A 72089-nucleotide genomic window follows, 5' to 3' on the forward strand; every position below is an offset into this window, starting at 1 on the left:
TGATCCCGACAGAGCCCATATTATCACTGTTGACAAGACAAATCGGTAGTAAAGCAAAAATGAACCATGTTTTAAAAACATCTGAACTGTCTAATGTATTTTTAAAAGGAAAAAACATGCCTCAAACTTTATTAGTGATACTAACTTGGCAACTCATTGCCAAATGTCAACTTAAAATGCGTCCAACCGTTCATGCCTTCATCCCACCAGCCATCCTTCAGTCATTTAACTGTGAAGAACCACAATAACCGCTGACCCTTCCTGGAGTTTTCTCTGGACCAGATACTGTTCTAAATGCTTAAATATACCACCTCACGGGATTCCCACGAGTCTCTGAGAGAAGTGCTATTACTATCTATTTTATTTTAGAGACAACACAAAGGCAGGGTAACTTCCCTGAGATCACATGGAGGTGGTTTGGCCCCGGGATGCTCTAAACCCCTCTGCCACCCTGTCCTCTGAAGGTTTACTAATACCTGCTTTACATCAGGCACTGAGCTAAACCAAAGGGAAACCACTGAAGAAGACAGACGAGGTTCCTGTCTTCAGGGAGCCGCCGTCCAGCAGGGAAGGCAGAGGGTCTACAAGCAAGTACACACAACGTGACCAGTGTGACGACAGAGGAAACGCGAGACAGAGCACAGGGGCCATGTTGTCTGAGGAGATGTAGGGCGGACAGGTGAGCGTAGTGTCAGTAACACGACAGCCTTCCGCAGGGGACGAATGCAGGTAAGCAGTACCTTAGACAGTTCCTTAGACCACACCAGGGGCCAGGCGGTGCACATTAGAATCGGCAGTGAAGAGAGAGAGAGACACTAGTGCCAAACCACGGGGCAGGCGGTGGCCTTAGCACTTCTTATGGAAGAGTGCTGCGATGTGGCGAGCGGAAGGTGTGGGTGGGGATGGAAAGGAGAGAAGCCTCAGTGAGAATCAGAGAATGAGAGGGCATGAGAGTCAGCACTGTGCCATCCAACAGAAGGACTCAGCAGAGAGGGGTACTCGATGATTACAATTGTCGGTGCTAAGTATTTCTTGTACACTTTCTCAAACAGGATTCTTCACAAGACTTTGAAAAAACATACCAGGTGGGATGATAATAATTTTAAGCAGGGTGTGTGTGCATGAGTGTGTGTGTGTGTTTTCTCACATAATTTGCTTCAAACTGAAGCTACCATCTTCTTTCCAAATTCATTGTTCTCTCTTAATAGAACTCCCATGGTCATAGAATGGAATTGTTGGAAGGGGGCATGTGTCCTAGTTCCTATACTCTATAAATGATGAAAAAGGAAAGCCAAAAAGTCTACACAAAACCAAGAACCCTAAAATATGGTTTGTGAAGGAAGTAAAAATGCAGTATTATTGTGGACTGGATTATGCTCTCCCCAAATTCGGATGTTGAGCCCCTAAACCCCAGTCCCTCAGAATGCGAGTGTATTTGGAGACAGGGCTTGTAAAGAGGAGATTGAGTTAAAATGAGTCTGTTAGGGTGGGCCCTAATGCAGTATGACTGGTGTCCTCATAAGAGGAGGAGATTATGACCCAAGAAGAAACACCAGGAATGCATGGGCAGAGAGGAAAGACCATTTGAGGACACAATGAGAAGACGGCCATCTACAAGTCAAGGCGAGAGGCCTTAGAAGATACCAACCCCGCATGCACCTTCCAGCCTCCAGAACTGTGAGAAAATAAATTTCTGTTGTTACAGCTGCCCAGTCTGTGGTGTTTTGTTTTGACAGCCAGAGCCGACTAACACAAGTAAAGTGTTGTGTTACTCTTATCTTCATACCCAGATAGTCTCTCTCTTTCTCTCTCTCTCTCTTTCCAGTTTAAAAAGCACTTTCGTGCATTTTCCTGTATTTGAGTTTCACAGCACCTTGTTAAGAAGGCGGGGCAATGATTAACCTGGATAAAGCAACTGAGGTTTGAGTTCATAAATTACTCACAGATACTATTGGAAATAACTGAACCAGAATAATTTCAAGGCTAGCGCCCTCTAAATGTAACCCAGTATCTCTCAGCACCACAAATATTTGTGGATTGAGTGGCATAAATATGAAAAACAAAAGGGGAATAAATGTTAAATTGGATAGTAAAGTAAATCAAAAATTAATAAATAAAACACAACGGTAACATAGAAAACCAGTAAAATAAGGCCAAAATGTAAAGCTTATTATCCCAAGCATTGGCAACCTCATTTTGCCAGGGGTCTTCTAGGTCCCACTTTCTATCTTCAAAGCACGTGTAAAGGGTATTTTCTAGTCATTAGCAAGACCTGGTATTTTATTCTTGCTCTCCCCAGCTTTCACGTGGCTTGTTTGGGCCACCAGGCTTGAGCACTCTCAGAAACATGGTGGCTCCTTTGCAGCAGGGAGATGTGTCTCTGCTTGAGTCCATATCTGAGGTGGGGTCAGTGTCCCTTTGATAATTTCTAAGATCAAATTCTTCACCAGGAGTGTTGGCCTTTCGTCTTTAGGAAAGAAAGTGGTGGCATGTGTGTGCCAAGTTCCGTGATTCCCATCGCAGACGCAAGACAGACACACCCTCGGTCACTCACGTGGCTCCATCTCTAATGCTTCTAACTGTGAGCATGAAGCTTGCCTCCTGTACATAAATCCATGATGAAAAAGACCATATGCTGTTACATATCAACATAAATTTCCCAAACAAATGTTCATATCTTTGCAGACACAAAGCTTCTGTTCCTCCATCCACAGTAGGGAAATAATATTTTTATACAGGCATACGGTAATAAGACCTAGTTACCTTCAAATTCTTACACTTGTAGTTCACTGCCAACTCTTTCCTGCTCCACCACTCATGAAGCATAAACCACTTGGGTGAGGAGACACGCACCTAAAATGCTACGAGCTGGTGATCTTGAAAAGAAACTCTTCTTTCAAAAGAAACAACAGCTTCTCATAAATATCCCAGTGCTTTAATGATATGCTGGAAAGGTTGTGTCAAAAGATCCCTGTACTGGTGAATTATGTAAAATAGCAAATAGCTTCAAACATGGTTTGTAGCTCAGCTCTGTCTCAAGTTAGACCTAAATGCAGGTAACTTGAGCCAAATCTGAAATATAACGTGCGAATCGTATATTTTATGCCTCTCAGATTGTTCCATGAATTCAAGGGGAAGGTACAGAGGTGGCAGAAGCAACACGATAGAGCTAAAAAATTTTTGCCTTTACAAGTCATGGGTTCTAGTCATTTACCAGCCGTATGAGCCTTGAGTAAGTCAGTTAACTTTCTTGATCCTCGGTTTTCTCATCTTCAGAGTGGGAGTGGAAACAGGGCTTCAACAGCAGTTCACAAGTCCTAAGTAATTTCCAGTTCATGTAACATCTCATCTCAGAAATCACCTCTTCTTTCAGAACCAGCAGCTTCTTATTATGGCCCTAATAAGATGACATTTGATGAGGGTTTGAGGATCAAGGACTCTCATGCATTGTAGGTACAAAGTATGTTGCTTTTATGTGTATGAAAGTACTTCTATATACATGGAATGTTCTAGAAGGAGTGTGTGTGAGGGTTTTGGGGAAGAATGGAGTTAAAATTTTTAAATTGTATATCCTTTTGCACACACATTACTTTCTAATGATTGAAATGTCAGTCTTATAGAAAAAGCTGTAATTGAGAAAATGCTTTGAACCTGAGGACAAAATGAGGGTGGAAAGAAGGAAGGCACAAGATTACTTCCCAATATTCATGAGGGAAGGGATTCGTATTCTATGGGCTGAAGCAGGAAAAAAGAGAAAAAAGAATATTGTTTCCTATAACTGCTTAATTTTTGTTTCTTCAACTCCTTGATCTTAACACTCAAGCCCAAGTCAATGCCCAGTGGACTGTCTCCCTTGGAGACAATGACGTTCTTAGATTGGTTCGCCCACCAACAGCCACCTCTGCTCCTGGGATGGTGGTGGGTGACTCAGCCTTTATCCCCAAGGGCAGGGCTGATCATAGCGGTTCTTCTCTAGGTGGCCTCATATACAGGACAGTCCATGTGAACAGTGCTCTCACCCCGACCTGTGCGGCCTACACAGCAGCCTTCCAACCAGAAGGATCATGGATACGGATCAGCATGGACAATAAGTTTTGTTGAATAGAGGCCACGCTGCCCTTCAGGCTGGACGTTCGTCCCCTTCTCTGAGTTCCCTTTCACATTGTACAGAGGCACATCGTGGGTACAGTGCACCAGAGGTTGTGCAAGGAGCCCAGATGAGAGCGTAAAAAAGCACAAATTAACGCAGCACCTGCAATACAGAAAGTCCCCGAATTTGGACACTGTATCAATCATTAAATTCACAAAATGAAAGCGAATTCCAAAAATTAAATCACCATTTTATTTCAAGTTCCACAGAATTCAAGTCCAAACGTTTCCTCTCCTAAGTTTGTTTTTCTGTTTGGGCTCCACCCGCCGGGGTAGAATCGTTGCTGTTTCAGGAGCTGCAGTTTCCAGAGCTTGGGGCTTGAATCATTATAACCCCGAGTGTCTCACGAGCCTCGCCTTTCAGGGTCTAAAGCATTAAAGAGGAGCAAAAGATGATTTAAGCTGCAGAACAGGATCCAAGAATGTAAAAAATACCACATGCAAATCCCCAGTCCCAAGACAGCTATCCCCAGCAAGCTGGTGTGGACAGAGCTGGGTACGGAGTCTCTTTAGAACCGCGGTACTGTTGACTGCGAAGACCGTGGCAGACCGTTGGTTTTATCACCTAGGGGACAGGAAACCACGTGTGCCCGCGAGGAGGAGAGAAGAGGGGACTGAGAGGGAGACAGAGACAGAGAGACAGACAGAGGGACAGAGAGGTGTTTCATTTTTATAATACTAAAACAAAACAGAAATTGGCTTTAAAACGCGGATCTGAACTTACTGAGGTCCTAGCTGATACCAAGAGGTTCATAAGATGTGGGATTGGAAATTTTGGTAGAACTGAATTTCAGACAACTTGGAAGGCTCCGCAGCTGGTTGATTTTCTTGAACTCCATAGTGTCTAGAAAAGTGTTACCAGACATTATTTACCTTGTAATATTCCCTGTAAAAAGCCTTTATAAGAATGTATGTGTACATAAACAGCTTCCTTACACTGTTAGGATTAAGTTCAAAATCCTTAACATGCCTATTAACCAAGCTTAAGGATAGTCAAATCCTTGAATTTGAGAATCCTGAACATGTTCACTAACTTTCCAGGCTCATATGTCCTTTACTGTCTCTGCTCTTCAAACGTCCTGCGCTCACCACCAGGACTTCCAGTCTGTCTCAAAATTACCATTGTGTGCCACTGATTTCATGATTTACCCCACTTAACCTTGCTTGTTATCCTCTGGGATGAGTCTGAATATCCTCTTGTCACCAAGGAGGAAACAAGCTCAGAGAATAAGGTGACAGCCAAGCTCACACAGCTGGTAAGGAAAGGCGTGGGAATTTGAACCCAAAGCTAGAACGAATTGAAAGCCCACTCTCTTAACCATTGTGCTGTCCTGCGGTGGGTTATAATAGCTGAGGTTCGACACCAAAACTTCTGCTCTTTCTGAAATACAACTATACCTTTTAGATCATAAATACACATCTTAGTTATATCTAATTATAGTCGTATGGTGCTTTACGTGTAGAATGGAGAGCAGAGAGAGAGTAGAATTGCATTTCAATTTCTGGCAATATAGTGGAATCGATAACCTGAAAACGCCGTCTCTACGGAATTCCTTGACACTCCCTCGAGGAAGGGCACAGAGGGTGTTTTAAGTTGCTTAGTCTGGCAATAATGTGTGGAAGGAATTGCAGCAGGTCAAAGAGAATAAAAATAGCTTTATTACGAAATATTTGTGTTTGTTTTCCAATAATATAGACACAGAAAGTTTCCCAAACTTCCAGGTGATCCAACAGTTAGAGAAAGGCGTGTGTGAAAGCACATGTGTGAGTGTGTGTACATCTCACCTGCGAGCCGAGCCTCCTTTTCTAGTAAGTAGTGAGGTCTTGTCCTCTCATCCTGTTAACTTCAAAAATGCGCCTTGTGCACCTTTCCTCTTGGCATGCCCTCTCCCAGCTTCTCTCCTGCATTTTCAAATTCTAACACATGTAGGATTTGAGATACAGATCAGTAGATGTTACTATGAAAAACACTTAAAAATGCACTGCCTTTCACTGCTTATCAGCATCATATACACTGTTCCACTTCAGACCCTCAGCGAGGGGATCCTGGGGGTCGGTCTGCACATTGGCTAGTTAGCGCATTATTCCTGCCAAATCATCCAGCTGAGACGGGAACATGAATTTATGTGAGCAGACGTATGTCTGCGTGGCTTTAACAAAACAGCCATGTGCTGCTCCAGTAAGTAACATAACCAAGAAGCACAATTCGTGCCAGAACCCGCCCTAGAACTTCTGAGCAGGAGCGTGGGGGGTGCTCTTCAGCCTCACTTTTCAGTGGCATTTCGTTTGCTCTCATGATCTTTTCACCCTTCTGTTGTCCCAACTGTGTGTGGATTCTGGGACGTTTTAGCCTAGCCCTGGGTTACCTTCCCTCTGTAATGGATTTGACTGGTGCCTTGCCAGAGCCACAGTTCCTTGGACACAGACCCCTTCTTCCACCAAAGACTTTGTGGGGAGGGGTTTCCTATGGCACAGTGCAGGGAGCCGGGTATTATTGAAACCACTGGCCAGATGCCATCTTTAACAGAGCTAATGAGTTCACTATGGTCCCAAGGCTGACCCTCAGCTTTGTCAGTCTGATTTTCCCAGAGTTGGTGACATTATTTTGTAAAATGAAATGTATTCTATGATAAATGTAATATGTACAGAACATTCAGAAATATGTAAAGGTAGGAAGATGGAAAACCCTTAATCAGTCACCCAAAATGATGACTAGCATTTTTTGTGCATTCATTACTGTAATGACTTTATGTGTACTTTTTCAATATAATATGGCTACAAATATATTGTATATGCTAGTTCTCTCTTAATATGATAATATAACCATATTCTCTCACTTATGAGCGCTTTTAAACAAAAAATTTTAATGGCTACAATAATGGAGAATATTATAACCTATGTATTTTCAAAGAGTTGGATTGTTTCCAGCTTCCCTCTGTGATGACAAATGCGAGTGTTAACGACACACCACTTAGAGATACCTGCTGCATTAGTTGCTTAAGCATATTTCCAGAGAAGTCTGTTGACCTGGAAGCATAACGTATGTGTGCATATTTAATACAAATGGGCTCAATCACCATATTCTGCACCTTGTTGTGAAAATGAGCATTATAACTTTCACAGGCAGCATGTTTTGTGGGTAGGAGCATGGATTCCAGAGCCAGGTTGCCTGAACTGGACTCTGGCTGCCACATCGAAGAGCTTCTGCAGCCTCAGCACACTATCGATTTGCCTGAGTTTCCTCATCCACAAAGTGAGGGTGATAATAATACCCACCTCATAAAATTGTTATGAAAGTTAAATGGTTTACAGTAAGCACAATGCAGGTGTCTTAATTTTTCAATCTCATTTTTTAAACAGCAGTATTATACTCCATGTATGGTTGTCATAATTTATTTTATTCATGGACATTTACATTGTTATCAGTCATAGTCTATTTCTTACAAAACTGCAATAAACATCCTTGTAAATACATCTTTAAACATGTGTGAACTTATCTGCTGTATCTGTAATTAAAATTTCTAAAAATGAAATTGCTGCGTCAAAAGATGTGTGTGATTTTAAAATTTAATAGGGATGCCAAGTCGTCCTCCCCTCTGATCACAGCAATTTTACTTCTCGTGCTGAGCGACCATCTCCCTACTCTGCAGCCAGCACCGCTTTCTTGAGCTTTTCATTCTTTGCTGATTCAGTAGTAAAATAAGTTGTCCTGCTCTAATATGCAGCCCCTAATAACATGTGATTCAACATCGACTCAGATTTCAAGGCCATTTAGAATTTTTTTTTAACTCTGGGAACTGCAAGTCATATCCTTTGATCATTCTTAAAAATTGAAGTGTTCTGTTTTTATTTGTCAGAGTATGCTATACATAAGGTAATTAGTGTTTTATCTTAGGTGTTGGAAAAGAATCCTCAGTTGATAGTTGTCTTTTAATTTTCTTATGATACTTATCTCTATGCACAATTTCTTTTTTATCTGTATGGAGTCAGATTCATCTCTCGCTTTTTAATGATTGAAATGTCATAATTAGAATAGCCTTCCCCACTCTAAGTTTACTAAATGTTACTGAGTCACCTAAGTTAACTAAATAAATATGTTACTCATTTTATCTTCTCGTACTTTTATGATTTTGTGTGTATATATTGTATATGTATTTATCTAGAATTCATTTTGGTAAATAATTAATGTAGAAATTTAAATATATATTTTTCTTCAAAACTCTTTTTTGTTACTGTCTTGAATTGCCATCCTTATCAAATTAAAAAAAAATCACATTTGTTTGGGAGCTTCCTGGATTCACTCTTCCTCTTTATTGTGTTCTTGTTCCTGATTAAACTATTTTTAAGCTTAGAAAACCTTCCAGCTCTGACAAGATTTTTAAAAATCACCTCCATTTTCTTTTGGACTTATTATTTTATTTTTTATTACATTTAGCTCTTCAATTCATTGGAAACATTTTGGAAAGATGAGAGATCTCCTAGGCCGCCTTCTTATTAACGTGCTGGTTCCGTTTTTATTCCTCTAGAGACGGAAAGTACCAAGTCCGTCAAATGTTTTTCTTCCTCGGACTTTTCTCAACAGCCTGTTTATCAGGAATTCTTAACAGTTTACTGTGTAAGATCAGTTCTTAGTCTTTATTCTCAAACTTGACTATTTTTTTTCTGCCTGTTATAAGGCATGTCATAGGGGTCATCTAAATGGAAAGGTCTTTGGGTAACCAGGATGGAGGGGGAAGTCTCCAGGGCACCTGTGTTTATAGGGCTATGCTGCTTAGAATTCTGGTTGAGGACATTTTGAGAAAGTTGTTCTTTCTAAATACACCAAAAATTTCAATGTAAAATAATCTATTAAAATATATATTTTGTATATATAAATGTTCATTGAGATATAAAATGTGTTGTTCTATTATTTTATTCTATCAATTTTATTTTATCAAATGTATGAATATAGCATATTTATTTTATTTATATTATTTTATTACATTCATATAAATATTATATTAATATGATATAATATTATTAATCAAGCCTCAGGGTCAGTCATCTACAAAGGACACATTTATTCCATAAAGCATGATTGTTAAGCCTCAGAAATACTGCTCAAGAAACATTGCTTTTCCATCAAAGGAATATTCACATCCCAGGTTCTAGGACTGCAGTCTCCTCTCTGTCTCTTGGAGTAAGAGCCCCCCTCCCGTGAGAGGTGCTGGGGGAGGAGGGACACTCGCTCTTGCTCTTTGTCTCTGCTTTTCCTGGGCTTCGTGCCATCCGATTGTCTTCAGTGATATCATTTCCTTGAGTGAGTCAATTCACAGTGCAAGTAACTGTACTGGAACTCATTTGGTGACAGTCTACTTGGAGGGGCCTTGCAGATGAATGGACACAACAATGCCTGGCATGTAGAAGTCACCCATTCACTCACTGGCAATATCGCTCATTCATTCATTCAAGACATATTTGATAAACATCTGCTATGCCAGAAACAATGCTCAGCATTGGAGATAAGATAGTGAGTTAAACACACCCCCTGCCTTCAAGCAGCTCCCCGTCTGGGGAAGGATGGTGATTACAAGACAAGAAGTTAGAAGACAGAGCAGGAGTGACCACAGAGTGAAGAGGCATCAGGCAAGCATACCTGAGGGAGTCAGATCAGTGCTGAGACTGGAAGGAGGAGAGGGACTCAGGGAGGTGACTGTGGGGGGTGTTGCTATAATAGTCTTCCAAGCACCAATTAAGGCTAAAGAACAATAAATATCTGTGACTTTATTTTCAATCTTAACCATTCAGTTATCAAAGATCCTTAAAACTAGTAATTCCTGCTTCAGACTGTGTCACGTCTAGAAACCATCATTCTTTACTCATTATGTGTTTGTTTTACCAAAATCGCTCTCAGAAGAAGAAAGAGGATCTGAGGGAAGGGCTGGATGCTGAGATGGTGTTCAGTCCTTACCATAGCTCTATTATGAAGACAGTGTTATTATCCTTACTTTGTAGACGACCAAATAAAACCTAGAATGCCAAAGACCAAACGTCTAGTAAATGGCACCTTCAAAATTCGAATACAGGTCTGTCTGGTCAACCTCAAAACCCCATGCTTTTTCTCAGACCACACTAATGTCTTTTGTGATTTTAGATGGTGACCTGGTGTCCTACCCCAGATTCTAGGGACACTCTTACTGAAGTCTTCTTTAGTTCATTTGATAGATAAATGAAGATAAAGAACTAAGTAACAGTGTTCTTTTATATTGCAGCTTAGCGCCTCAATTTTTACAGAATGAAATGTAGAGGAAATGGAAAGAGAAAAGTTTTCCTGCAATACGTGATAATTCTGTAAACAATTTTTAAAGACTCCCTATGATGTGTCTTCTCTGGAATTTATTATTTTTTTCCTGAAAAATTACTCACTAAAAATGATTCAAACATGAGATAGACCTTCTGTAAGTCTGAGCTTTTGTCTTCCTCAGGTAGAGCTGGCTTTCGCTGCTGTGGCAGACGCCTGAGTACAGTGACTTCTTTAAATAGTAGGAGGTTTTATTTTCTCCAGTAATAAGACATGTGGAGGTGTCCACGGTGGTGCACGTGCTCAAACAAGTCGCTGAGAACCTGGGATTTTCTAGCCTTCGTGATTGCAACGTGGCTACTGCACTGTTGGGCATTGAGGTTCACTTCCAGCAGAAGTAGAGGGCCGCTATCCAGACAGGCATTGTGAAATCTATCGGAAGCTGAGAAGAAAAAACATTCACCTGTGAAAGTCTTACATAAGACATCAAATATTAGATATTACTAATAATATTTAATAAGTACTAAATAAGGGTGTAGACCATTATAACACTGTTAGAGTTTGTTTTTAATAAAAGATATTATAATCAAAGGAAAGAGCATGGGTCTCTGTTCCTTCCTAACTGTGAGATCTTAGAACACTCATGTAGTCTCTCCTCTCGGGCAAGTGCAGTTTCATTGCCTATAAAATGATACCAGATCAATTAAAATGGGCACTAGATTAAACAACATTTCACAGAAAAGGAAACATGACAGGCCAATAAACCAATGAAGGGTGCTCATTGTCATTAGCAATCAGAGTAATGCAAATTACCACAGTGAGACATCACTTTGTACGCATAAGATTGGCTAAAATTAAAATTGATAATATCAAGTGTTGACAATAATATAGAGCAAGAGTTGACAAACTCCAGCTCACCACCAAATCTGGCCTCCATCTGCTTCTGCACAGCCGGTGAGCCAAGAATAGTTTTTACATTTTTTAATGAAAAGTATAAAAAAGACTGTCAGCCTTTCGTGGAGAATAGTTGCTCAATTTTACTGTTGGTGCTAAAGCCTGAAATATTTACTCCTGGCACTTTACAGAAAAAGCTTGGTGATCCCTGATATGGAGCATGAGAGTTCTCTTCCACGTCTGGTGGGAGTGAAAACGGCACAACCACTTCAGAAAACAATTTTGTGTATCTCAAGACGAACAGGCGCCAACCCCAAGACCCGGCAGTACCCTAGAAAAACGCTTGCCCACTCTAACGGCACTGTTTCTAACTGGGAAAAAAATGGAGCAAATCTCAATGTCCACCAACACCAGATAGAAGAGCAGAGTGGAAGACAACACACAGCCAATGCTTTCCCAACACCAAAGAGAGTGAATCTCGTAGAGAAGGCAAAGCAAAGATACAGGTTCTGGAGTAGCTCTGTCCAATAGAAATATGGTATGAGACACATTTAATTTTAAAATTTCTAGCAGCCATATTGAAAACAAAAGAAAATGAATGAATTTAATCTTAATAATATATTTCATCCAACCTAATACCTCCAAAGTTATTATTTCAACATGTGCTCAACACAAAAATATTGACATATGATACTATTTTTTATACAAATCCTCAAAATCTGGTGTGCACATGCACAGGGCATCTCAACGTGGACTAGCCACTTTTCAAGTGTCAGTGGCCATTGTGGCTAGAGGCCATCAACATGAAAAGATGCAAAAAGTAGATTCTATTTATAGTCCATCTTTCAAAGTTAACAAAATTAAACGTTATATTATTGGAGGATACATGATATGAAAAAACCACAAAGAAAGTAAGAAGTGTTACACCCTAGACCTAGATGGTTGTGATGTTAGGAGTGGAGGGAAGGGGAACTGAGGTGAGGAGACTGGACAGAAGTGAGGTGGTGGGGGCTTAGGAGAGAGAAGGGGACTGAGGTGATGTGAGGGGACTGAGGTGAAAGAAGGGGATGGAGCTGGGGGGTGACTGAGGTGAAGGAGAAGAGGACGGAGGTGGGGGGGGACTGAGATGAGGGGAGGGGACTGAGGTAAGGGGAGAGGACTGAGGGGAGGGAAGGGGACTGAGGTGAGGGGCGGGGACTGAAGTGAGGGCTCTTCTGCGGGCTCACAGGTGCTGATAATATTGTATTTTGTAAGTTTGCTGGTGGGTGCGCAGAAGCTTTTTTTCAGATTAAATATACATAATAATTATTTTGAAGCTATTCAATCTTTCATAAAAATTTTAAAATAAACCCCTGCAGCATGTGCTTGCTTCGAGAGAAGTTGTAATACAACCACTTGTGCAAAAACTTTTTGAACAGTAGAACAGAATGTAAACAGAGAAGTTAGTATCTATTATTGTTCCTTACAATTTTATAATTGGAAGGTCCATATGTGCAGAAGTGCCGCAAGGTAGGGACTTTAAATAGAGAGAACTGAGCAATACAAGAGAATGTAAGCTGTTGTTGATACCCTCAAAACAGAAGAGGAGAAACGGAAAAAATTATGAGGCAGAAAGAAATCTGCATAAGTGGCAAGAGAGACATGTGGAAGTCTTGAAGGGTGACCAGCTGTTGCATCTCTGAGATTTGTCGAAAAAGACTTGTGGGGGAGAGTCAATTGACAGGAAGCTGTCAGGGGGCTGGGAGGGAGTCGGGTGCTATCCTCAGGGCTGGGATGGAGAGTGGTGAACTACAGTGGGAAGGAGCCTCGGGCTGTTGCCATGCTGGATGTGGGTCCTGGTCTGCTGCACAGACTGTCTACACACAAAGTTGCAATTGGCAGCAGGAGCACGCTTCCAGAGTCGAGGCGGCTTCTTTTTCTGGCTCTGCCACTCTCCCATCTTACCATCTTCGGTAACTGGCTTGAGGCAGAAGAGATGAGCCTTCTGCAGTGTGTTTCTTTCTTGTCTAAGGTGAGGTGACGAGAGAACCAGAGTGTGGGTGGCCCCGCGTCAGGAACAGAGCGCTGCATGGATACCAGGCGGGCCCCATCCATGACCTGCCTCTTGCTGTCCGCGAGTGCGAGGGTGCAGGAGCCATCGTCAGGGACTAGGACTAGCCCAGGTCTTCCCAAATAGGCTGTCATAGAAGCATTTAAAAGGAGGTAGAGAACGGCGTCCCTGTGGAAGTTTACATGTTCACGCCGCTACTAACCCTGCAGAGACTGGGTTAAATTTCAGTCAGGCTGGGATTTAAAAGAACTCTGGCAGCCATGCTAAAAGAGAAGAAATAAAAATACTTCTTTGATATTCACTGTTAAACTCAAATGATAAAGAGTTTTTAAAATTTGAGCAAAGGTGCCTGCAGATAGGGGTTGGGGTTCCTCAGGGATATCCAGTCAGAGCATCTCCAAAGCAACTGACAGCAGCTCAGCACCCAGCCCTCCCTCTGTGACATCATCCCTGCCATGTCTTCTGCTTCTTGGTATCCCTACAGGGTCTGGGAAAGCGACTGAATCAGGGCAGGCACTCAGCAAAAGAGAGCTGATAAAACTCCACGTGAGTGTGAGCAGACGTGCACTGTCATCTTTCGTAGGTGACAAGCCCCACTGTGTGCCCGGTAAGTCGCTTTAGATGCGTGATTTTACCCCACCTTCAGAACACGCTTGAATGAGAGAAACCATTTTCTCCATTTCATAGGTGAGGAGACCGAGGCTCAGAGAGGATGGCCTTGCACCCAGGAAGATGCTGAGCTGTGTCTTGAACGCTTTTTAATCTGTCAGATTTCACAGTTCATGTTTGTCCTCCTGCATCATGCGATCTACCAAATTTACTGAACTTGAACTTAGTGGAGGTGTTTTACATCCTTACAACCACTCTGAAGGAAATGTGCTTGCAATATTATCCTTATTTCATTAGAAAGATAATGAGAATGAGAGCTTATTTTAAAAAGCCAGTTCCCCATAGAGGCAAAGACAACTACTTAATAATAATGCACTTAGTGAAGCTTTACAACATGAAGCTTTACAAGGCAATGTTCTGGGCACTTTAGCAGGCATTTACACATTCATCCTTAGAACCCTTTTTTGAAATAAGTAGGATTATTATTCCCACTTCTCAAATGAGAAAAGAGAAGCACTGAGAGTTTAAGTAACTTATCCAACCACACCCAGCTAGTGAAGATAGAACTGGAAATCAAACTCAGATATTCGGGCTCCATTAGCCAAATTTCAAACCACGACGCCATCCCTAATATGTGCCAAATACTTCCAAGTGAAGGAGTGACCCTTGCTGCTTGAATCGAAGAAAGACATCCCAATTAATTACTCTTCCCTTTACCTTCTTCTGTATATACTCTCCTTCCTAAACCCATCCACGTGCTGTGAAAGGACATGGGAGAACTGGGAGAGGAGAAAGGTAGACGGGACCCATGAGGCTGATCTCTCTGTGCCCCTTTTTCCCAAGATGGTGGGTCTAAGACACTCATGGCAATTCCAGTTCTGACGAATGAAATGTAAGAGGAAGGCTGTTGGGATTGCTTCTAGGTAAGGATTCTGCACTTTCCACAAAACGTCACTCTTTTCCCCTTATGTGGTTACGTCTGGATGGGATGTGGGGGACTGTGGTGGACATCTCATTACTAGCCTGAGAATGAAACAGCCCTGAGGACGGTGGATCCAAGAGATGGAAAGAATCTAGATCCTGATGACATTGTTGAACCACTGAAATAACCAACAGGAGGGCCTGCTCTACCTCAGGACTTCTCTTATGGGCAATAATAATTGTCCTTATTGTCTAAGCTACGTTGAGAAGTCCTACCTGTTTATGCAGCCTAAAACATCCTGACAGAAACAAGGCCACATTCACGTAGATAGTGCAGTCTGGAATGATAAATTAGGCCAGAAGGGAGACTATCCTTAGCGTTGAGTCCAGCAATCTGCCTCAGGTAGCAGTGCTCTCCCTATCAAGTAATCACGCGAGCAGGGGCGAAGCTGCCACCTGCAGAGGGAATAATCAGACAGGAGGTTGGACTAAATATCCTCACGGCTTCTTCCAGCTCTAGGTTATCATTCTTCCACAAGCAACATGAATAAAATTCTCAAGTTTTTGTAATTTAGAGTTTCAGAAACAAGAATACATTTTTAAGAATTAATAAAAGCCCTATGTTCTTAGTCAGCCAGTTTTTATATTCATTCATTGACAATAATTGTCAATATTGATCTGAGGATCCTGTGGATCTGAGAACAGTAGGGTTTCCCAGGTCAATTAAACTTCCTTCCTCTTCTTACCTCTGCTCTACCCCCAGCAAAATCCTTCTTTACATCCATGCTGTTCGAATCCTTCCCTGTTTCTTCTTGGCAAAGCAAAGCTAAACTGTAGACATCCTTCCTTCCCAAACCCAATCGCCCTCTGGCTTCTGCGCACATACACACACGCCTGACACTTACTATCTGCGCGAGAATAACACTAGACTGGATTCCATACCAGAATAACAGCCTCAGGCCTGAGGGGTCACAGGAGTCTGGTCTGCTCCCATCACATACTTCACATTGGATCATCCTGGTAACCTCCCAAGCCTATGTGCGTACCTTTAGGCACGCGACACCTACTTCTTCATCTGGAGGCCTGATCCATTTTAAGATTTCTATTACTATGAGAAAGTGCTTCCCAAGACTGAGCAGAAATCTGTAGTTCTTTTTTTCTCATCACTGGTCCTAGCTCTTTTACCCACGAGGCCACGCAGAACAAGACCACCCCCTTTCACACGACAGCCTTGAGGGCAGTGTCGAAAAGAAAGCTCTTGTCTGTCCGCTTAGATATTCACTTTTTCCAGATAAATATCACTGGTTCCTTCACCTCCCAGGACATTGGTTAAAAATCATCTTTTTTGCTGTGATCACAGCCTAATTTGTATCAGCACCTCTCTGAAAGTGTGGTGTCCAAGGCTGGACACAAATTCTGTCCCCAGCTCAATTTCTAGATATTGGGATGAATATTGTGTCTGAATTTGTGTGACTGGGAGGCCAATCCGGCTGGGCTCAGCCGATGACAGGCACTAGAGGGAAATCAGAATGCGGAAGGACACTGTGGTTGCCCCGACCAGATCCCATCCTGGGCAGAGCTCCAGGTGGCTCTGTGAGGGCCGACGACTCACTGCTGCTCCTTTCTCCAGAGCATCATCCTTGGCTGAATGGGGAGTCAACTAGTGACGGGGTCACATCCCACCCAGGGGTTACCCCACATCAAAACTTTCAATAGCTGACTGACATGACAGCCCCGTGTCTCAAGGTGGGATCAACTCGCGTGTCCCAGAGCTCTCTGTGGGATCAGAGCAAAGCTAGACTTAGGCATGTTTCCTCAGCTCTTCCCTAGCCTCACCCTACTTCCCACACTCTCTTTCTCCTGAGAGCATGTCCTCAATAAATCAGGAGTATTCAGGTCACTGTGTTGATCTCTGCTTCTAAGAAAACCAACTTAAGACAGAGTGTGTCTTCTCTGCTTCCGCCATCCTCAGCGCCACCTCTCAGACAGAAGTGCTGTCTCTCCAGGGCCCCAGCTCTCACCTGCAGTGTTTCCTTGTCTCCCCTTGTCCCTTTAGCCCTCGATGTGATGATTTCTTCTTGCTGTTGCTATTCTCTGGGTCCCTCACTTCTCCTTGTTTGTTTCTTCAACCCTGCCCACATCTCTGCAAGAAGTCTTTGTATTAGATTCTCTTCACTGGAACCATCTGTGGTGAACTGTCTTCCAGCTTGGACGCTGGCTAACACAGCTGGCCTGTGTACATTCACTTTAAGGTGTCCTTCTGTGAGGTATTGCAAAGTACAGTTCTCCTCTAATTATGAGGTAAGTCTGTTTCTCCATTCCATGGATCTAGGTTGGCCTTGTGACTTGCTTTGGCCAATGGGAGATCAGCAAACACAATGCGGGCTGGGACTTGAAAAGTGCGTCACCGTGGCTGAACCCACACCGCTCTTGGGAACTCTGTGACCACCGCCATGTGAAGAGTCCGGGATAGCCTGCTGGATGACAAAAGACATGGAGCCTAACCACACCCATCACTCGCTCCATCCTTTAGCCTGCCGACCGCTAGACATGTGAATAAGGCTGTTCTAGACCATCGGGCTGCTGCCAACCCGGCTGGTGCCAAAGGCACAGGCAAGCCCAGGAGAAATCGCCAAGCGTGGCCCAAACTGGAAGAACCAACCAGCTGAGCCATGGACTCAGGACCCAAATAAATGGTTGTTGATGTTTTAAATCACTTATTTTAGGGGGTGTGTGTAAGGTCCCAAAAGCTAACGGATACTTCTTTGCTAAACCAAATAAAGCTTAAAGCTAAGTACACTATGCATGTCTGTATTACTATTTTATTTATTTGGCTAATTTTTGTCTAAAGTTTTAGTGTTACACACCTTCTTATATATATTATGTCTCATGTGAATCTCTTAACTACACTTAAGTATAATCAACAGACAGCATCCAGGGTCTTCTTCAGCTGCAAGATCACCTCATCCAAGGTCACATTCTTCCCAGCGTTTTCCACATCCAGTGACCAAGCAAATCAGGAGGAGGGCAGACCATTTTGGACTCACAAAGGACAACTCCAACAGGCAATACTTTCTCTAGAGCTCCCACTGGGAGCTAAGGTCTTTGGTCATTTTGGGAAAAAAATTATTATGAGAAAATGATCAACATAATGTTATGTTGCACAGAAAAAAAGACTAGAAGGATACACACCAAAAGATTCGTTTCCCACATCATAACTTTATCTTATATCGTATGCCCTCTAACGCACAACATTCCAGTCACTCTGGCCCCCTTTCTTTCTCACCAAGCTTCTTTCTGCACCCTAACCTGTGCTCCACCAGGAAGGCTCCACCCACAACTCTCATGGGTGTCTCATTCTCCTCTTCCGATGTCACTCAGAAGTCACTTTAGAAACCCATCCTGTCCATCTTGTCTAAAGTGCTGTTACTTTCTACAACACCACCTTACTTATTCTCCTCGCATCTTTTATCACAACTTACAATTTACTTGTTTCTTATTTACACATTTCCTTTCTCTCCCACTACAACATAAACTCCACAGAGGCAACAGCCTCATCTGTCTAGTTTACTGCTGATGCCCAGTGCCCAGCAAAGTGCGGGTATGTAGTAGGCACTCAACGAGTACTTTTGCAGGAAAAACTTTTTTGTATGGTAGGATTTTAGTCAATTATATTCTTTGAGGGGATAATCTATGTTCTCCAAATTTTCTAAAATGAGTAAATGTTATTTTTATAATCTAAAACAATAACATTTTAAAATATATGGAATGAGCAAAACTTCATGAGGTCCTGGTCTCCAAAAAAGAAAAAATGTTTCCTGAAAGATGCTGAAGGAGAAGTTTGTACACTTGGAAGGAAAAGAAGCCAGGATGCCCCAGGGCTCGTGCTGTGCAGAACTGGAATGACGTGGCCTCCGCAACCCCTCTTCCAAGTTCGGGACTGCACTTCAGCTCCTGTAGCCTTGATTTGAATGGGAGGGCGTGGGGGGACAGGGAGGCAAACAGTTTGGAGAAGTAAAGATTCCATTGCGTAGCGTATCTCTTTTTATATATATTTTGGCAACAAGAGTTTCCTAGAACTGGGAAAGCCACTGGCAACCGAAGGGGTTTGAATCCTTTTATTGAACTGATCAGGCAAAGTCATGGTTACCCATTCCCAAAGGACAGCTTCAAGAATCAATTTAAACTTTAAATACGATGATGTGGGTTTTTAGTTGTGGCCCACATGAAGGAGATAGGGCTAATATTATTGAGCGCCTACTCTATGCATTTTTACTATGCATTGAGGATATACTTCCACACTTTACATGTATGTTTCCTTACTTGGAGTGATTAATTTACCTGTAATAACACAGTTAGCAACTGGGACTAGAAAACCAAACTCTCTTAGACTTCGAAGTTGGTTTGTTTCCACGCACTGTCCTCCTCTGGAGGAAGCTGAAGCCATAGTCTACAAGTCACGAAGGTTTTATAAGTTACTTCAGTTTTCATCTCACTTTGAAAACTTCATCTGAGTTTTCCACTGAAGATCTCAACATACGGACATAATTGAGGTGCTACATATTTGGTCATTATTCTATCCCCAGTTTCATCTCCCTTAAAAAAAAAAAAAAGCTTCTGTAATTAATTGTATTCATGCATCATGGCACAGCCTGCAAGCATTTTGACCATCACTGAGTATTTATAAATGCTTGTCAATTAAATTTGTCCTCGAATGAGATTCAATGTACGCGTGATCCACATTTCCCAATGAGCTCTGTTTTCAGCCTTTCTGATCCAAAAATAGAAGATAGAAGGACTCTTTGCAAAGGCATCATCAATGACTTGAAGTTCCAAATTAGCAGAAAAAGCCAAAGGAACACAATATAGATGTCATCATGGAGAATCTTGGTGGGGTAACCTCATGTGATACTGAAAGTATTTATTAGTGGTGATGGAAAGCTTCTGATTTGACAGAAAATGCCCTTCACCTTATAGGTCTATCTCTCCACCTGAAATCTGTGGAGTGAAGTTTCATCTAAACACAGCAGGACTTGGTGGGAGCACAGGTTAATGTGGGAATGTGGGTTTGGGAAACAGGTTTTGTCTGAGATCTCAGAAGCAACACTGGAGCAGACAGTCAAATCAGCACTAGGAGTTCATTTGAGAAGGTACTGGAAAGTCAGAAATCTGCTGAGCTACAGAAGTAGGGCAGTCAGCAAACAGGAGTAAGCGAGAACCGAAGGCAAAAATCTGAGGATCTGGCACAAGAAATACTGCTGAGTTTTCCTTAAGAGGTCGATTTAGCCAGATTTCATTGGCCTAGTAACCTGGAAGAACAGGGTAAAACCTCATTGTTAGAGACACCCCATTGCTTTTAAAAGATGACTGGTTAGAAATCTTCAAAACGTCAGGTCTGGGCTCCCTTTGCTTTTAGGTTAAAGACAAAGTTTCTGTAGAGCTGGTCCCTTCCCGCCTCTCCAGCTCATCCTGAGCCATATGTTCCCCTCAACCATAGTGCTCCCGACTTCCTCTACTCCCTTCTGCTCTCAGATGTGCCGGAAACAGTTTTTCCTCTCCACTTCATCTACTTCTCACCCATTCTTTTGATTTCAGCTCAAGTGTCATTATATTCAATCCAGCAGACCACATTGATCCAGGAAGCCTTTGTTCCTGTTCAAAACACATAAAAATGCTGGATAAACTATAACAGTTATTTTGAAAATGCATGCTTCAGTTTGTACTCCTGTTTCCAGCTCTAAGGAACAAGGAGGAGACTCAGAGCCACGGCAAACAGTGGGAGATAAAAGTCAGCAGCTCACAGGCGGACCCAGCCTCCATATTCGTCTAGAGGGCTGGAATCGTTTCTACTTCCTTCTCTTTTCCTCTTTCCCTTTCCTTCCCTTTTTGAACAGTTCACTCCTGTAACTATTAGATGGGACCAGTAGGTAAGGAGAACATGCTTGGTGAGGAAGGGAGAGCCACGGTGACCCAGAGAGGGGAAATTGAGCCCAAGCAGAGAGAGGGTTATGTCTGATCACAGCTGTCGAAACCTGAGAGGGTAAAGAGGGTATTATGTAGGGGCTTGCCCCTCATGGGAATTCAGAGCATGAGCCACGTGGGGATGGCATCTACATTTTGGAATGGCCCGTGTAGGGGGTCCGAAGCTGAGCAGAGTAAGGAAGGCATCTCTGTAGGAGGTGGGCGGGCATGGGATGTTCAAGCCCAAGCAGGCTGGGAACACATATGTGTGAGAGGAAACCCAGCATAGGGAGCTGGAAACCAAGTGTTGTGAAGAGGGTGTCCATGCATGCAGGGGAATGGTCTGGTGTGTGATGTCAGAACCCAAGCAGAATAAGGAAGATGTTTCCTTAGACAGCCAGCCTTGCATGGAGTATCAGAGCCTGAGGGGGGTGAGCCCCTACACAGAGGGATGGTGTAGAGCAGAGTATCAGACCCTGAATGCATCTATGTTGGAAGGATGCCTGGTGTGGGGTATCAGAGACCACGCATAGTAAGAAGAATGGGGAGGGGACAGCAAATGAAAGTGCTGGAATCTGTGCATAATGAGGAGGGGTTCCACACTTTGGGGAGTCTGACACAGGTGTCAGAACAAGGTGAGGGTAAGGAGAGGATTCAAGTGAATGGGAAGTGGCAGAGACCCAGAACAGGGTGTTGAAGCCCACGCAGGGTAAGGTGGACCTCTACACGGAGGAGGTGGTGGAACGGCAGTGGGAGACTGATAGAGTACAAGTGAACTGATTAAATAAGGAACTATGTTAAGGATAATGGAAGCCAGATAACTCACTGTTGGAGAAGAGAGTTCCAAATACAGACAGGACTGAAATAGAAACGGCCATTTGTTGTTGGATTGGAATTGAATTTATCGATGTGAATTCATAGCTTTTAATATATACAAACAGATAATAATAGATATATAAAATGCATTCAAATTATCATTTTAAGACATGTAGGCCAATAAAAGCAATTAAGAAGACAAAAACAAATCAATAAAGAAAGGATTAGGGTATTAGTGTCCTAGATGGGTCAGATCTAGTCCTGAGCTCACTGCCAAATTGCAGGGGGCCAATAAGGTCTGTCAAGTCCATTAAATTGGAAGTAGAAACATCTCAACAAGTATCCCAGGGTTGTGGCTCCAAATGAGGCACACCACCCTAAGCCATGGGAAGAAAGAGAATTACCTGTGAGAGAACTGATTGAGATTCTGCACAGTGTCTTGCCCTGTGCTCTAAATTCAGGCAACATATGCACTAGGGGAACCTCTGATAGAGAAATGCTCATAAAAGACTAGTCATTTGAACCCCTTACAACACAATTGCCACTATCTCTCCATCCACATTCCATGTGGTTTTCAGAGCCTTCCTATTTGACGAGTCTGCACTCCCTCACTTCCTGTCCGTAGCCCTATTTATTCAGATACTATTAGAACCAAGTTCTCAATTATTGCTAGGTTCTAGTCATCATGAGCCTAAACATCTGGGAATTTAGATCCAATTAGAATTTCTGAGGGAAGAATGAGTTTGGAATTAGGTATGTGGATTTGAAGATGTCAGTGGAAATGTCAGTGGATGGAAATGCCATACAGATGGAAAAGTGGGAGGACAGTGGCCAAGGCTAGAGCTATAGGTTGTGGCAACATTCCAGAGAAGAAAATGATGATGACGATGATGTTGTTGATGACGTTGGTGATGATGATGTTGTTGATGATGTGATGATGATGATGGTGTTGATGATGGTGATGTGATGATGATGATGGTATTGATGTTGATGATGTTGGTGATGATGATGATGTTGATGATGTGATGATGATGATGATGGTGTTGATGATGTTGATGATGATGATGATGATGTTGGTGATGATGGTGATGTTGGTAATGTGATGATGATGGTGTTGATGATGTTGATGATGATGATGATGTGATGGTGATGATGGTATTGATGATGTTGATGATGATGATGATGATGATGTTGGTGATGATGGTGATGTTGGTGATGATGATGATGTTGATGATAATATGTTGATGATGATGATGTTGATGCTGATGGTGTTGATGAAGTTGATGGCAATGATGATGATGATGTGATGGTGATGATGATGATAATATGTTGATGATGATGATGATGATAATTATTATGTTAATGGTGATGATGATGATGATGACGTTGATGAGAATGATGATGTTAATGATGATGATGATGATGATGATGATGATGCTGGTGATGTTGATGGTGATGATGTTGATAATGATGACGTTGATGATGATATGTTGTTGGTGATCTTGATAATGATGGTGATGATCGTGTTGATGATGTTGATGTTGATGACAATGATGATGATAAATCTTTATTTTGTTCTTTCCATGTGTGGTCACTGTGCTAAGTGATTCGTGTGTACTATCTCATTTAATTGTCACATTAAAGCTATAAGGGACTCATGCCCCATTTTACACATGGGGAAATGGAAGGACTGAGAAGTTAGTAACTTCATCAACTGTTCACAGTAGAACCAGTATTTGAACAGTGTAACTCCAGATTCTTATCTATACTTTAAAACCATTCTGTGTGTAATATTTTTAAGGAATAAGCAGAAAATAAATTACCTAAGGGCCAAAGACTAGATTTGAGGAGGGAGGACAGAAAGAGGAACTAGCAAGAGAGACAAAGAAGGAGCAAACAGGTGAAGGGAGGGAAGCTAGGGAGAAAATGCTGAAGAAGGAAAGGGTTGGTCAAAAGTGAAAATCAATGCGCTGAGTAGGTCTTAGAGAAAGCCAATAGGTTGGATAATTGGAATATCAGACACGATCATTTCAGCATACAATCTCAGGTATTTCAAATCATCTGTCTACCATCTATTCTATCTTTCCTTCTCATCCCCTAAAAATATTCTTCAAGTCAATATTTCAAATAGACTTTGACCTAGAACTAAAATCTGCACTTTTTGCTCCTCAGCCTCTTTGGAATGGAAGCATCATTAATATGAGGGTGGGGAGGTGAGAATGAGTTGTTGATATCCAAGTCCCAATTCCAGAAAAACCTTCAGAATGAAGCTCCTGAAAAAGCATTTTCTCTAGCCCAGCATGGCAAAGCATGCCACTGGAACAAGGCATGTTTTCCACTGAAGGAAATTGATTGATATTCTCTCTTTTTCTCTTATGCACACACACACACATGCTGACAAGAGAATGAAATATTCTTCCAGGTTCTAAAAAGTACTCAAGAAACACTGTGATTCTTTCCCTATCGTTTGCTTCTAATTCCAATTGAAATAATAATAATTCTGGCCCAAACTTTATGGAATTAATTCTCTTATCTGTTTGAACAGTATGATTTCACAAAAAGCAGTGATTCATCAGGATAGAAACTAGATTTTTTTTAGTCTTGTGCCTTCCCTTCACCTCTACCAGGAAAGAATTTGAGCTTACCTGACTTGGTTATTTCAAGAAGTTCAAGTTGCACGGAATTCACTAATACCAGGGATCTCTGAATATCTTCAGGATGTTTAACTCTAGTAGGATTCTTTGGAGTGATTTTTGAATTTTGGCAGAATTAGACTTGGCCATGCCTGCCTCTACCATTAATTTAGCTTTCATCACACATACTACCAGGAAGAAGGGGAAACAGGCAAATGAGGTTCACAGATAGGTCAGCCCTGGATAATTTGGTGACTTAATTACCATCTGGAAGAGGCCACGTATAGTAAGAAACATAACCTGGTCTTGGAGTGAAAATCACAGGAGTCAAGTCTTCTCTGACCTGCTCTTGCACCTGTCTCGTCCGTTCACCTGCAATTACCACATGGCCTCGTGTTTGCTGAGTGTCTGTCATCTCCACTGGACTGTGAGCTCACGCTGACAAAGACTGTGCCTGTTTTGCTCAGCAGCGATTCCCCAGCTCCAAGTGCAGTACTCAGTTCTTAGCACCCCAGGTTTCCATTAAACACAGTTTGACCAGGCCTCAAAAAGATTTACCCAGAAATGGCCTGAAATGATTTGATCCAATTGTGTAACTTTTGGCAAGGGGTTTTCTCTTCTCTGCATGTACATCTTCTTAAAAAAGAGGTTGTTGACATGGACGAATCTATTTCAAAGGATTGTGGTGGGGTTCAAACAGTCCAGTGTGAGCAAAGGAAAGCAGATCTTCAGATCTGCTGTGTAAGTGAGAGGCTTGTTTCCCCGTAAATCTTTTATCTGGAATGCCTAACAGAAGATGTAGGCGTTGGCCAAATATTGGGTCCAGCATTCTTTAAAGTTCATTCCAACTGTGAGGTCCCATGATTCTATAATTCTTTTTTTTTATTTTTTTTGTTTATTGCAGTTTATAACATTGGTTTATAACATTGTATAAATTTCAGGTGTATATCATTATACTTCTCTTTCTGCATAGATTACATCATGTTCACCACCCAAATACTAATTACAACCCATCACCACACACATGTGCCGAATTATCCCTTTCGCCCTCCTCCCTCCCCGCTTCCCCTCTGGTAACCACCAATCCAATCTCTGTCTCTATGCACCCCTGTGTTCATTGCAGCATTATTCACAATAGCCAAGACTTGGAAGCAACCTAAGTGCCCATCAAGGGACGAATGGATAAAGAAGATGTGGTATATATACACGATGGAATACTACTCAGCCATAAGAAACGATGAAATCCAGCCATTTGTGACAACATGGATGGACATTGAGGGTATTAATGCGAAGTGAAATAAGTCAGAGGAAGAAGATCAAATACCGTATGATTTCCTTCATTAAGTAGTAGATGATAACAACAATAAACAAACACATAGAGACAGTGATTCTATAATTCTAATAATCACTGCAGTGTATTTGGAGTTACACATGCCCAAGTACCCCCATTGAAGCATAAAGAAGAAATATCTTAAAACATTTATTCAGGGTGACTAAAATCTCTCTGAGAATCTTTAGAGTGTCTACTTACCCCCAGCTAAACTAGGTGGACTGTTAATATTGAACACTTCACTAACTCTAAACTTAGCATATGTAAAATGACAGACTTTAATATAGTATACCATAATCCACAAAATATTTTAACTTATGTATTTCATTTAGTTCTCAAACACCCATTACAACTGTTTCCATTTTATAGTTGAGGGAAATGAGAGTCTTATATGCAATGCTATTTTCCTGGAATTGTGTTAGAAAGTGGCAGGAAGAGGCAGTGCCAGCCATTTACTGTTGAAACATTATCACTGCTAATTTATGCGCAGATTAGGCTCAGAAATTCCACTTCTCCCCACCACTCCCCAGGTTAAAACTTTCCATCATGTTCTGTATTACCTTCCTGTTGCTGCTGTAACAGGTTACCACAAACTTAGTGGCTTAAAATAGCACAAATTTATCATCTTATAGTTCTGGAGGTCAGAAGCCTCAAATCGGTCAGCAGGGCTGTGTTCCTTCTGGAGGCTCCAGGAGAAAATCTGTTCCCTTCCTTTTTCCAACTTTAGAGGCTGCCTACATTCCTTGGCTCATGGCCCCTTCCTCCATCTTCAAAGACAGCATCATATTATCTTATCTCCTCTCTGATCTCCTGCCTTCCTCTTATAAAGATCCTTGTGATTATATCTGGCCCACCCAATAGCTCAAGATAATCCCCCATCTCAAGATGCTGACCTTATGTCTGTGAAGTTTATCCTGTCATGTAAGGTACCATATTCACGGGTTCTGGAGACTAGGACGTGGACATCTTGGTGGAGTGGGGGAGCTTTAACAACATTCCATGGGTTCATCTTACAAAGTCACTTTCTTTGCCCCCAAATGAGCTGCTCAATAAATAAACTCACACACTGTTTAGCAGCACAGTGTCATGGACAGGACATGTCTTGAGGATATAAAAGCTTGGTTTTAAACTCCTTTATTTTCTATTTGGGTGATGTTGGTATTGTCATTTATCTCTTTTAAGTTTTCATTTACTCTCCAAAAAAAAAAAAAAAAATCAAGCAGGCTACCATAATCCACCTGCACCTAACAAACAATGAAGTTATTAAGAACGTATTTTGTTAGCTGTGTTAGGGGATATCTGCATTTCTGCTCCATTTCCAACTGACTCCACAAGGGGTTTGCTTTCCTGTCTTTATGGATAAGGAAGTTGAGCTCCCGAGAGGCTGGGAGATGTGCTGAAGATGAGACGGCCGTGGAGCAGCTGGATGTGGAGCCAGGTCTGTCCCATATCAAAGCTCCCACTTTTCTCTTGATTTCAGGTTGCCTTCTCCGAAAGACTGTGGGAGAATCCAAGAGAACACGTGTGTGACAATTTTTTTACCGTGAAAGTTCTACTTAGATGAAAGATGCTATTATTATTATTACTGCAGGTAAGAGGTTCTTCTGGCTTCTCTGACTGTACCTGCCAACATCATAACTCTGTATGTTATTCGCATAATTCCAAAAATAATATTATTCAAAGAGTAAGTCCGTCTTCTTATATCATTAACTTAATGTTTTTCATTTAAAGTGGACTTGAGAAAGCTTTCCAAATATGTTATTAAATACCTCAAACCTTTTAACCACAGAAATGTCCCCTGGGAAACCTCTAGGCCTGGGCAGCTACAATTAGGGTTGGGATGGAGAAAAACGACTCCAGACGTCAATGGGGTTCCTTCAATCCTTGTGTCTGTACGCTCCCTGATTTTTCTCCTTTGAATACTTTCTTTGTTTCTGCAGATGGTGATCTCCTTCTACTGGGGCCATGTGTACCAACTCGCTTCAATCCACATGTGTGTACAGGTTGGCACCTTGCTGGCTTTCAACGCCCCCTAAGCAAGCAAAGCTATTTTAATTCACATTCCTTTTGACACTTAAGAAAAAAACATTCTATCTTCTATACTACATCACCTCAAAACATAATAATAATGTTAATATTTGCTTAATATTTTCCTCCCTAAAATAGGATACCACTGCAACATCACTAACGATCGCCAAACACTATTACTTTATAAGAGCAAAACGGAGATGAGCCATTCGTAGTGGGGACTGATCACACATCCTAGATGATAAGCAGCTGAAATGCTTATGTACTTATAGTCTCACAGATTGTCTTTTCTTTTTTTTTTTTATTTTTTTGTGAGGAAGATCAGCCCTGAGCTAACATCCATGCTAATCCTCCTCTTTTTGCTGAGGAAGACCGGCTCTGAGCTAACATCTATTGCCAATCCTCCTCCTTTTTTTCCCCAAAGCCCCAGCAGATAGTTGTACGTCATAGCTGCACATCCCTCTAGTTGCTGTATGTGGGACGTGGCCTCGGCATGGCTGGAGAAGCGGTGCATCGGTGCGCGCCCGGGATCCGAACCCGGGCTGCCAGTAGCGGAGCGCGCGCACTTAACCACTAAGCCACGAGGCCGGCCCTCACAAATTTTATTTTCATGTATCCATCTTTTAGCCCATTTTCCTTCCTCAGCCTTCAATATCTTTCTTCTTTCCTGCCTGGTGAACCCCAGTTCATTCTTCATGACTTATATCAATAATATATTTGTAAGTTTTTGTCTAACAACTTATACCACTGATAAAATTTGAATATCCATATTTACTTATTTTATTCTGAAAGAAAGCATTAGGTTTGTGGATCAAAGGCCAGACTTATTATCACTTATGTATTATTACAATAACTGAATTAGTTCCTAATGCCCCGTTTTGCAGCCAGGGCTAAATGATGAGAGCAAATGTCACACTGCATGGAAAGAGAGAGGATTCCCACAAGTACGAATCTGGGGGCTTGTGTAGGAACCACGGCACAGCCTGCTCTCCCTTGTCCCTTTTTGAGAGAGGGTGAAAAACCTTTCTTCTTTACGATGAACAAATCCTCTCTGGAAAGGGCTCCAGGGTTGTGTCACCTCTTTGAATGTGGACAAATTGCTCCTGGTCTCATCCTCCTGTGACATATAACCCCCAGCTGCAGGGGATAAACCTCCCATCCTCTTTCTGGAGCACTTTACTGTCTTAGGGCTGCTGGTCAGTCATCTTGTAGCCGGGACAAGGTAATTTTTGCGCAGAAACATGAGGATATTTACGTTGTGTCCTCATGACTGTCATTCCCATATCCCCCAAGCATGGTTGGTCCCTCCCTCAGCATCACCACTGTAGGATCCACCTCAATCTCATAACCCTGTTGATCTGTCTCCAGTCCAAACACAGATCCTGGCATAAAGCGGATGATAAGTGAGGGTTTACTAAGAAATGGATGAACCAATATTTAGCGAGCAATTGTACTGTATAAGGTGAGGTGACAGAGAACTTGAAAAGCCAGGCACTTTTCAAAGTGTTATCTCTTACAACAGTACTTTGAGGTACTGTTGTAAGTACCTCGTTAAAAACTCATCTCGTTTTTACCGATGGAGAAATTGAGAGTCAGAGAGGTAAAGAAGCATTCCCGAGGTCACACAGCCAGTCAGTGGTGGTGCTGGATCCAAACCCACATCTGTCTGAAGCAGCAGCTCTTGCTTCTAACTATGACCCTTGATAAGCTCCCAGGAAACATTCAATGCTTTAGATGTGATTGGGTTCCCTAAAAATAGTCTGATATGGAGATTCTTGAGCAAATGATTCATTGAAGGGCATATTCGCAGCAGAAAGAGTGTAAGGACCAGGGTAGGCAGGGGAAAATGCTAAGGATGTGCTCTCAGCTGAAGACTAGCCTCAGCTGGATCCTAGCCGAGCTCTGGAGCATGAATCACACCACAAAGTTAGCCCATCTTCAGGCAAGGGGCCCGCCTTCTGCAGCCCCATGTCAATCACTGCCTTCCTGCAGTCTTCACTCAGGCCAAGAGAGGGCATACCACCCTAGGGGCCAAGGACATTTCTCAAGGGAAGGGGACAGCTCTATGGGTTAGCAACCACCACTCACTGCACCAGTGGATGGGTGTGTTGACCTCATAAAGGAGACTCAGATAGGGTACCACAAGTATCCTCCCTGGAAGAGCCAGGATGCAATGGCTGCACCCCTTTGTGGAAGGGGCAACAGCCTTTTGGCTGTGAATGGCTGTGCGTTCCAGCCACCCAGTGAGCAAAGCTGTCTTTCTTCTGGGTCAGCACAGCCTCTAGCTTTAAGCTAAATTGGCTGCTTTTGCAAAAGAGGCTCTGGCTCCGAATCTTGCTGAAAATGTTGGGGCACTTTGGGCTCAGATTGCCAAAATATGCACTTGGCACTTCTAGGCAAGGTGTTCAAGGAGAGGCTCCACCTGCACAGCCCCAGGACCCGCTGGAGCAGACCGCTCCTGGGACACGTTCCTCGGGCAGGAAACGGCAGTCCAGCACCTGTTCACGTACACAGGGCCAACTGTCACCGTTCAGTTCAACAAGCGATTTTTAATCATCTGTTTAGTTTCCTTATTTAAACATCCATGTGTCAGGCAGCCCCTTAGGTTATTTATAAACTAAAAAATTACCAGCTCAGAACGTAAAACTTAAATCGTGTATAAATCACTAATATGTATGGAATTAACATTCAGAGTCACGTTATTGCCCTTTTTTAACATTGCTTTAATGTTACACCACTTCTGCAAGGTAGACACCATTACCTCTTTTGGCGGACAAGGAGACTGAGACACAGAAACGTGAACGAGTCTGATATCACACAGATGATGACCCCAGATTTAAAATCAGGTCTACTGTTTCAATTATATACTCATATGTCAACTTCTCAAGTGTGAAAAACTTTATTTTCATTCGCTTTCATCAAATAGATCCTATTTGACTATTTTTGAAGTCTTCCTTGTGATTTTTGATAACTTTTAAGGCAAGAAAGATCCAGAATATTTCAGGACTGTGCCCTGTTCTCTGTGCAGCAGTCAGAGTGATGTTTTTAAAACCCTAATCTGATCCTGTCGCCCCCTGCTTACAACCCTTTGGTGCTTCCTCACTGCACTGGGGTAAAATCCAGACCATTCACACAGCCTGCCACACTCAATGGGCTGGACCTTGACCACCTCCCCAGCCCTTCTCAGGCTACTGTACCTTGTTCTCTCCAGTCGGCCACTCTATCTCGCTCCCCATACCCCTTCTCTCCTGTCTCCCTGTACCAATGTCTCTCTCGATCTTTACTTTACCCTCTTCTTTCACACCTCATCTCGAATGCCGCCTCCTCAGGGAGCCTCTTCTGATCGACTAAATTTGTTTAGATGCTTTGTGGAAACAATAGCTTTCCTTCTTAGCACTTAACACTTTGCCGTTTCACAAATAATGATTTGATTAATGCTTGATTTCCACGGCTGGACTGTGACCTTTGTATTTCCTGTGCCTACTTCCATATCACCAGTACCTGGAAGACAGGACCCAGCACCTTGTGGATGAATGGATGAACGTGGATAAATCTCTTTTCAGTTGATTTATACATAATCACTAAAATAATATTTTGGAACAGGCTGGCATGTTGCTGCACACCTGAGGGGACACAGAGCTGGCTCCATCTCCAGCAGGATGGGTGAGCTGACCCTGAGGCCATAGGTCCCGCACACTGAGACACCTAACAGGAGAGCCTTTCCATGAGGCGGAAACTTCAGATGCATTGGAGGCAGCACCAAGCCTGCAAGAGCCCGGGCACTGGAACCCTCTGTCACCTGAGTAACCTTGGGGGAGCCGCATGACCCTTCCTGCCCTGGCTCCCTCACCTGTGACAGCAAGGGATGGACCTGAGGGCAGTGTGCACACTAGACGAGGGATGACAGTGACTAGAAACACAGGACGTTTGGTTGGGATGTAGCCCAGGACACTGCACACGGGGCCCTGTAGAATCCTAAGGCTCACAGGCCCCAAGTGGCCACAGTTAGACAATGAGGTGATGGGGCAGGGACCATGTAGGGCTCTTCTGGGGTCCCTGCTTCCATTTCGATCAGAGCAGATCCACTCAGTCTGTCCCATGCGTCAAGGTTCTGAAGAGTGTTTCATCTGAAAATGTTTCAGCTGTTAACAAAGTTTGAAATCCACTTCTTTCATCCTGCTCTCCCATTTTACAGATGAGGAAACTGAGCCCAGAGACATCTCACACGGCTGGTCCATCCAGTCACAGGCTCACTGTTTACCTCCTCCTCCTCATCGTGTGCTTGGGCTTCGCAGGAAACTTCCTCAGAGCTCCTAGGTCCCTCTGCTACTCTCACTGAGATCAGTAAATCGGGAGACTCCCTCTGGTCCTCAGTGTGTAAGAAAGACACAGCTCTCCTGAGCCCGAATCCCCGTCTGAAACTTGAGGATCATAACACCTGGATGCCTGGGGGGAGTGGCTGTGAGGAGCAGATGACAACAGCGCAAAATTGCTTTGACGACTATAAAACGTCGTCCTCTGTCCTCGAGGCCTAGAGAAACGGCCCCTAGTCGGCAGTGGCGTCTGCGGAAGGAAGGAAAGACGAGGAAGGAGAGAAGGAAGGTGGGATTACTTCTCTTGTCTCCTCATTGGGAGACTTCCAATCGCATAAAAATGGAAACGCTCGTGAGACGCGACGGCACGTTGCTCCGCGGCCCCGGGCGCCGCAGGACTGGACCAGCCCCGCGTGGCCCGCCTCCCAGTCCGGCTGAAAGGAAGGCCGGCCCCGGCCCCGGGTTCGGACGTCCCAAGTGCGGTGCCGCGAGGCTAGAACGTGCCTTTCCTCCAGACCTTTTCCTTTCATCCTTCGAGACCCGTGTAATTTAATGGAAATTGAAGACGTGTGGGACAGATTCCGCTCCTTCCCCACATCTCCCCTCCACTGTGCCCGTTAACTTCAAAGGAACTTAGCCTAGAGGGGAGCCAATGTGGGTGAGGAAGGGATGGATGCTGTGGTTCCTTGAGGGCAGGGAGTGGGGGATGGGAAACGTCCAAGCTCCTTCGCCACCAAGACCACAGTGGGTGGGCACTTGTTTTCATGGAGTGTGTCGTGTGCAGAGTCACTGTCTGATATGCCATTCACTCTCACGTCTTCAAGTCCACACCAATGCCTCCCCTGTGGGATGTCCAGTGGCCCAGACTGTCCCCTGCCCCCATCCCTGACTCTTCCTGGACGTGTCCATCTGATTGCCCTGTCACCAACTCAATACATCGAAAACCAAACCCATCGCATCGAAAACCAAACCCATCGCTTCTCCTTCCCCTACAGCCAATGTATTACTAGCAACCTTATCTCCATTCTTCTTGTCATTCAGACCAAGACTCCTAGACCCACGCTGGGCTGTTTCCCCTGCCACACCTCCATCTCCAACCAAATGAGCAATGTTCTGTCTTAATTTTTTATGATGTCATTCTTTCTCCTATGTTCATTTCCAACTAATGCTGTTGCTGGAATTCTGTCTCATGCTCTATCATCTCCCACATGAACTCTGTCGGTAGCATAGTGGATAATATTTACTTAGACTAAGGTTTCTCAGCCTTAGAACTAGTGACATTTGGGGTTGAATAATTGCTTGTTTTGGGGGAGGGGCCTGTTCTGTGCCTTGTAGGATGTTTAACAGCATCCTCAGCTTCTACTCACTAGATGCCAGTAGTACCACCAGTGGTGACAACCAAAAATGTTTCCAGACCTTGCCCAATGTCCCCAGAGGGGCGAAATCACCCCTGGTTGATGCATGTCATCACTTCTCCTTGCTGAGATTATGGGATAGATCTGGGACCAGTTGAGATTATCCTGTCTCAGTCTAGCCTCCCTGCTCATCAAGGTCAAGACAGGAGTCTCTTTATCGCTGTATCTCTAGGGCCTAACACCCTGACTGGCATTTAAGAGACCCTTGGAACATATTTTTGGAAGAAAGATGAATGACTGCGTCACCCCTTGCTGCACTCCACCATTGGGAGTTAAGAAGTTCCACGGGCCAGCGGCTCTCAGCGTCTCCTGCACGTGTTTGCATGCACTGCACAAGGAGCCCGGTCTCAGGAGAGCACGGCTCACGTCGTAAACTGCAGAACTGTGTATTTACCAAAAATTTCTGACTGATGCAGGAGGCATCTTGAGGAAAGCATTTTTTTTTTTTTTCCACAAAAGCGTTTTATGGGCTTACGAAGAGCCCGCAGACTCCTCACCATGAATTCAAGATTCCGACTGAAGTCTCTCTCACAGAACTGGTATCGAGCTCAGTTCCACAACTTGCTATCCAGAGCCCCTGAGACTGGCCCCACCTACCTTCTGTGCTGCCCCCTTCCTTCACCCTGCACGAGGCTTCAGTCTCGCAGTGGGGGCCCCGAGCGTACCTCACCAGTTCTCACCTCGTCCGCCCCCTACAGTTCTGTTGACTCCTTTGTCGCCACCGGGAATGCTCTTACACCATACATGTATCTATGGCCTTTAAGGACACAAGAAACCAACATGTTTTAGGGGCCTGCTCAGACACAGGCTTCCTACGTTCTGCATTTCATCTTGTGAGCAGGATTACCTCCAATTCACAGATGGGGAAACCAAATTTCAGAGGTTCGGCCAAATGGGGCAGAAACAGGACGCAGTGTGAGGCCTTCAACCCCACACAGCTCTCGTTATTTCTCTTCTCCGATGCTTCTTGTCTCTCTACTCAGTCCTCGGGGAAAAAAATCTACCTGAGCCCCAGGTTCTCCACAGAAATAAAAGGAGAGTGGTTAACAGGAGCTCGTGGGCTTGGACTGGCATTCTTTGCCTCATCCAGCCAGAGCCTGCTGCTCTGCCTGCATGTTCTGTGGAAGAAACAGGAGATTTGCCAAGTTCTACACCCGCCGACAGCCAGCAGAATTTAGTTAAAAATATTAGAACTTAACATCACAAACTAAAGAGCAACCTAAGTGTGCAGGGCAGGGGGCGTGAAATGACCTTTGTCCGCACCAACACATAAGGCTATCAACCGTGGGATCCCAACTTCCAAAGACCGGGATAGCGATGTGTACATAAGCCTGAACACAAGGTCAATTAGTCAGCAGGAAGGGAAGGAAAAAGGAGGCGATGAGAGGGAAAAATAAAGTAATGAAAGTGTAAGGAAGAGGTTATAGAGGCTAGTATTGGGAACGGGGGTGGCTGATAGAATGTAGAATTCAATGACTGTGTTATTTCCGTTTTAGGCATCATTGTTAGTTTTCAGCAGGGGGAAGAATAGTAATCCTTTTAAGGGCAGGCAGACTTGTAATATTACCTTCACAGACCTACGTGAGCAGAAGTAAACCATCACTAGAGGAGAGAGCCAGAGAGAACCAGTGCTCACTGGAACAACTTGCTAAATTTTCAGATGAGGAAATTGAGGCCTCAGAAAAGGAAAATAATGCCCAAGAGCCATACGACAAATGAGCAGCAGAGACTAGAACCCGTGCTCCTAGTACCTTGCACATGTCCACCCAGATTCCTCTGCCATTTTGTGACCTCCACCCCATAAATTTCCCCTGGAGGTTCATCATGGAAATTACCACAGACTACTGGGAGCATGGAAGCCTGGCTACTCTCCTCTCTAGAACATCTATTCTGATGTGAGTCAGTGCAGAGAATAGTTTGCACTTCATTTATTCATGTACCAATTTTGAATTAAGCTGCGCTACATAAATTCCCCTGAAAAATGATGCAATTAAGCCTGGACTGTTTGAGGAAGGACAACAACATGCGGCTGTAATTATAATGGCAAAACATCCTGGTAACACGCTGACTTATTAGCACAGTAATTACTGTTGGTGCACTGCGTACTGAATAGTTCATAAAACAAATAATGCAATGTAAAATCCTGAAAAAGAGTCATAATTTTCAACTGAACAATTTTTGGATATTTTGCCTGTGGCATCAACCATTTAGACCAAATTGTTTCAGCCACTACCTATAGGAAGCTCTGCCTCCCTCTGGAGTACAGACTGTTGGAAAGATATTCAACTTCTGGCAAAATACAGAATTAGTGTATAAAATCTGGAAAATTAGAGCAAAATGAACTCTGTTAGGGACCAATTATATAAATGCTAAAAAGTGAGTGAGCATTTGCTGCATAATCTTGGATTCTGGAAGACTTTGGGCCAATAGCAGTCGTTAAAAACCACAAAATGTAAAACTATCAGTCCCATAATAGTATATCCTAGAACTAGATGGAATCTTGAGACATCGTTTTCCTGATCCCCTAGCTTCAGACAGTAAGGTTTTACCGTTTTATTTTATAAATGAAATAACTTATTCTCAGAAAATTCCAATAAGTAGAATCACAGAAAATGAGATCCTAAAATGGGACGTTCCATTCCCATTTTGGAACTTCCCATCCAAATTCCATCGTTATTTAGTACATTAATTTACCTTAAAACATCTCCTAGGATATTAGGCTCATGCCTTTTATAATCCTACCCAGAGAGAGAAATGTTTCACCCAAAATTCTGGATGAAAGCAGTCCAAAGACAGAAAACTTCCTCTGGACTGTCTTTGGCTGGTTATCAACATACTTTAAGTGATATGTAACTCGTGTACATTCAACAGCAAGTAGCACTTGTATTTTGGGCAGATGCTGAGAAAGGGAGGAAACCAGATCAGGACAGAGCTGTGGTGGTACTGCACAATATCGGACTCTTTGAGTGGATTCAATAAGAGTCAGTGTCGTTTGGTCAATGAGGTGTGAAAATTCAGGCTTTGTCTTCTCTTATTTTGATATCCTTAGGGATCAAGAATCTGTGTAGACTCCTAAAGTCACAAGGCTGGCCCTGTTGTGATTTCAGATGGGAAATTTTGTGTGACACCATGTCCCAGCACATGGCCTAGGCACACAGAAAGCAAGGTTCAGGAGGGTGCCAGAAAGGGGTGGGCAGTGGGTAATGATCTGTGTGTGGTCTGGGCATCTTATCAGGGTTCGAGGACACGGCTAGAGGTGGGACTTCACTCTTAACTGTGATGAGCACCAGGAAAAGGTGCATCCCAGAAAGCATCAAGTTTGCCCAAGGTCCCACAGATAGAAATGAGCTACAGCAAGACGTGAACCCATGCAGCAAAAAGCTCTGGAGGATTTACTTCACAGGCCCCAGAGTCCAACGTTTACACCACAGCTGCCTCTTCAAAAGAGTGAGATGAGTTCTAGTACTGACCTGTCGGTGGGTGCGAGGCTGCTGTGACACAGTCTGTTTTGGTTTAGGATAAATCAGGTAACAGGTGGGACTTAGCCCCTGGTTGAAATCACCAGTCAACAGTGGAAAGGAGCTGGGGACAACAGGGGACTGACAAATAGATTCACTCACCCAGGACTCAGAGATTCAAGAGCAGCCAACCTGTGTTCCATCATGCCGTACGGATCTCGTGAAGACCTTGTGCACACCCAAGAGCACTTTTTAATGTGCTTCTGGTCTAGCAGCTGCTAGTGCTGAAAACAAACTTGTAGTCATGGGTTCAAAATCCCCTCTTTGCCACTTGCTCTTGGGGACCCCTTGGGCATTGCATTCTCCTTCTCTGAGCCTCAGTTTCCTCTTCCGGAAAATGGCAATGAGAAGGTTCTGTATGATTGCGTCTGATGTTAAATGAGAACACGTGTGCAAAGCATGAGCATGAGGACGTGAACATGACTGTGCCACTTTTTAGTGTTGTGGCCTAGACCTAGAGACTTAACCTCTCTGCTCCTCAGTCTCCACTTCTACAGAATGAAGATCGTAATGGAACCGACTTCCTAGGGTTGTCATGAAGATTAAACATGCTAATCCCTGTAAAATGCTTAGAATGGTTTATGATACATGCCAGGTGCACAGTAGCTATTGCTGTAGTTATTATTGTTGTTCTTAGTAGAGTGACTAATTGATTCCCCTTCTCTTTCTCCCATGTTGCTCCTTTAAACAAGAAAATAAAATTGGTGTCTGGATTTGACATTATGTTGAATTCTTGTAAAACTTCCAGAGGAATAGTTTCTTTTTTTCAAAACCATCGGGTCTGCTCCACTTCACTCACTTTATGTCATATGTATGTGGATGACGAGGTGCCCAGGACCACGTGCAGGGCGTCATACGTGGTTTGAAAGGAGAGTGAAGTTACTCAGGTGCAGCTTGTGTGTTGGAGTCCAAATTCCAGCTCTGCCACTAAGTGGCTTCACGATCTCAGCAAGTCCTTACTTGCTCTGACTCACCTTGGGAAGAGCAGTGTCTACGTTTTATGTTGCTCCATAATCACGATGGAATGGTCTTTTAAATCAGTGACAACCAAGCCTGAGTCTTAGTGCTGCCATATGTTAGCTGTGTGATCTTGCTAACTGACTCGACCCCTCTAAATCTCACTGTCCTATCTGCAAATCATTGAGCGTGTTGTCTGCTTCAGGAGGAGCAGTGAGGGCTAAGTGAGTGGAGGGAGTGGGGTGTGCCAGCCATGCTCTTGGTTCACGGGAGGGACCACCATGCCCTCCTACTTGGACGCTCCTCCTTGCCCCAACCACTATGTCCACACTCAAGTATACGTGTAAGTACAAGGCATGTACCCAAGGAACCCTTTCTGTTTCCATCAACATTAAGCACCCCTTAGTCTCATTTAAAACCTTTGGTGTGTATGTGGTGGGGGCAGAGTGACATGGGGTTCTTCTCTGGGCCTTCATGCGCCCTTTCAGTGTGTCCCTTTCAGAATAACTGAGTCAGTTATTCTACTAGCAATGATCTTGTTCAGCAAAATATCTTCTAGCCAGTTTCTGGGTAGAACCGATGCAAGATAACATGAGATCCAAACCGAAAATCCTCTGTGAAGACTTCTCTGAGTTCACCATCAGAATTAAGCCTCTCTCCATCTCTTACTGTGCCTTTCACCTCCTTCCTGCATCTTCAAATGGATTTGTCTGTTTACAGGCCTGCCTCACCCTCGGAGCTGGGCCAGCTCCTTGAGGGTAGCAGGGGCTGAATCTTTTTATTTTGTATCCCCAACATCTATAGCTAAGTCCAGAGCCAAATGCAGCACACATGCTTAATAAATATTCAATAAATAAATTAATATAAAAATCCTTCCCTCCTACCAGTCCCTCTTCCACTGTTGGCACAAACATGTATCCTCAATGTTACACAGATTCACCACAAGGATATGGCCATTATGATTTAGTTAGCGAATTATTGGAAGACACATTTTATAACTCTTGCTGTAATTAATGTGACAAGAAATAATAATTGACTTAGTAATGTAATCAAATCAGAATGTATTTGATTTGATCTGTCAAGTTGTTATTCGTATCTCTAATCCTTCTAGTCAGAGCTTTCAACACCTAATTATTTCTGAAGGCAATGAAGGCAGGCGTATTTGATGTCAGCCTTGGCTGGAAGAAATGAAGCACCGTTGGACCCTTCACCCACTCTCTAAAGCTGGAGAAGGTGGGGAGATGTGCCTTCTGCCCAACCAAATGGAAAAATGCTCGTGCCTTTCATGGGCATGTGCTCCACCCATGTGTGTGTTGTTTCCTAAGCTACAGGGTCATTAGCCAGTTCTTCAAAGCAACAGTGTTGTGTGTTGGCTTCATATGATTTCAAATCCATGTGTTTATGACAAAAATGAAATTGTTTGTAAGAGTGAAGTTGTTTTGATCTGAGAATGAAGTTGTTTTTATAAGTAAAGTTGTTTTGATGTAAAGAAGTTGCGTCAGGATGTCATCCTTTGACCTCTGTGGCTGTGGATAAGCGCTCGGTAGCCCAGCTGCTGAGGGACCCCCTCAGACTTATCAACGAGAATACGTGGAGAAGAAGCAACTACAGCGAGGGGACGTTTCGACTATAAATAGGTGAGTTTGTGAGGGCTGCCCAAGAGTGTTCAGTCTGGGCAAAGCTGCCCTTTGCTCTCCAAAGACTTGGGGCATCAGCTCCTGGGCCGTAAAGACGACTCTTTTACCAGCAGAGGGAGAGCCGTGTAGCCGTCCCACAGAGATATTCGTCTTGCCTGCCAACACCAGCACCATCGTTTCCTAGCAACGGGCTCCAGCAACAGGGACCGTCACTCTCGCACTGGCAGCTGGAGGTCAGCTCGCGGTTGGTCAAGCTGCCTCTCTCAAGAACCAGCTCTAGAAAAAGGTACACTTCAGCTAAATTTGGACTTTATTTCTGTCGTCTCCCCTTTGCCTGGAACAATTGTGTGATTAATCTATCACTGGTTTGGAGTATGTTATTGCTTTATTGGCTTATTAAAAGACAGTAACCTATATGCTATTGGCTTGTGAAATTGTTGTAATTCCTGCAGCGAACCTGTGTTAAAATTATTGGCAAAGATAATCTCAGTCTCTGAGCATAATTTTTGCCTCTCCAACAAAACAAATATTCTTTTGAGGCATGAACGTCATTCTTTAATGAATTTCACACACACCCCATGAAGATGGAAAGGCTCATCTCAGAATCATTCTTTGGATGGTTTCTAAAACTGCAAAGAAATCTCTGAGAGCTGCTCCTTACTGAGCATTAACATAGACTGGGATATTCATTTATATTAACCTTCTTCCTCACAAAAAAACCTGACTTATCATACCCATTTTGGGATGAAGGACTAAGGTTCAAAATATTAGGAAATCAAGCCAAGATAACACATTCACTTTCAGGACTAGGTTTCTAGCTCATGCCTCTGACCTGAGTGTCCAGACCCTACCATCAGGCTGAGCACTTATATTTATTTAAACAACTTGAGCTTGGCTAACTGCTCCTTTTGATTGAAGAATTTTTGAAATCAAGAGCTTGTATTTATAGAGATTCCCCTCCAAAAAGAGAATAATGTACTGTAATGACATCAGCATAAGCATCCATCAGCATATTCAACAAACATTGAGAATCCGACCATTCATAAGGTACTGAAGATACATAGATAAAAACACAGCCTCTCCCTGTAAGAGTTCAGAGACTGAGAATTATGACAGAGCATAATTATTGCCCTGGTGGAAATGGTGAAGACAGCATACGAGAAAAGGTTTTCAGGGAAAGCTTCCTAGAGAAGGTGATGGTTGAACTGAGTATTAAAGAAAAAGTCTGGACTCTTCCAGGAAGACGAGCAAATTGGGCATCACAAGTAGAAGAAATAGTATGTGCCAAGGCCCAGAGGTATGAAAGTGCACAGAATAGCTGGACCACAGGGTAAAACCAGGCAAAAGATGACACTAGAGAACACAGATTAGAACTGCAAGATGAGGAGGAGAAGCCACACTCTCAAAGTTTGCTCCTGTCCTTCATAAAATTTACTGACTGAATATTTGAAACCTGTTGTCATTTTTTTAATTTAATATGGCTAAAGTTTCTAGGCAAGACTTATAACTAGGATTAAATTCTCCCCCATGGTGTTAAATTCTAACACCATGTCCTCGATTTGGTTAACTGTCTTTAGGATTGCTCAAAATGTCTGCATTTTGGGGCCGGCCCGGTGGTGCAAGCGGTTAAGTGCGCGCGCTCCGCTGCGGCGGTCCGGGGTTTGCCGGTTCGGATCCCGGGCGCGCACCGACGCACTGCTTGGCAAGCCATGCTGTGGTGGCGTCCCATATAAAGTGGAGGAAGATGGGCACAGATGTTAGCCCAGGGCCATCTTCCTCAGCAAAAAAAGAGGAGGATTGGCGGATGTTAGCACAGGGCTGATCTCCTCACAAAAAAAAAAAAAAAAAAAAAAAAAAAAAGTCTGCATTTTATTGGATGCAAATTATACCCCAATAAAGCTGACTAAAATGAAAACAGTATGGAAGTCAGCCTGAAGTGGTGTCCTGGTTGAATCTTGGACAACTGGCTCATCAGAAATGAGCAACTAAATGAAAAAGGAATCCATGAGTCTGTAGTAATAATAAGATGTGTAAATAAAAATGGTACATAGTAGATAAAGATTTTGACAGGACTAAATGGAGTAATACATGTAAATCCTCTAGAACAGTTCTGTCCGTGTTGTAACTGTATGACACATGTTAGCTAAACAAGGAATAAACAGATAAATTGAGGATTTCACTAGTGCTTCCCTGGAGCTAACGAAAATAAAATCGATTGATTAACTTTGCACACACTCCTTCCTCCCACGCTCTGGTTTTCCTCTTTTGCAGGTGAGCTGGAACAGTGCAAATGCCCCATCTTCATCCCGTGGCTGACGTAAGTTTTATATTGGGGGCATGTGCGTCCTCAGGTTTGCCCCTGGTAGTCATCTTTAGAGTTTTCGCCAGATTCTTCTGGTTCTTCCTCCAAGCACACAGTGGGTTTTCACTTCCGCACCACCTTATGGTGGCTTCCTTCGCCCAGGCCTTAGGAGCAGAAGTGACGTGTGTCACCGTGGACAGAATCGTTAAGATCCTGTGTCACTGATTCACCAGACCTCCTCCTCCTGCTGTGGTGACGTAAAAGCACGTGTCGAGATGGATCCTGAGTGACTACGAGGAGTGAAGTTCTGCTGTCAACCCATGTTGGACATGTACCTTGAGTGTGAAGTAAACATTTGGTTTTAATCCACTGACACTTGAGAATTGTTTCTTATGGCAGCATAACCTCATATATCCTAATTGATGTACAGTTACCCTGCCAGGGTCCAGCAGAGGGTGGGTGATCAATCAAAGTCTAATGAGCTGAACTAATTTCCTAGCCCTACAAGGAAGACCTTAAGCTGAATTTGACTATTTTCGAGTTGAACCAAATTTGCCTCTCCTCCAACCGCCTCTTGTGATTGATTAGACAAATGCTTCTAATTTCTTTATCTCCATTTTCTCTGCCTTCGTTGGGGAGAGAGGGAAATATTTTCCTCCTAATTTTCTATATCCTGTTGGAAAGAATAGTTTGACTAATGACACCACACAGTAGAGATGAGAAGAAAAGACCTCTCATTGAATGACAGCTTTGGCCTCCTCTTCCAAGAGAAGCCGTGGAAGAGTTAGAATTGAAAACTGGAACCTGAACCTTGTCCTTACCAATGAAGGAAGGTGACACTTCCTACTATTGAAAGGCAGAAACAATTCATATTCATACAAAGCTAGTTTGCCAATTGTTTTCCTACAATAATTTTGCCTGTTAAAAAGATCATACGCAATGTCCCACTAGAACAGGCACCGCCATCTCTAGCCACTTGGCACGGGAGCAAGTGAGTCGGAGGCTGCAGTGAGCCCTGTCTTCACACCTCTCCACTCACGCCCAGGTTAGTCAGCTCCTCAGACGTCCCTGGCGGAGAAAACGTTCCTTAGCTTGTATCCTCCTTGGTTCCTTGCTCACCAGCTGCCAGGTTCTCAGCAACAGAAGTCATTGGTGGAGCTTTGGATCCTGCTATCCTCCAGCTTCTCTACTTGCCAATCTCGAGTCCCTGGGAGGAGTTTTTCTGCATGAGGCTGCCAGAGACTGAAAACATCCATCTCATCTGGACACGGCCTTCTTCTTCAGAATGAAAACCCCAAGACCGTCACTCCTTGCATTTCGGTAGCTTCTCTTTTCTTGATAGCTGGCTCCCCTACGTCCCCATCTTTCCCTCTTCCTCTTCACAAGCAGTGCCAAAACACCCCAGTTCGAATATTCCATCCCATTACATCCCAACTCCTAATTCAAATTTCAAAGCAGAGGGGATCTCCCAAATTTTGTTTCTGAAAATAGAGTCACCATACCAGACACGGCACAATAAGGAAGCCATCAAAGGATGGGCACTCAATTAAAGCTCTTCCAGTGAAAGAATAATATAATCAGAGGATATGGGTTTAAAATATAAACTCCCTGAGGGCAGGAGAAATGACTTATTTGCCTTCATACTCCCAACACTTAGCATTCTGTTTGCCGTAGTAGGACTTAGGAAATAGCTGTATGGTTCACAGCACGGGTTGGGAGTAATATTCTTGATTAAAGTTGTAGTGTTACCACTTATTGAGTGACACTGAAAAAATCACTTAGCCTATTTAAGACTGTTTCCTCGTTAGCAAAATAAGACTGGTATGAGGATTAAACGAGATAATGTGCACCAAGTACTCAGCATAGAGTAAGCTCTCAACAAGGCTGTTTACTGAGTTTCTCTTCAACAGCTTGGTCTCCTTATTAATACTGCCTAAGCTCCTAACAGTCCTGCAGTTTCAAAGGCACGTGTGCCTGCAACTGGCAATTTGGTCATTAATGGGATCCATGGCATCAGATCCCTAATTATAAGCATCTTATGGGTGAGTTCCCGCTCCCTCATTCTGGTGAATTCCTTTAGGAAATTATGTCTATCACACAAAAGAAGGCCAAACATCCAAAGGTTTCTATTTTAAAACCATAGCCTGGAGAATGGGGGGAAAGGGATGTGTGTCAGGAATACATCACACCTGATCGCCTCAAGCATGCAGGTGTGCCAGAACTGTATACAAAAGTGGTTCCGTCTTTTACAAAGAAGAAAAATATGTCACTTCATTGCCCAGGAAGATTCGGAGTTGTCAATAGTGGTGTGAATAATGTATCAGCAGCCCTCAAACCAGATCCTGACACTTTGTTGGCGGCTCAGGGGGCACAGAGGCTGTTCAACAACATTAGTTTCCAAAACAAAACCAACTTTTTCACCCTTGAATTTGATTCTTCTGAAAATTACAGATGTGTTAAGGCACCAGTTGAGCCAAAGTACACAGAAGAGACTTTTATTAAAAACAATAAAATAAGGAAAAAGAATCCAAAACAAAATATCTAATGCATTTTAAAGGATCATTTCCTTTCCCTTGTTATCTTAAAATCACCTAATGCTGTTCCATCTTGGATATGCTTTCCAGAACAACATTGTGTTTCTGAACACGGTAGAAGCTTTACGTCCACGTAGCTTAAGGATGCATCTAAGAACGATTTTGGTTTCTAATCTTCTGAAGTGCCAACTCCAGCCTTGGCTCTGTCACGGCCAAACGTGAAAAACACCAGTGTTCAGGCGTTGAGCCCAGCTTCCTGGAAGGCCAGCTAAAATAGTGAGTGTTAGAGGCGTGCCAGCACGAAAATCAAAGGCAGACCTGGAAGCCAAGCAGAGTTGGCTTGTTCCTTCAGAATTATTTTCCATGTGTTTGAAGCAGGAACTTTTCAGAAGGCTGGAATGGTTCCTTTAAGTCACTTGACCTCTTAAACACCAAACTCTTTTTTCCCCAGAGAAAAAGGGTGGGTGGGAAAGATAGAAAGACTTTGCAAAAGCCAGAGGAGGCCTTACAAGCCACTGTCCCAGAGCAAAGCCTGCGGAGGAGAGGAGCCTGGCCCGCAGGAACCCTGTCCACTCTGCTTGCTCTCCCACTCAACGGCCCTTCCACACAGATGTTACTGATTTTGTTAGATAGCGACTCCTAGCTCCCCAAACAGACTCCAAGTGAGAAAATAGGAAAAGTACTTGGTTGCTATTAGATACACATTCTGAAGTAGAAAGAAATGTGGGCAGCGAGGAATTTCTGGACTGGATGAGAGGTTCCATGGTAATTAAACAGTAATGACAAAGAAGATCCCCAATAACTTATTGGGGACACAAAGAGTCAGTTAAAAACATGCGTGGGTAATGTGCCTCTCAGACTACCTCAGGAAAACATGCCATGCTTTCTGTAAAGGGCTCTTCTCCCAGAATAGACATCATTACTGAACGTCACTGATAGTCTCGTGATTGTGCAAACATTTGTTGATGAGGGATAGTGTGGTAGGCCTACGTTGGATGTGGGATGCCTTGTCTTGAATAACACCCCTTGCCCGGCCTTGCTGCCCTCAAAATCTTCCAATTTCTAATTATATTTCTGGGAAGTGCTATTATACTTTTCAAAGAGGAATAGATAATCCCACAGAAATACTTCTTCTAAGTACTTTATTGCCATTAAGCATTTCCTAGGATCCTTCTGAATTTTTTGGATGAAGTTGTAACATGAAGGTTCATTAGACACTGATGAAATTCTCCTCAAGGCTTCAACAATGGAGAGCTTGAGTTTGTTTTTTTATTTTAAATAGTTTTATTAAGATGTAATCCACATACCATAAAATTCAACTTTTTATAGTGTACAATTCACTGAGTTTTAGTATATTCACAGATACATCCCGAAAAGAAACCCATACCCATCAGCAGATGCAACTCATTCGTCTGCCTTTCCCATGCCCGACACAGACGTGCAGCCCCAGACAAGCACCGATCTGCTTTCTTGTCTGTTCTGGACATTGCATGTGAATGGACTCATGCAATGGGCAGGTTTCGCGACTGGCTTGAGTTTGAATTTTAAAGCTTTAATGTCACCAGACAAGAATCCAAGAGTTCTGAACTAAACCTCCACTTCCCTATTTGTAAAATAAAGACAATTCACCTCCTGAGACAGTCCTGAGAAGTAAATAAGATAGTGATATGTGAAACCAGGCAGCACGGTCCAGGCATACAGAAGTCGCTAAAAGGAAATCTGCCCTGACTTCTGAGAATAGTTCTAAGGAACCCATCCCAAATCTTTGTTCCAGAAGCAGTTTCCATGTCTCTGTGCAAAGGGCAACAGGATGCTTTACACCAGCCATGTTTATCAATCCAAATGCCTTTAAAACCTGCTTATTTGAAAAAACATGCAGAAAACAAAATAAAACCCATTCATGATCTGACCACTTACAAAGTATATGAAATAATTCCCTTAGAGGTAACCATTATTAGTAGTCCATGTGTATCTGTCCAAGTTTTTCTATGTTTGGAACAAATTTGTGTATAACATATATGTATGCTTACACAAGAGCATAAGAACATTCACGCCTTCAAGGGCTATGTGGTGTAGATAAGGAGAGAAAATAGGAAAAAATAATTACAAATACAAAACATAAAAGTAAGTGCTGAATCGTGTGGTGCCAACAGAGGAGAGATACATCCTAGACCACAGATCCTTCCCAGAGTGAAGGATGCTAGTGGCTGTTGCTTTCAGAATGGCAGTAGTAAATACTCAAAATACAAAATTCAAATAGGACAGAAAGATTAAAAATAATGTGTCACACAGATTTCTAATCCTGAAAGGGTTTACTGTAGCTTAGTAGAGAGTCTCCCAAATATTTTTGGTCCATGGTACCCTTAGTGTCACAGTAATTTTTTTCACAGTCAAAAGAAATACCTAAAATTCTGTTTATTATGTAGTTGGATATAAATAGCTTAATAATTTTTTATATCCTAACTACTTAGTAGCCATTTGAAAAAATAATACATACATATTGAAAGAAAAATAATTTTTATTTCATTTTTCTGTAACGAAAATTATTCCCTAACACAAAGCCTGTGCTCCCTGGGCACCACATAACTTCCCAGACGTGGGAGGATACTGGACCCCACTCACTTCCTGTTTCACACTGATTTCTACATGGGGCTTGGTTTTGTTTTGTTGGTAATCAGCTGTATGTGTAAGAGCAGTCATAGGACAGCAAAGTTACGTGACAAGTACAGAGAGTTCCCATATAATCCCTCTTCCCACACACCTGGTGCTTGTTTCTAATAAAAATCCTGGCTTTGCAAAGATGTGACATCACAAGAAGGAGTGTGGTGTGATCTGGTGCTGAAACTCTGAACTCTCTCCAGCTAAGAATTCACGTGATCCTGAAAGATGTCAGGTATCACTGAGTTTTTCTTGAAATTTTAAAAAGAACTTCTATGAGTCACCTGCAGCAGCCTGGGGTGCCTCAGCACATAGTTTGGGAAATGCAGACTTAGTGTATTTAATCCCAGGAATGGCATTCTGAACACAGAAGCCTGTGACTAAGTGGAAAGCTCACAGGGATCAGAATGAGATGTAACCACAGGCTTTGTGACTCTGGCCATGCGAGTGAACTCTCTGAGCCACAGTTTCCCAGCTGAGAAACGGAGCAACCATTCCTACTTCATCAGGCTCTAATGCTGGTACAAGATAACTTTGTAAAATCCCTGTAGCACAGCGCCTTGCTCCAAGGCATGTTGTGTTATTGGGTGCAGTGTGATGGCAGAAGGGAAGGATGGTTGATGGAGCAGGTACTGTCCCCAGAGACCCAGATCTGTGGGATCAAGGCAGAACAGACGTGTCAGGTTTAGGTGATGCTGCAGTAACAACACTATGAAAGCAGCAACAACGAGGTACGTGGTGCCTGGCTAGTCATCTGGAGGCAGGAAAGCAAAGTGCAGTCCAACCGCCTACGTAGGTTAGAATCCTCGTTACTTAACCCACTTGTGCCTCACCTAACAAGCATACCCGGCTCAGGTCAGGTATCCCGCGTGTCACCTGGCACAGGAAGTGCTCCATTGGCGTCCGCCGTCATGACAGGTGCTGTGTGCCCCCTTGGCCCTACACAGTCTCATTACCCTCACAACTACATTCTGTCATTTGTATTGTCGTGTTTCCTTATAGGTGAAGTTTAAGTTCTCACAGCTGCTAAGAGTCACGGATTACGCCCCAAACCTGAGATACTTCCATTATATTATTCTAAATGGAATAAGAGCGCTTGATTTTTAATTTTTAGGTGTAGTGTAATGTTTTTGAAATTAAGGGCAGAGATTCAAGTCTGAGTTAAGTCACAAGGGACAACTGAGTTGCACATTGCTGATTTCAGGCCGGTAAGATAACAAAACAGCCTAGTTATTGAGGGTGGTGGACAAGGAGGAATATACCCACCACTCACCTGCACCCTCCACACAACTTACACCGTTAGTCCTAGTGGTCCCATTCCGGTCAGTATGGCTGCTGATGGACACGATGCTGGGGACATAGTCAGGACCATGGCTTCAACACTACTGTGTCCCCATCTTTTGCTACTTGTTCTTGTATGACTGTTGGTGATGCAACTTTGTGGGAGACATACCATCAACAGGCTCACATATCATAGGCTTCGTTTTTTAATGATTGGATTTACTTTAACAACTGTTCAAATTACTTGAGTATATATTTTAAAAACTTAATACTCTGCTCCTCTCCCCTACCGCAACTCCAGCCCCTGAGATAACTAATGTTAACAAGTGGGTGTGCATTCCTCGACAGTTGTTTCCATGCTCATACAAACAAACACATATCCTTAGTGATAGGATTTTATTTTAAAATAGGACCATATTATTCATCTTACTCTATAATTTTCTTTTTTTCTTTCAAAAATTATCATGGACATTCTTCCGTATTGATTCATATAAATCTAAATCATTCTTCCTTCCTTAACACTTCCTGGTAGTTGGTATATTTATTTGCTTATATTTCTGTCTCCCCCGTTAGGATATAAGCCCCATGATGTTGGCAAACGTGTCTATGTGTCTACTGCTGAGTCCCCAGAGTCTAGAACCACGCCTGACCCGGAGTCAGTGTTCAATTGGTATTTGCTGAATGAATGAATGAATTAGTGTGTATGTTTGTGCCTTTCCCTCTGCCTGGAGGGCCTTTTGCCCCCATCGGTCTGGCCATTCACACTCAGCCTTCATGTGCAAGAACCAAAGTAGCCCCTTGTAAATCCTTCCTTCTTACCACTCTCCCAGAAACACCTTATTGCTCCATCTTTGAGCCCCCAAAGCTCTTGATTCTGTGATATTTTGAGAAGAACAGGTGAAATAATACACCCCTAAGAGCCATCTTAGAGCATGGACCATTGAAAACATACAAAAACTGGTAGTTACATTAAGTCATTTTTATTCTAGAAGTCTCTGAGGTTGGTACTATTCCTACTTCAATTTTCTAGGTGAAAAATTGAAAGTCAGAGAAGCTGAGCAAATTACTCAGGGTTTGGTAAATGGCAGAAGTAGAATTTAAGGATAGTTCTGATTCTAAAGCCCATGTTCCTGAACAATAAATGTTCAGTCTCCCTGTCATTTTCAAATTTAAGAAAATACATTGTTGTGCCTGAGACAGCTCTGTGCTCATACAGACCATTTCTTGTCCTCCTGGACGCAGGTCCCACGAAATCTCAAATGTGGCCATGTGACCGAGTTCTGGCCAATGGAATGTCACTTGAGGTGACAGCCTCCACTTGCAGCCCAAGCTATAAAAACCATCCAAGTGACCTCCATGCTCTCTCTTCCCTGCGTCTTTAGCCCAGATGCAAAGATTCAGCAGAAGACTTCAATATTTAAGGTGTCCAAGACGATGGAGCAACAAAATTGAGGGGTCACTGAATGGAAGGTCTACACTACACTGTCAGGTTATCAAGAAGTAAATTCTGTGGGTTAATCCATTAACACTATGGGTTATTATCACCAGTTTCCTCCCTTAACTCATAATTTTCATAGAAGACTCTAAGCACACGGCCCTTGTTTTCTCTCTAGCATCTTCTTTCACTGTCACCCAAAATATATGCAATACCCCAGTGAGAATAACTTAATGCTGTTCCCCAAACACCTGACACTTTTCCTTAACAATTATAATCTCCCTCTCTTCATGGCCAAATCCTCCTTATTCTCTGAAATTCATATGTCACCTCTTTCAGGAAGTCTTGCTCAGCCTTGTTGGGAGCCCATTCTCTCACAGCACCTTCCTAGCTCTTACCTTCCTATCCTCTGGACTCTCCTACTCAGGCTCTCATCCTCTCTCATCAGTGCTCTACTTGTCCTCTCGCTGAGCTACAGAGCCAGGATCATGTTCCCTCTGAATAAAACTTACGGATGATAACTGCATACCTGAATCCCAAATCCAAAATATTGACCTCTCAATGTTGTGTTTCTGAGTGCTTAAGTGCCATTCACTGTTAGGAGACTTTTACACATATTTAATCATTTAATATTCACAACTCTATGAAATAAGAATTATCTTACTCATTTTACACTTGAGTCAAAATGAGATACAGGGGGATGAAGTGATTCCCCAAGGTCACAAAGATAGGGAAAAAACTGTCCTTTCTCCCTGACATGACTGGAAATCCTCATATTCTACCTGGAACTCACTGGAGTTAATCAATCCCTTGACAAGTTGTCCACGTGTTTAGGAGAATGAGCACCCCTTGTTGGGTTCCCAAGATCAAATGCAGATTCCAAACTCCTCTCCCAACTTCTACCTGGTGCCATCATTAGATTAATATCCCTCCTAAGCCCAAAGTAGGCCAGCGCCCATGGTCTACTTGTTAGGATCCAGTGCTCTCACCACCACAGCCTGGGTTCATTTCTCGGTCAGGGAACCACACCACTCGTCTGTGGGTTGTCATACTGTGGCAGGTGTGTGTGGCTATGATGCTGAAAGCTCTGCCACGGGTATTTCAAATACCAGCAGGGTGACCCACGGTAGACAGGTGTCAGTGGAGCTTCCAGACTAAACAGACTAGGAAGAAGGACCTGACCATGCGCTTCTGAAGAAATTGGCCATGAAAACCCTGTAAATAGCAGTGGAGCATTGTCTGATACAGCACCAGAAGGTGAGAGGATGGTGCAAAAAGACCGGGCAGGTTCCACTCTGCTGTCCACAGGGTCATTGTGAGTCTGAATCCACCCGACTGCACTAACAACAAAAACCCAAAGTGAGATATGTCTAGAATTGATCATAAGTTCTACGAGAACAGGGCCATGTTTATCTTCTTCACGGCTATATTCTGCCTGGCACAACGTTCAGTAAATACTTGCTGAATAAATGAATTAATGATAGTGAAAAGGCCACTGGCAGTAGAGAACACCACAGGTTTGGGATTAGCCAATGCAGAATGACAACTGAAACTCTTTTTCTAGTTCATTATTCACTGCAGAAAAGGAAACTGGAAAAAAAATTAGATAAAAGCAATCAAGGAAAATGTGAATATATTTGCAAGCTGTAGTGAATGGTATGGACTCCAGGTAACTGTGAAAAAATAAATAACACTGTTGTCTCTAAAGCACACAAGCAGATTGCACAGCATGTGCAAGGCAAGAGTTGGATTTATAGATAAAGGAACAGTTTTAAGTTCTGATGATGAATAATTCAGTGTGGTCTGGTCCCAGCAAGGACACATACCTGCAGGTAAATGAAGTGTCATCAGATGAGAGACATTTCTGTAAGAATGTGGCCTCTTTATGTTCTCCTGAGCAGCTCTTAAATGAGTGAATGAATGATGCAAGAGTGAAAGAATTAGGGTTATTCATCTTGGTGAGTGCAACGAAAAGGTGTGAGCTAAGTGTGGCCTTTTGTTCAGTAAAATGTAAAGCGTATGAAGAGTAACTTGTAGCTGACCTCCAGGACTTGTCTTAACTGAGGGTATTTTAAACACCCCTAGAAACAAGGGGATCGTGCTTCTTACCCTCAAACCTAAGTGGGCTTTGATGAAGAAAGCCTGACATCTAAGAGACAGAGTGCACACAGAGGGACTCCGTGCCTGGGATCCAAGAATCTTTACTCGTGGACTCTTCCAACTGAATTTTTCACCCAAACACATATCCTCTTATCTGCTTCATCTTTATCTTGAATCCTCTAAACTGCTTTCTCAATAATCTTGCAGCTTGGTGCTTGGTTAACGTATTTCATATAGATGACTACAATTCCAATCAAACAGAGGTCGATAGCAGAAGGGGTCCTGAGTTAGGAGTAAGAGAAATCCTGGCTTAGGAAGGTATGGATGAAATAACATAAACAGAACACTTCCCAGACGTCAATCCTGGAACCCTCTGGGCCATGTGAAAGGAACAAGGCCCAAGGAACTACGTAGAGTCTTCTGTGGGATTCCAGCCTCCAGAATTAAAGCAGGGCCAGCAGTGGAATTAAGATTCAGAAATTCAAAGCAGATGGCAGGTCAGGCTGCTGGGACCACGTCATGCAAACGCTCTGTGTTTTGTTTACTCCACGCCTTGGGCTATGGGCACATGGCAACAGACTCTGCAGGACTGTCTCCTGGTGGAGGGGGCTCCCAAGATCTTATAAGTCCTGGTCATGATATTTTTAGAGCCCAGATGCAAGTCAACTTGAAAAGGACAAATCATAATTGTTGGTACCCGGATGGAGTAAGACAGGTGTTTATTGCTCAGCTGTTACCCAAAGTATAGTCTCAATTTAGAAGCCCCACCCTCAGAGAAAGGTAATAAACCAATTTCACTAGAATAAAGCCATGAGCAATGATAAACATCGGGAGCAATTTTACAACAGGCATGTATTGTGTTCCTTAAAAATGCCTGGCTTGGCTAGGGTTTTCCCAAAGCAGAGCTTGATAAGAACTTGATCAGGAAAGCAATTCCAGGGAACAACGATGAGCGGCTGGGCAGAGTGAGACAGGAGAAGAGGAAAAGCCAGTATCCAGGTCACCACTGTGGGAAACAGGGCATCAACTCCACCAGGACTTCCCGAGAAGCAACAAAACGCCACCCTAAATCATCTATCCAAAAGTTGTGGATGCGTTTATCAGGACATCAGCCTGGAGCAAACCCAGGTCCAGGGCTGTCCTCACGGGTGCTGGCCCCCCCCCCAGGGCTGAACTCCCCACGTGCACAGGCCACAGAAGCACCTGTGGGGGAAGGAAAAGCAAAGATGTGCAGGACGCTGAAGGTGAGATCCTGTCAGTGCAGAGGAGCAGGCATGTCCACAGGATGCACATCTCAGCCACAGATGCAGCGAGAGGTCTGGCAGAGGGCGTGCGAGGCACGGCCCCAGGGAGATCGAGTACAATCTTCTTCCTATCAACACAGTGATCTGGGTCCTTAGTATCTGTCCTAAGTATTTAAAGTAAAATATGAATAAAGATGATAAAGATGCTACCCTAACACTATTAATACTAGAAAACAATTGTAGCAGACTTAGAAGTTAAACAGGAGAAAGATTAAACACATTACGTAAATCACTAGACTTGACTATTATGAGATAATGAAAAATGATGTTTCTAAGGGTTGATAGGAATATGGGAAGATGTTTCCAGTATAACATGAAGTTGCAAAAAAAAAGATGCTAAATTATATATACAGGAGGATCACACCATATAAAAACAATCATATATAGAAAATTATCCCCAAAATATTAAAAGATGAAAATAGGAATATTCAGGTCTGAAGACTATAAGTGAAAATCTTCTACTTTTCTACAGGAGCCACGAGAAGAGATCAAAATGGTTCCATCGAGTGGGTTATACATGGCTATTTGTTCCTCCTTTTGGATCCTTGGCCCCTATAGATTATTGAATCCTGTGGTGCTCCCCACTCAACCCAGGCCCCAGGGACCTATTCCCACTCTCTTTTCTTACGCCTCTTTTCCTAAGTCCTCTTCTTATGAAGTTGTTTCTTGCTTCTCTTTGGCCCTTCAGAAACACCTAATCAGATCAGTAGTCTTTCCTGATCTGATCCCCGCCCCCTGCCCGTCCTGAGTCAGGAGCCTCCCTTGTCCAGCCCCAGAAGACCCTGCACTCATCCTACCTGAGCACTTGCGAAGCTGTGTTGTATTGCTCTGTGTCTGTCTCTTACACCAGTCCTGACCACAAGCCCTGAACAGTCACGACTTCTCTATCAAATAGTTATTATTAACTCCCTTCTGTAGAAGAGGATTCAGAAACTTGGATAACTTTAAAAACCTGTCTAAGGTCACATAACTAATATGTTGAGGATCAACACCTGAAACAAGAACAGAATCCAAGACAGTTTTGACTTCAAATCCATTTTTCAACCATTGTCTCCTGACAGGGACGATAATTAAAACCAACATAAATCATATCATATAAACATTTTTATATATATGAAAAAGGAGGATATAAAAATGTATGTATATGCAGTATGAGATTTCAAACATATGCACACACACAAAAAAACTAAAAGTAAATACAAGAAAATATTAGCAGATTTTTAATGGATGGTAGGATTATTGATTTTTATTTCACTACATTTGAAAAGCATTGTACAGTAAAATTTATTATTTTATAATTAGAAAAATTAATTAATCTTTGCTTTTAATCTGTATGGGTGACTTGTTATGGATGAATTTACATGCAATATTTTGGTCTTAGAGCTAAATTGAGTCAGGTTTAAAAAGTGAGACAAAATGGTTAGAAGCCATAGGTACAAGTTTGGTTTACTTCATTTGGAGCAGAATCGGAATGACCTAATGAACCCGGGACGATTCCACACCTGGTTTATGGATTCACAATGAAAGGAAAACAAGAAGGTAAAGAAACTCTATATCCCTTTTTTGGTGTATTCTGTGCAAAAGAAAGCTGTTGTCATGAGCTACAGTCTTTCCTGGGACAAACAAATCAGGAGATGAGTGGGGTAAGGCCCACATCAGCCACAGCCGAGGCCTTCATCAAAGGAGCTTAGCCAGAGCAGCAGAAGATGGACGTGCTCACAGCCTCATCAGCGGCTTTCAACAATTCTAATGAGTGATGAGGAGGACCCCATGACATTCCAGGGAGGAAATGGTAATCAACTTTTTTTCTGAAAGATATATGCATGATGTATGATAAGGAAAGATGGTTTCTAATTTCCCATCATAAAATTCTGCTATTGTGCAGTCGTAACTCAATTACAAAAATGTAGACTTGACTGGAATTTAGAATGGGACATCCTGTCTTGTCTGGAAGCACTTTTATTTTTGAAAAGTAATAAGTATATTCGATTTATGGTTTTGAAATCTATTTTTAATTTTGCATTAAGTCCAGGACAACAAGTATTCAGCAAACAAACAAACAACAAAGATCCAAGTATCAAACATGGTCAATCACACTAGCAGATTAAAGAACTAATCAACAAAATCAAAGTTGTACAAATTACAGCTCAAAAAACAAAGGCAGCACACTTCTCTTCAGAAAGCTCACTAGCTATTTTCTATTTTCAGGATAAAGTGTGAATCTGCATTCAGTTTACACTGAAATCAGCACTGGAAGCAACTCACTGGTAGGAAATCGGGGGCCCGAGCGAAGTGATGAACTCTTTTCAGAAAGCGTGGAATAGCATTCTAGAACAACACTGCCAGGGATCAAGAAAGCCAGAGCTTTACTGCTGAAGCTCAACACCTGTGGACGCTGATCCAGGCTGTGTTATCTCCTAACACGCCAGTTGAAATTTAGGCTGTTTAACCTTCCGAACTATGTCAGCAACAAAATTTTGCAGCTATGTGTGTAGTGAAAAGAATTGTAGCCATGAAGCCCTGGAACCTAGGTCCAGACTCCTGCCTCAATGTCCACTACTCATGTGGCACTGAGTGGGTCTCGTAACCTCTCTAGATCCCCATCTATAAAATCATCTACAAGATGGAAATATCTAACTGTTTTGAGAATAAATGCAAATAATTAGTTCTGTGGTTTTAAATATTTGAGAAAATGTGTATAAAGAAAGGAACTAACCCGTATATCTGAACTACATTAGAAACAAAAATTAAAATGACTGCAAGGAAACACGACTAAGCCACAGTGGTTCCTGCAGGATGATAGGATTATGGGCCGATTTTTGGATGCTACTTTAGTCTGTCTCTTTATACTTTTATGCATTTCTCTGGAAGTACAGAGATTCCGCAACAACCAGATGAAACAGCCTGGTAGGCAACGCTGTTTAAATTGTGTATTCCCTCTTCCCTCCTGGTTACATAACACCGAGTGGCTCCATGCCCAAATTTCCCCAGTGGTCACTCTCTGGCGTTAGATCAGACGCCACAATAGGCTTCAGAGGGTGTGAGAAAAGGAGAGCAGGCTGCAAGGACCGAAGGGCTTTGGCAATCTGAACTGTGAGGTGAGTTTGGAAAGAATGATTTAAAATGGATGAGAAAGGAGAACCTGTGGCTTTTGGCAAGAGGCGCACGCAATACCACTGCACAGCCGCCCCACCTCTGAGCCCCGCCAGCACCGTTAGGCCGGGCTGGATGTTTGCTTGCTTTGGATTCAGTGTTCGGCTATTTTTCAAAATATCCCATTCATTTGCAAATGAGCAGCAGCTTCTTCCAGACACCCAGGTGACAAGACATTTTGTGGTACAGGGTCACAGCCAGTGCCGCAGGGACGTGGGCGTTCTGGCCTCTTGGAGATGTTCACAGTAAGATCTGGAGTTATTACGGGTGGTATCAGTGCTTTCCCTTTACCGAGAAATTCTCAGAAGACACCTCCCCTCCTCAGTGGTGAAGACCCCCTTCTCTCCAAGGTCCCCACAGGCAATGGGCTTTCTTGAGAGCTGGGGAAAGGGGCGGCTCAAGCCCCCGCGTGGCTGGAGGGCAGGCTATCCCTCTGGCCATCCTGAGAATCAGTCTTTCGTCTAAGAAAAACCGCGCCAGCGCCGCCTCCCTTTCCATTGCTTTCCAGCATTGGGAGGGTTTGTGGACAAGTCCCCTCTGCCCAGACGGCCGTGCTGCCCGGTGACCGTGCTGACTGCACAGCAAACTGGGGAGGCGCGTTCCTGTGTTCGCACTGTGCGCTTCATCGTACCTGGCGCTATTTGAATATTTTTAACAGTGTTGCCCGTGGATATGGCCCATTTAAACTGTCTCTGTGTGGGAATCATGGCTCAGTTTATGCCCTGTTCCAAACCTACCACATAGGACTTTACCAGCCTTTTCATAGGAGACAGGGAAACAGGCTTTTTACAGAATTTTTGCAAAATAGCTATAACCTTTCTTGAAATAAAATATTGCATGAAATTCAAGATGTATACCAAGTCAGTGGAGAGACACAAGAAGCCAGGGATGGAGTTCTAGGCCAAGGGAAGAGATTATAAAAGGAACAGGGAAACAACGCCCATCCTTAAAAGGCTGAGTTTCTCAGAATTCTGAACTTGCTAATCTCCTCACTCTGCATACCTTCTCGGTTGAACTCCATGACCCCACCTTTTGAAGGCCTCCTTCATGCTGATCACCTTTCTGATAAATCTACATTCAGTCCTAGCCCTTTTCTATATTTCCCTAGTCCTGCTGCCCAGACAGTATTTCTGATTAAGAAGGTACACGAAGCTCCTCAAATTTAATATGTACAAACCAGCCTCTTCCTTCCTAAACTTTGCTTATTTGTCTGTCTTGTCTGTGTCATTTATATTATCTTCATCCACCCAGCCCAACTGTCTACATTAAAAATCCCAGAGCTGTTCTTGATATACTTCTCACAGCCGATCAATTATCCAGTCTTTGCAGTGACGCCCCCGGAAGGTCTCTCCCATCATCCCCCGTCTGCAGCCCACTGCTGCTTCCTTTACCCAGGCCCTCGTCATCTTCCCAGCAGTCTCTCAGTTCACGCCCACTCTGCCACCATATTGTCTTTCTGAGATGCAGATTTGGCCGCATCACTCCCAAAATAAAAGCTGTCCATGACCCCGTCGCTGACACCAAGGATCTGGGGCAGGTGTCCAGGCGACACCGCAGGACAAGGCAGACGCGCACACGCATGCTCCAGTCTGGCCCAGTTAATGGTCGTGCCTCTCTAGCTCTTGACCAACCTCTCCCGCACTGCCTAGCCCCAGGAGCCCACCCCACAGCAGGCCTCCCCCATGTTCTCAGACACTCTGCCCTTTCACTCCTCTGTCTTCACGCCGTCTGATTAATTTCCCTGGAAATTATAACCTTCCTCATAGACAGAATTAATAGCTTTCTCATCTATGTTTCCAAAGAAATTTATATGGTCCTCTCTCAGAGCACTCTTAACGCTGTGTCTTTATTATTTATGTGTCCATCTCTCCTGTAAGTTTTAATGCTTCAAGGACAAAGATTGACCCTTGCTTATCTTTATATCCCAGGCCATGTGCTGTGGCTGCCAGAGAGGAAGTGCTCTAGGGCTGTTCTCTGAATTGAATTAAGAAAATGCCTTTGGGCTTGTGATGAATCAGAAAGCCACCTGACCAGGACTCCAAAACCATGAATACCCAGCTAGCTGCTGAAGACCCTGAAGGAGATGTAGCAGGTCCACACCCCAGTGGGATTCAGATTGTTCATTTCCACAGGGCTTTGGCCTACAGAACCCGCCCTTGTGACTTAGGCTGAATGTGTGAGGTGTGAAGACGTTGTTGCCTCTTGCCTAAGATTTAACCTGTTTCTTCTCTTTGACCCTCGGGTTCTCACAGGAGCAATGGGTAGAAAATGCACCCCAAAGCAAGAGACTGTTTTTCCACTGGGCAATCTGTTATTACCACTGCCCAGCGCATGCACATACACACACATACACACACACACACACACACACACACACAATTCCGCTCCTAGTAGAAGGACGTAGTTTTGTTTTTGGACTTTGACCCACATCTCTGCTCCTTTCAAGGGGCTGAGGTTTGCCCTTGAATATAACTCTGATTTCATTTTTCCAGATATTGGAGGTCTCTCTTCGTGGGAGTTGCTGAGGCAGCACCAAGTGCAAAGAGGCACAGACTTCTGAGGAACGTCCTTTCCTGTCTGGGGACTCTCACAGGCTGAGGATCAGGAGACCTGAGTGCAGAGGTGTTACCAGATGCATACTCAGGTTCTTTACCTGCCACACAAGAGGGGCCAAATAAACTAGAACGCCAGGCTTATGGCAAGGAAAGAGTTTTTATTTCGGGTGATGTCAGCCAGGAGACGAGAGCTCTCAAATTTGTCCTGTCTCCCCAAAAGTTGGGAGGCAAGAGGTTTTAAAGGTTGTGAGGAATGTGGCTGATGGTAGGGAGGGGGAGCCTGAGGCCTTGCTGGTCGGCGCTTTCCCACCAGCCTGCCTTTGGCCTTGTGAGGCTGCTGGCAGGGAGGAGGATGGCGGACAAGGGAATTGCAGGTGAGTGTCCTTCAACCTTCTTTGTCTTTGTGGTGGATGGTGGATTCTGGCGCCAGGAAGCCAAGGAGTTGAGGTCTGAGAAGCTTTAGCTTCTTGATATCAGTTTCCCTGTAACAAACCTCAAGAACTGGTAATTAGCCAAAACATCAGTGTGAGCCCAGCTTGAGACCACCTGGGCTTTTAACAATTAGTAACTTCTGTTTGCCTTGTGAAGTTCAGAGAGACCAAAAAAACCAATAGTTTCACATGAATGTAACTTAGAGAAGCAGGGAAAGAGGGCGAGTGCCTTTGGTTTTAACTCCGCATATTCTGGGTTTAACGTAGGGGAACGATATCAAGGCCAGTATCAGAGGCACAGAAGCACCGTCTTCTGAGGAATGTCCTTTCCTGTCTGGGGACTCTCACAGGTGGAGGAACAGGAGACCCGAGTGCAGAGGCACAGAAGCGTTCTGAACGGCAGACAACGTGGTCAGAGCTAAACACCAGCAAGGTGAGAGTAGAAGCAAAAGGAGAAAACGCACGGGAGCAAAGCCCTGAGCAGGGGACCAGAGAGGGCCCCGGGAACAGGAGAGGCCCTGAGGCCTGATGGGAGGGGGACAACACAAGAGCAGGAAGGAGGGTGGGTGCGCATCCACGACGTGTCCACAACAGTAGGGACTATCAGTCGTCCTGGAGTTTTACTGAGACGTAAAAGCATAGAGTTAGGGGCCTGACATTCACTAAATCGTCGGAAACCCAGATAACCAAGCTATGAGGCATTCTTCCCATTTTATAGATTCAAAAACTAAGGCCTAGAGAGGTGAGTACCTTACACAAGGTCACACTTATTAAGTAACAGACCGGGCTTTCCATCTCAGTCTGACGGTCTCCAGACATCCTGCTCTCGTGCTTTGGGGGCAGGATGGACAGGGCTTCCTGAGCCTCTGTGGGGGTGGGATGTGAAGGGAAGGAAGAGCAGGGCTCTGAGCTGGGTCCCTGACAGTCTGGTGATCCCGTTGGTAGCAGTGGGGGCTCAGGGAAGGAGGAACAGATCTCCCGGTGGGATGAGATCTGTGCTGTGCAGGCTGCGTCTAAGATGCCCTGGGACGTTGGGGGCAAGGGAGTCAACAGGCCGTTGCAAATGGAGAACCAAAGCCAGAGTCTTTTTCTCAGATGCCCCGAGGACCAAATGTGGATTATGAAAATGGACATATGGAGCTAACCTTCAAAGGCAGATGGAGGAGTTAAAGCTCAGTGCTTAAGCGCCATTTAAAATTCCTGAGCACCTCGGATAATGTGTTCCAGCCTCTTCCGCACACCCACTTTCAAGGGGGGAGTCAGGATGCACTTTGTACCGTCACGGTGTCCCCCACCGCCCTGGGCTCCATGTCTGTTCCTTTCCTTGTAAAGCAGTTGTTCAGAGAGAACACCCTGACCAGCAATTTGCATTTTCCCCAGGAGAGCATGTAAATTGGATACTAGGGCCTATGCCCATCTATTCTCATATCAGATGGGGCCGGCCCGGTGGCTTAGCAGTTATGTGTGCTCGCTCTGCTGCATCGGTCCCGAGTTGGGATCCTGGGCGCGCACCGAGGCACCGCTTGTCAAGCCATGCTGTGGCGGCGTTCCCTATAAAGCAGAGGAAGATGGGCACGGATGTTAGCCCAGGGCCAGTCTTCCTCAGCAAAAAAGAGGAGGATTGGTGACAGATGTTAGCTCAGGGCTAATCTTCCTCACACACACAAAAAATATCAGATGGTGCATCTGGCTAGTTCCCCAGACTTTGGGGGGTTTTTGAAAGTTATTTATTTGTGTTTAAAGCAACATTAGTTGATAGTTTCATCTCTGTCTCATATCCACCACTTCCTTTCTTTCTTTCCTTTTTTGGTCTTTCTTTTTTTTTTTTTTTTTTTTTGGAAGATACAGCTTTAAATGAGTATGTTTGGCAGGCAAAGTTCCTAGTTGGTGAACTATGGTAATCCTCCAGGTTACTCATTCTTTTATACTCTTGTAGAAAAGATATACTAGTTTGAATATCCTTATGTGATACAGAGACTAGACAAGAGAAAGTTAACAAATATTTTGAAGTAAATATTTCTAAGAGATTCATCAAGTAGAAATTAACCACAGAGACTCAGAGAATACTCAAAAAAAATCTTAGAATATATTGGAGGAAGAAAAATAAGTGAGGGACAGGTAGATGGAAGTTTCAGGTTTAAGGGACTTATATATCCAGTAATATCTGAATTTCATTTCAGTTTAATTCAACAAATATTTGTTAAGCATCTATTTATTATGTACAAGAAACCCTTCTCCATACCATGCAGGATACAAAGAAGAAAAAGCCACGTGTCTCTGTCTTAAGGAAGTTTCTATTCCAATGAACGATAGAGCAGGATTGGTAAACACAGGCACGTGTTCATGATTTTCTGATTCTTTTCCCATGGCAGACAACACCAATCGTTTACAGACTGAGCCAGGCAAGATCTCATTCTCTGTTTGAATCTTGTGATCCAGGCATAACCGCCAATCTAACTTGTCACATGAAATAAAATCTATGTGTCACCCAGGCTAGATAGATGCATGCAAATTAACCTTTCAGTCAGATTTTATTAAATGCTATATAGAAGATCAATATCATCCTTCAGGAAAAGAGGGGATGGCGAGGTTAAATTGAAATGGGGGCTTTTAAGAAAAGCTCCATAGAGAGAGTGGCATTGAGCGGGACATTGAAGCCTGAGGTCCTCGTCATCCATTCATTCTCTGACAACCCCTCCCCGATCTCCTCGTCCACCAGGCACTACCTGGAGGGCTAAGCTGGAGCCACATTTGACTCACTCCCCGTCCACTGCTGAGTTCCTCTAGAAAAATTTAGAAAAATCACTGAAACCCTATGGGCCTAAGTTTCCTTATCTGTTCAGTAAGGAGACAAGATGAGATGCTTCTTAGCAGACCTCTGGCTCTTTAAATTCTGAGATGCTGTGAAGACGATTCCAGCCAGAAGCATGATAACGTCAACAGCCACCACTCTTTTTCAGTATTTCCTAATCCAAATGATATGAAATCCTAGCAAAATCTCTGAAGTCTCTGCTTGCTGTCCAGCAGTGAGCAGGAAATGAAGGAGGACACGTTAGAGGACAAACCACACCCCTGTTCACTAAGGCTTCGGGGCTGAGAATGGAGGATCTTTCTGCAGACTAGTGTTCAGGCAGCTGCTTGTATCGGTTACGGTAGCTGGAGGAAGCAACCTCAACTCTCAGTGCCTGCACAACAGAAAGGTGGGCTCTGACCCACACAGTCACTCAGGGCCCAGAGATCTCTCGCAAAACCCTACACGCAACCACCCAACAAAGAAGTTACCTTGAGGACCACACAGCTGCTCTCAACTGCCCCATCTCAGATGTGACACAGATCCCCCCACTATCATTTCGTTGGTGAGGATTTGCCTCACGACTACACATAGAGGCAATAGGGATGAAAGTAGAATGTAGCTGAATGCCAGAGAAAAATAAACAGGGTTTGGAGACTGTATGGCATCTTCTCGGTCGCACTCCTCTAACTGATAGGTGGTAGATAACCATGTTTATCTCATCACTCAAAAGATCTGTTCTCCCTCCTGGCAGTTTGGAGAGGAGAGAGACTCTCGACATTGCAGAGGACAGAATTCCTTCACTGGTATAGAAAATTCCCTCAATAGTCACTGCAAAGCAAAACCTTCCCAACACGTTTCTCTTCACGGATGAATGACCCAAGCCCTGGGATGGAGAGTATTAGGGACAGACAGAATACTGGCCACCAAAGACGTCCGTGTCCTAATGCCTGCAACCTGGAACCTAATACCATGGAAAGGGACTTTGCAGATGTGATTAAACTGAGGATCTTGGGATGAGGAGATTCTCCTGAATTATTCAGGAGGCACAATGTAGTCACAGGGTCCTTCCCAGTGAAAAAGGAGGCAGGAGAGTCAGGGTCAGAGAAGAAAGTGTGACAACAGAGGCAGTGGTCAGAGTGATGTGATGTGAGAAAGACTCACTGCCATTAGTGGCTTTGAAGATGAAAGAAGGCCCATGAGCCAAAGAATGTGGGCAACCTCCAGAAGCTCAAAGGTCAAGGAAACGTGTTGACACAGTCCTGCTGACACATTGATTTTAGCCCAGTGAAACCCAGAGGTCACTCAGTGACCTCAAGAACTGTAGATAGTAAATTTGTGTTGTTTTAAGCCACTAAGTCTGTGGTAATTTGTTACAGCAGTGTAGGAAACTAGCACAGAGGTGCAGGACCAAAACTGGAAATAGCTAATGTTTATGGAGTGCACACCGCGTTCCAGGCGTCTTCCCAAACCTTACAATTGTTAACTCGTTAGGTTCTCGAGATAAGCCCATGAAACACAGCCTGTTCTTAGCTCCATAGGCAATGAGGAAACTGAAGAATAGAGAGGCCGAGGAAATGTCCCCATGTCACACAGCCACTGAGCAGTGGAGCTAAGATACATATCTGCCACTGGGAGCACAGCATTACAGGAAAAGCTGCACGTGATCGACTGACCAGACCACACGCACGTGTGTGCGCACACGCACACACACACACACACACACTGTAACACAATACTTTGCAGCTCCTTCCTTCAAGAGCCCAGGGGTTGAGATTGCTAATATTATTTTCAGCAAACCTGTAAAGAGGAGAAGCCAAACCACACTGGGTCCGGAGTCTATGTTTCACCCTTGAACCCGGACTGGGCCAAGGGACTTGGTTTGGCCGATGAGACATTAGCCAACATGATGAAAGCAAAGCTTGAGAAGGGCTCGCACACTGGCGTGGGCCCATCCTGTCCTTGCACACTGGAGTGGGCCCATCTTGTGCTCGCATAGTAGAGTGGGCCCGTCCTGTCCTTGAACACAGGAGTGGGCCCGTCTCGTCCTTGCACACGGGAATGGGCCCGTCCTGTCCTTGCACACTGGAGTTGGCCCATCCTGTCCTTGCACGCTGGAGTGGGCCCGTCCTGTCCTTGCACGCTGGAGTGGGCCCATCCTGTCCTTGCACACTGGAGTGGGCCCGTCTCATCCTTGCACACTGTAGTGGGCCCGTCCTGTCCTTGCACACGGGAGTGGGCCCGTCTCGTCCTTGCACACGGGAGTGGGCCCGTCTCATCCTTGCACACTGGAGCGGGCCCATCATGTCCTTGCATGCTGGAGTGGACCTGTCCTGTCCTTGCACACTGGAGTTGGCCCGTCTCATCCTCATACACGGAGTGGGCCCATCTCGTCCTTGCACACTGGAGTGGGCCCATACTGTCCTTGCACACTGGAGTGGGCCCATCTCGTCCTTGCACATGGGAGTGGGCCCGTCCTGTCCTTGCACACTGGAGTGGGCCTGTCCTGTCCTTGCACACTGGAGTTGGCCCATCCTCTCCTTGCACACGGGAGTGGGCCCATCTCGTCCTTGCACGCTGGAGTGGGCCCGTCCTCTCCTTGCACACTGGAGTGGGCCCATCTTCTCTTTGCACACTGGAGTGGGCCCGTGTTGTGCTTGCACAGTGGAGTAGGCCCATCCTGTCCTTGCACACTGGAGTGGGCCCATCTTGTGCTCGCACAGTGGAGTAGGCCCATCCTGTCCTTGCACATTGGAGTTGGCCCGTCCTCTCCTTGCATACTGGAGTGGGCCCGTGTTGTGCTCGCACACTGGAGTGGGCCCGTGTTGCTGTTTTTCTAACCCAGCCACCATAGGAGGAAGCCAGGGCTGGGCTACCAGATGCTAGAGATGCTAGTTGCCCCTCTTACTCCAGACAGACTCTAGGTATGTGAGGGCAGCCCTCCCAGACCACACGCTGACCACAGCCAGCCCTCTGGCTGACCACATCACATGAGTGAGCTTAGTTAGGACCTGTACAAAAACCACCCAGCTGAGGCCAGACCAAATTGCCCACCCGAGAGTCATGACCTGATAAATAAACAATAGGGTAGTTTATGACCCAGTAGAAACTAACTTAGAAAATGGGCCGTGGGGAAGTGCCGTCCCCTGGGAGTCGTGTCCAGTGCCTCAGGCCTTCTCCACTGACTCCTGAGTGTCTCCTGAGGGGTCACGTGTTGTGCTTGATGACTGAACAAATTTACTACCCTCCAAACCTCTTTATCAGTTTTTGAAAATAAAAGGAGCAATCTCAGCACTGTGCTCTTAAGCAGAAGGAAATGTACTACTTTTAACCAAAAAGACAACTGGCATAATAGGAAAATTACATGTAAGAAAAGTTTTAAGTATATGTTTAGCATTAACAAGGTCTGAAGTTTTATTAAAATGCTCAGCGCTCCTGTCTGTGAAGGTTGTAGTGTCTTTCAGCCATAGTGTGCCAGTTTCCACTTTCATATCTTTAAAACACACAGAAATTTGGGGTTTTTTTCCATAAGAAAAAATAACTGTTTGGACTATAACTCAGGACATCATCAAGCAGTTTCTTTTAAAATATGGAGAAAGGTTTTCCAGGAGTGAGGCCTGTGGAGGAATTACAGGACCCCCACAGAAAAGCCTCGCAATCGCTGCTGCCTCAATCCAATTTATTACAGTGAGTTTTTGACCCTGAGCCAGCCCATCACGAAACCCCAGATTCTAAACGTTCAAGATGAAAACTCCTGATTCTAGAAACCACACCATTGTTGTTCCTTAACAAACTCCGCTTCATTTTTCAAAATAGTTTATATGTTCCTAGAGTCACCAGAAAATTCTGTATCTTGCCTTTGACTTCACTGGGGAAATTATCCCTCCCTATTTCCTATAGCCTTCTAAGGCAACAGTACAAAAATCGGATTGTTTTCTGGAAGTCACCAATAACGTTTCATCTTAAGCAACATGAACAAGAAGCCTGGTTCCAGCTCATCCAGTGATTTATGACTACCCTTGTGAGCAATTCCTATTTGTACATTCATTCGTCCTGGCTCTTGGTGATATATTTTTGGCAGTGTCCCTGGACACAATATCGAGTGTCCTATTTCTCCCCCAGAATCATAAGAAAACATTTAGCAGGAATGAAATGATCTTGCCTTTAATTTTCATGTGGCAATCCACAGTTTGTGTAGTGTGACTCCGTCCAGGTCTGATTAATGGGGATGCGTTTCTCTCTCTGCAATGCCGAGTCTTCAGGTATTAAAGGCTCTTACAATCCAAATACTGGAATTAGACGCAAAACCCTCTGAGCTCAGAATTTGCTGCTTTGAGGAAGATTACAAAGGAACTGTAAGTAAATCCAGTGGTAAATTTAAGGAGGTTCCTGAGCTACTGTTTCCTCCTGCAGAGGATTCCTCGTGACCCTGGTGGACACCTGCTGGCCTGAAACTAACCTTTGCCCTGGTAGTGATGTAAGCAGTGACTCCCTGTAGCCGTGTGAGCACCACAGAGACAGCCGAGGCTGATGTGCTGTAGATGAACTCGGGTCGTCCTGTTGGGACTGTGAGTGGTGAAGTCCTGCCTATGCCGCACACAGGAGGCCTGAGCACGGAAACCTCTCCTCTGGAAGTTACAACTCTGCCCACGTTGGTGTCTTTGTTCAAACTTGGGTTGTTCTCCGATTCTCATGAAAACAAGTTCAAAGGCCTTAGCTGGACATAAAATTATCCCCCAGTTCTGAAATCCTGAAGCCCCGTTTCAGACAAGTCATCTCCTCTTTGTGGTCTGATTTCCTCCCCTCCCTCTGCTTTGTTCATCATGCTCCCCTCACTGGAAAGAGTATCTTTATGTTTCAAGGCTCTTGGATGTGACTCCTTGGTTGGCATGGCCCACCTCCCTCCGCTGGAACTGACATCTTCATCCTTGTAACGCTCCAGCATGTCTGCACTTGGTAGGACTGCTGTCCTCGTCAGCTCGGGTGGCCACAACAACATACAATAGACTGAGAGCCCCAAACAAGAGAGATTTATTTCCTCAGAGTTTCGGAGGCTGGAAGTCAAAGGGCAAGGTTCTGGCTGACTCGGTTTCCCTGGAGACAAAGCTGCTTGCAGACAGCCGCTCTCACTAGTCTGCCAGGGTGTGTGCAGAGAGAGCAAGCTCTCAGGGGTCTCTTCTTATAAAGACACGAATCCTTTGGGACCAGGGCCCCACTCTATGACCTCACTTAACCTTAATTACTACCTTAGAGACCCCATCTCCAAAGGCAGCCACACTGGGGGCTTAGGGCCTCAACAGATGAATTTAGGGGGAAATTTATTCTGTCCATAAGAACTACCTAATATTATTTCTTCAATTCACTCAAAAATATTTATTAAGCAACATTGCACCACTGCACTAAGTACTGGGAATAGAAAGATGAAAAAAGAATAGTTCCTGATCCTAATGGTTCAAAAACTGGTAAAGGAGACAGGAACGTGAGATCATATTTGCTCTTATTACAACAAGGAGTAATTAGCATGATTGGCCATTATGAAGGTGCATATCTTACTTCCCCTCTGAAGACTTCAGCTCCTTGAGCTAAGCGTAAGATACATCTTCTGAGGGAAGATGGGCAGAGATGTGAGCCCTGGACTCTTGAGGAGAGGTTCACCTCCACAGAGACTCTAGTTTAGTCTTTCGGGAATACAGACCTACATGAAGGAACCTCCAGAAAAACTCTCCATTTTTATTATTAGCACCTCCTCAGCCTACATCCCTCAGCGGTCCTCTACTGGGCAATGTGGGGTTAATAACCGAAGCCCTTATAACTCCTGACATTGTCCCCTCTAGAGCTAGAGCAGGACCATTCACTCCAGCTGCCTCTGCTGGGACTCCCTTGTTGCATTGTCCTTCCAAGGGCAAAGGCAGAGCCCAGGATGCCCCTTCCAGACCTTGTCTTCCCACAACCTCAGTCTGAGAGAGTGGAGAATGGTCATGAGTGGGTCCAAGTTCAATTCCATGTCTGTCGGAAAGTGCCTTTCTCCCTCTGGTGACTCCACTATTCACCCTTAAACTGTTTTTCCCTTGAACCAGAACAGCTTCTCTGCCTGAGGGGGTTGGAGTGTGGGCCTGGAGATCTCCCCAGAAATCAGAGTGTGACCCACACCAATGCATGTATCACAGCCTCTGACCCCGGGCCTGGCCCATAGTAGGTGCTCAGACAGTGTTTGTTAACCTACTAAATGAAGTAATTACTGGCTTATTCCCTGCCAAAGAGTTTATTTACTTTCTTAGACATGGTCATGAACAAACCATATAATTTAATGTTTGTAATTGAACTTGACAATCACTGAACTAACCTCCCACTCATTCTTTCCGTCTGAGTGTCATACACATAACTGGATAAAATCTATCCTCTGTAATGCATGGTAGCCTTAGGGTTCCCAGAAGACTTCTGCAGACAAGACACCTGCTGCTTTACAGCCCGCATTCAACAACAGCCCAGATTGCCGGGACACGATGCACGGGCTTCTAATTACCACGCTCATTGCAGCAACTGCTCCTTCATCACCCAAGCACCCAAATGGAGCGTTGACCGTGTTGCACAACGCTTTCCAGAAAAGGATCAGAAATGGGAGAAGGACAGATTGTCCTGATCTTCCTCTTAACCTCAGAGCTAATTGGCAAGCAGGTTTCCACTAAATTTACCATCTCTCAACTCCTATTTATAGAGGTAGTTTGCTATGCTGAGGCTTGGATTAACATTTTTCTCAACATCTTATTAAAAGTTTTAAACAAACAGAAAAGTTGAAAAAATGTCCCCGTGAACACTCATATTTCCACCACTTAAACCCTCAATTAACATTCTGCTATACTTGCTGTATCACATATTACCTGTAACAGACTGAATGATTGCATCCCCCCAGAGTTCATGTTGAAGCTCTAATTTCCAATGAGATGGTGTTTGGATGGGGCCTTTGGGAGGTCCTTGGGGTTAGATTAGGCCATGAGGGTGGGACCTGTGTAATGGGGTTAGTGGCCTTATGAGAAGAGGAAGAGAGAGGGAGAGCCCTCCCCCCAGCCCCATGGCTCAAGTACAGACAGTGAGACGGTGGCTGTCTGCAAGCTGAGCAGAGAGCTCTCATCAGAAATCTAACTTGATGGCACCTTGATTATGGATTCTATTTCCCAAACTGGGAGGAAATAAATGTTCGTTGTTTAAGCCACCCAGTCCATGGAATTCTCTTATGGCAGCCTGAGCTGACTAAGATAGATTTTTAGTACCAAGAAGTGGGGTGCTACTGTGACAAGTACCTAAAAATGTGGAAGCAGCTTTGGAACTGGGTGATGGGTAGAGGCTGGAGCAGTTTTGAGGTGCATTCTAGAAATACAGACGTTAACAGTGATTCTGGAGAGAGCTCAGAAAGAAAAGAAGAGAGCAGGAGAAAAAGCTTCCACCTTCTTAGAGAACATATAAATAATCACAAACAGAATGTTGGTGGGAATACCGGCATTACAGGCCATGCTGGTGAGTCTCAGATGGAAACAAGGAACATGTTATTGGACACTGGACAAGAGGTGATCCTTGTCATGAAGCTGAATCGTGTTTGTGCTCTAGTGTTCTGTGGAAAGCAGCACTCAGGAGCAAGGCACAGGGGCAGATTCTCCCCCGGGGCCTCCAGGAAGAGTCACAGCACGTAGACACCTTCATTTTATCCAGGTGAGACCACCAGAGAGCTGTGAGGTAACTGATATGTGTGGTTTTAGGCCCCTAAGGTTTTGGTAACTTGTCACGGCAGCTGGAGGAGGTTAACAGAGGTAGACACCCACACATTGTGGAGTCACGTGATGCGCCCTGGGGCATAAGTAGACACACCGTTATGTCAGGACACACAGCACCCTCAAGGAAGGATCCTTCTCCACAGATGAACAAGGAGTCCATCATGCAGACAAGCAGGAAAGGATTTTCTAGACATAAGGAGCATTTCTGTAAAGTCCTAGAGACTTGAAGAAATATAATATACTCTTGAAGTGGTAAACTGTATGAAGAGTTCTGGCATCATTCTTAATCCTCTCAAAGCCTCTCTTTTTCTAACAAACATTTTGTGATGCTTCCTTTTACTCTGAAATAAAATACGTAGATATCATAACCTACCCCACATATATACATATGTGTGTATATAGAGAGACATATATGTGTATAAATACATATTAAAGGAGGAATAAAAGTAATTTGCAATAAAATATTGTGTATTTCAACATATGATTTCTCCTCAGGCAGGACTACATTTGAATATATAATAAGGGAGCTGTTTGCTTATATTTATATATTTATGCATAGATTCCCAGTGGATACAAAAGAGAGGAATGCAAACTAGTGCAGGTATGGTGTGTTGGCAACTCTAATTCCATGAGCTGTGTTCCCGTCAATGACAGGGTTTTTCAAAAGTGGTGATGAAATCTGAAATCTTGGTAAAGTTCTGGAAAACCAAATTATACTTTTCGTTCAATGTAAAAGATATTAGCTGAATTCCCTGGAAAAAGCCACGTAGGGTAATATTATGCAAAAAAAAATAAAAGGGAAGTTCAGCTGGAAGAACTTAGGGAAAGATTATTTGCTCTTGAAATTGAAATACGTGGATGAAGAGCAGCTTCCCGTTTCTGCCTCTGGCTGCTGAGGGAAGTGGCAGTGCTGGCCATGGACCTGAAGTCGTGGAGGGCAGCTGAGGACAGAAGCCAGTGTGAGTCATGGGCTCATCGAGCTATTGATTCAGTAAACCCTGGAAACCCCCTGTGCTCACAATTCTTATCACATCAGATCAGTTCTCTTATTAAGTCAATTCCATTTTTTTCCTATTACTTGCAGCCCGAAGCCGAGCAGGGGATGGACACTGAGTGAGTGAGCTACAGGGGCCACAGGCAGACCAGGTAGTAGCTCGTGCTGGGAGTGGCCGATCCTTATCTTTCTCAGAGCTGTTATGAGGATATGAGATAGACTATGCCAAAAAATATGCAGCTAAACATTTCTGGGCCCGTGTTCAGTCCTCCACAGTTGATAGCCGTTACTCACAATATTTGAAAGACAAGCATTAGGTATACGAGCTGTATGTTAGATTCCTCATGCTGCTGTAACTAATTGCCACAAACTTCATGGCTTAAACAACACAAATTTATTATTTGACAGTTCTGTCATGTAGGAGTCCAAAATGGGCTTCACTGGGCTGTAATCAAGGTGCCGGCAGCATTCCTTTCTGGAGGCTGTGGGGAGGCCCCATTTCCTTGCCCCTCTGGCTTCTAAAGGCTGCCCACACTCCTTCCTCTGTGTTCAAAGCCAGTGAGCATCACTCGACCTCTGCTCAGTCGTCACAGCTCCTTCTGTGACTGACTCCCCTGCATCCCCCTTAGGAGGACCCTCATGGTTATATTAGATCCACCAGAATAATCCAGGATCCTCCCCCATCTCAAGATCCTTGACTTAATCATATCTGCAGAGTCCCTTTTGCCACATAAGCTGGCAGGATCCCAGGTCCCACCTACCACAAGTTGGGAGAGGGTAACAGCTGGTGAGAAGAGCATTTGAATAAAAAGAATTAGGTGTCTTTCCCTGCTCCTCTGAGGCTTTGTACCCATTCTTCTCTTTACAAATTAGCCATCTCTGGGTTGTGAATGATGGAAACGACATGCAAAGTGGCTTCAACAAAAACCAGAAGGTGGAGGGGTTGGCTCAGAGAAGTGCTGGCTTCAGGCATGGTTGGGTCCAGGTACTCAGACAACATTGGGAATGTGTCCCTTTTTTATCCCTGGACTCTGCTTTCCTCTGAGTTTTCTTCATTTTGGGGTAGGTGGGCAGGCAAGATAGCCATCAACAGTCTCAGGCACCTCTTCTAACAGCTGAGGACCCCACAGAAAAGAGAAGTTCCTCTCTCAAGAAAAGAGAGCCTTATTCCCCAACACTTTTAGCAAAACTCCCAGGACTGACTGGCTCTGACAGGCCTGACGCAGGTCCTGTGCTCATCCCCAGAGCCAGCATATGTGGTTGGTGCTAATGGA

The sequence above is a fragment of the Diceros bicornis genome, chromosome 4, assembly GCF_020826845.1.
Source record: "Diceros bicornis minor isolate mBicDic1 chromosome 4, mDicBic1.mat.cur, whole genome shotgun sequence".
NCBI lineage: Eukaryota > Metazoa > Chordata > Mammalia > Perissodactyla > Rhinocerotidae > Diceros > Diceros bicornis.